We start from the raw sequence: 72,089 nt of genomic DNA, 5'->3' as shown, positions 1-72,089 counted from the left end.
TATCACACTGTCTCTGATGGAGTTTGCAAAGAACATTACCACTGACAAAACAGATGAAAAGAGCCCTTTGGTGAAACAGTGTTTGAAGCAGAGTGAATGTTGGCAGATGTGATAGAACGAGAAGATGCCAGGTTATGGAAAGTGCTGACTGCCAAGGGAAGTAGATTCAGTAGGCATCACTAAACAGGGGAGGGTAGTAACCTCCTAAGAAAGCAGCCTTTAAGAGAAAGAGGACTGCTGGGTGTGAACAGCAATTTACCAGTTTGTAACTAAAGGAACTTAACAAATTGTCCTATGCCTCAGAATCTTCACTCATAAAACAGAGATAATTTAAAAATACAAAAAAAAAAATGGAGATAAGACTCTACGTTCTATCAGATCATAATGGACTGAAATTAGAAATCAACAATAAATTTTTAAAAAGAAGCTAATCTAACACATAAAGACTAAATAATACACTATTGAATGACAGATGGACAGTAGAAGAAATCAAGGATGAAATGAAAAAATACTTAGAGGTAAATGAGAATACTGAGAAAATATACCAAAATCTCTGGGACACTACAAAGGCAGTACTAAGAGGAAAGTTAATTGCATTGAGCTCATTAACTAAAAGAATAAAAAGTCAACAAATAAATGACCTAATGTTACATCTCAAAGCCCTAGAAAAAGAAGAACAAATCAGCATCCAAAACAGTAGAAGACAGGAAATAATTAAAATCAGAGATGAAATCAATGAAATTGAAAAAATTGACAAAACAAAAAGTTGGTTCATGGAAAAAAATCAACAAAACTGAAAACCCCTAGCCACAATAATGAAGGGAAAAAGAGAGAAAACCCATATTATTAAAATACATAATGAAAAAGGAAATATCACAACAGACACAATTGAAATACAAAAGATAATTAGAAACAATTATGAAAACTTATACTCCAATAAAATAAAAAATATTGAAGACATCGACAAATTTCTATAGACATATGGCCTACCTAAACTGAATCAGGGGGTCATGCATGATTTAAACAGAACAATTTCAAGTAATGAAATAGAAAACACCATTAAAAGCCTACCAATTAAGAAAAGCCCAGGACTAGATGGATTCGTAGCTGAGTTCTACAAGATTTTCAAAAAAGATTTAACACCAATACTCCTCGAATTATTCCATAAAATAGAAAAAGAGGGAATCCTTCCAAACTCATTCTGTGAGGCTAATATCACCCTAATACCAAAACCAGACAAAGAGTCATCAAGGAAAGAAAACTTCAGACCAATATCCCTGATGAACATAGATACAAACATTTTCAATAAAATTCTGGGAACTCACATACAAAAACATATTTAAAAGATAGTGCACTATGATCAAGTGGGGTTCATTCCAGGAATGCAAGGTTGATTCCACATATGGAAATCAATAAACAATTCATCATATCAATAGACAAAAACAAGAAAATCAATAAACAGAATTCATATCAATAGACTTAAAAAGAATCATATGATCATCTCAATAGATGAAGAAAAACCATTTGACAAAATACAGCACCCCTTCATGTTCAAGAAAAACTAGGGATAGTAGGAACATACCTCAACATCATAAAAGCCATATATACTAAACCCGAGGCCAACGTAATTCTAAATGGAGAAAAATTGAAAGCATTCCCTTAAAAAACTGGAACAAGACAAAGATGCCCTCTTTCACCACTACTTTTATTTAACTTTGTCCTTAAAATTCTAGCCATGGCAATTAGAAGAAAGGAATTAAAGGTATACGAATAGGTAAAGAAGAACTCAAACTATCACTACTTGCCAATGATATGATTCTATATTTGGAAGATCCAAAAAATTCCACCAAAAAACTTCTAGAACTAATAAGTGAATTCAGCAAAGTAGCAGGATATAAAACCAATACCCATAAATCAAATGTATTCCTATACATCAGCAATGAATCCACTCAAAGAGAAATAAAGAACACTACCCTGGGTTGGGGTTGTGGCTCAGTAGTAGAACACGTGCCTAGCATGTGTGGGGCACTGGGTTCAATTCTCAGCACCACATATAAATAATTAAATAAAGGTCCATCAACAACTAAAAATATTTATATAAATAAAAATTAAGAAAAAAAAACACTCCCCCATGCACAATTGCCTCAAAAAAAAAAAAAAACAAACTTGGGAAACAATCTAACAAAAGAGTTGAAAGACCTCTACAATAAAAACTACAGAATGCTAAAAGAAGAAATTGAAGAATACCTTAAGAAGATGGAAAGACCTCCCATGCTCCTGGATAGGCTGAATTAATATTGTCAAAATGGTCATACTACCAAAAGTGTTATACAAATTTAATGCAATTCCTATTAAAAATCCCAATGATTTTCTTTATAGAACTAGAAAAAGCAATCATGAAATTCATTTGGAAAAATAAGGGACCCAGAATAGTCAAAGCAATCCTTAGCAAGAAAAGTAAAGCAGGAGGCATCATAATACCAGACCTCAAACTATACTACAGAGCTATATATATAAAAAAGCATGGTATTGGCACCAAAACAGACATGTAGACCAATGTTACAGAATAGAAGATACAGAGACAAACCCACATAAATACAGATATCTCGTAGTAGACAAAGGTGCAATAACAGTCACTGGAGAAAAAATAGCTTATTCAACAAATGGAGCTGGGAAAAATAGAAAACCACATGTAATGAAATGAAATTAAACCCTTATCTCTCACCCTACATGAAACTCAACTAACTGTGGATCAAAGACTTAGGCAGTAGAACAGAGACCCTGAAACCACTGGAAGAAAAAGTAGGCCCAAATCTTCACCTAGGACCTGACATCCTTAACAAGACTCCTAAAGCACAAGAATTTAAATAAAGAATAAATAAATGTGATGGAATCAAACTAAAAAGCTCCTTTTCAGCAAAAGAAACAATAATGTGAAGAGAGAGCCTATAGATTGGGAGAAAATCTTTACCACATGCACCTCAGATAAAGCATTAATCTCTGGGATATATAAAGGACTCAAAAAACTTAACACCAAAGAAATGAATAACCCAATCAATAAATGGGCTAAGGAACTGAACAGACACTTCACAGAAGAAGAAATACAATCGATCAACAACTACATGAAAAAATGTTTAACATCTCTAGCAATTAGAGAAATGCAAATAAAAACTACTCTAAAATTTCATCTCACTCCAATCAGAATGGCAATTATCAAGAATACAAGCAACAATAAATGTTGGTGAGGATGTGGGGAAAAAGGTACACTCATACATTGCTGAGAGGAATTCAAATCGGTGCAACCATTATGAAAAGCAGTATGAAGATTCCTCAGAAAACTTGGAATGGAACCACCATTTGACTCAGTTATTCCACTCCTTAATTCATAACCAAAGGACTTAAAATCAGCATACTACAGTGACACAGCCATATCAATGTTTATAGCAGCTCAACTCACAATAGCTAAACTATGGAACCACCTAGATACCCTTCAATGGATGAATAGATAAATAAAATGCACATATATACATACCATGGGATGTTACTCATTTAAAAAAGAATGAAATTCTGATATTTAATGATAAATGGATGAAGTTAGAGAATACCATGCTAAGTGAAATAAACCAAACCCAAAAAATCAAAGGCCTAATGTTTTCTCTGATATGTGGATGCTAATTCACAATAAGGGTGGAGGAATAGGGAAGAATAGAGTTACTTTATATTATGTAGAGGGGAGTGAAGGGAGAAAAAGGGGCATGGGGAAGGAATTAGAGTAGAGTGAAACAGACATTATTACCTCATGTGCATTTATGACTGCATGACTGATGTGATCCTGCAATATGTATAATCAGAAAAATGAGAGATTACACTCCATTTATGTATGATCTATCAAAATGTATACAATGCATTCTACTGTCATGTACAACTAATTAGAACAAATAATTTTTTTTAAAAAAACAGGCATAACTAAAATATCTAATTTATATTTTGGGGACTTTTTAATTATAAAAAATCATTTAATTATAAGAAAAAGTTCTTATAATAGCATCTGGTACTAATTAAATGGTTAATAAATATTAGCCACTAATATGAAGAGATAAAAATATGCGCCTGTAATCCAGCAGCTCAGGAGGCTGAGGCAGGAGGATCTTGAGTTTAAAGCCAGCCTCAGCAAAAGTGAGGCACTAAGCAACTCTGTGAGACCCTGTCTCTAAATAAAATACAAAATAGGGCTGGGGATGTGGCTCAGTGGTTAAGTGTCCCTGAGTTCAATCCTTGGTACCCCACCTCACCCCTAAAAAACAGTATAATTTAGAGTGTGGACACAAAAATGTAAGATAAGAGCTCATATTTTGAGCTGCAATCAGTTCAAAATTCAGGACCCTGGAATGATGATTAACCCAGGAGTTAATTAACATGCACTGGGTACATCTCCTTGCCATCTAGGCAGTAATAATGGCTACTTATTGGGCCCTCTCCCATTTTCCCTCCAACATGCTTTACTGTATGTGGAATTTACATTTGCAGGATTGAATTCACCCCTGTGGTAGCAAAGCTATAATCACCAAAATGGAGCCTTTATTATTTAGCTATAATGCTGGTCCTTTCAGAACTGATTGTGTGGTCTAGCAAATTCTGGAGTGAACTTTATGCAGAGGTGGAATTAGCATATTCAAAGCCTTTACCACTAGAGGCATAACTAAGATGAAATATCTCAGGAAAACTAAATGCCTAAAGGCATGGTAATATACAAAATTCTAGTCTGCAAATAAACTCCATTTTATCTGTTGTACAGAAAAAGTCATGACAGCCAAATATTGCTTTATGACTAGAAAGAATAGTATCCAATATGCATCATTGTAGAAAAATGTTCCACATTTTTATGACTAAAAGAATGGCTTTAGTCAGAAACTTCAAACTTAAGGCCAAATTAACACCTTAGTTAGGAATTGAAGAGAGTTATCTTTTTTTCCCCACTAAACTCCAAAATGTTTTTATTTGTTTGAAACACCGCAACATTTGGTTCACATGCATCATTTTTAGTCAGTCAAAGAATGTTTATTGCGCCTTTATAACATCCTGGCATTATTTGTAAAGATATACCATTAAAAAAAAGAATTCACATTATCTGAGTATTATCTGAGATAATCTCTTGTTTGGAATTTAGAGGGTACAGAATTAGAAAAATCGGAATAAAACATAGGATCATGGAAGAACTCCAAGCATAAGGCTTTGAATTTGCTAGTTTTAAAGTGACGTCTAGAGCTAAAGGGTTACTGTTAAATGTATTATATGGCAAACTCACCATCAATTTTATTTTAAATGACATTCATTATAAATGTTTGTCAGTGATTATAATTTTGATGTCTTAGATGAAAAATATCCCCAAAAGTCGTGGCTAAATAAGATGGATTACTATTTACCTATTGCATTATAGTCCAGCTGATCTAGGATGCGATATGCCTGTGACTTGCCTGTGCTCTAGTTCACAGGGGTCTAGGAGAAAATCACTAGTCCTTAAGTGGATACAAACTGTAAGTTGAATACATGACTTCCCCTCATATCTCCACTGATGCATTGTTAGTTACATGTCCACATCTAGCAACAAGAAAGAGCAGGAAATGTACTCTCTATATGTATGGCCATATGTCTGTGAATAAAGAGATAATTAGCAGTCTGCTATCATCCACCCCTCTGACCATCAAAATATCCCCACACACATTATTCTCCCCACACATACAACTCAGCATGTCCTCTCCTAGGAAAAACGTTCAAGGTCCCATCAAGTTACTGCAGTCAGCTCAAAATTCAGGACCCTAGAGTGATGATCAGCTTCTCTGTCTGGTTCAGAGTGGCTCCTCATGATTAAGAAATATACAAATTTGAAGACAAGTAAGACATGTCATCTTCATCCCTCCCATATACACACAATCCAAAAGCAAACAAGAAAGGGATGAATCAAATTAAAATTTTTATTTTGGAAAAAGGAATGGGAAGAAATTGCAGAGGCACTAGAAGATGAGAGCCTTGCTTAGTCTCTGGTTCCTCTGTCTATGCTCTCCTTTGTCCATTGCCCCTTTGGCCACTGGCTTTCCTCCACAGGAAGTTCTGCCCTGTCCATCATCCTCCATGACCACCAGTGAAGTTTATGCCTGTTCTTGTGGTCACACATCTTTGAAAACTACCTCCTTCTGAGACAGGTTTAGAAAACCATGGTTATCAGTCTGAATTTCCCTAGATGAACTGAATTGATAGAACAAGATTTAATATAAGAAATTGGCTTATGCTATTATAAAGTCTGAGAAATGAAGATTCGCAACTGACAAGATGGAAAGCTGATATTATAGATTCAATATAAGTCCAAAGACCAGAGAACCAGGATAGTTAATAATAAATGTTCCGTATTGAATCTGAGTCCAAACACACACACAAAAATACTTATGTCCCATCCTGAAGAAAGTCAGGCAGAGACAGCAAATTCTCCTCTACTTCTTTATTTGTGCCTTCAGCTGTTTGGACGACCTCCCATTTTGGCAAGGGCAATATGCTTTATTTGGTCTACAGATTCAAATACCAATGATATCCAGATACACCCTCACAAACACATATAGAACTTTGACATCCCAAACTTGGTCCAGTCAAATTGACATGTAAAAACGACCAACACGCTATGGGTTGCTTTGAACAATCACAGATCAAATTTGTGGCTTCTATATCTTTAGAGTTCCCTCAAAAACTTGATGGCGTATGGTTTAATTTGCTTCCAGCCAGGTGCAGGTAAGAGTAGACCACACTCGGGTTCTTTGGATGTGGATCTAAGTGTGCTTTCTGTATTGCTACACTGCTGGGTGCAGAGCTTCTCCCTCTATTGATGGCAATCACCAGGAGTTGTCTGAAACGTTGAACTTGCATTGGAGGAGAATGCTCTTATTCTGTTCTTTGCCACAGGGCTGTCTCCCTTTGGTTGAGAAACAGACAATGGGAGGTTTTAGGGGAACATTTCCTGTGAAGTCCTATGCCTGCTATTTGGGGTACAAAAGATGTCAGATTTTCTAGTTCTATAAAGTCCCCAATTTTTGGATTCTAAATCTTTCCCTTTATATGAAAGCAAGTAATTCTAGAGTGATCTTTCTTTTTTTTTTTTAATTTAATTTTATTTTATTTTGGGTACCAGGGATTGAACTCAGGGGCACTCAACCACTGAGCCACATTCTTATCCCCATTTTGTATTTTATTTAGAGACAGTCTCTCACTGAGTTGTTTAGCACCTTGCCGTTACTGAGGCTTTGAACTGGTGATCCTCCTGCCTCAGCCTCCCAAGCCACTGGGATTACAGGCAAGAGCCACCAGGCCGGCTTTTTTTTTTTCTCTTTTTAAGTGCTGGGAATCAAATGCAGGACCTTGCGCATGCTAGGCAAGTGCTCTACCACCAAGCTACATCCCCAACCTTCATCCCTCTCTTACCACACCTAGTTAACAGCGTCAGGGAGACACCAGTGTTTGTGCTCTGGAAACCTACAGTCCCTGGTAATACCTTTCTGACCATCACTCTCTGAGGAAGCAAGTTAATAGAGTTGTCAGTGACTTCCTGGAGGCTCCTGAGATTTACAGACCCTCTCTGCCAAGCTCTCCAGCACTTCTGGGCCAGATCCTGTTCTTTCCTCCCATAGTCCTCACGGTGATCACGAGAGCTTCTCGAGTCATGTATGAAAATGAATTATTCTTGGCATACAAGTTGACTTTTATTTTCTTGATCAAATCCAAACTGTTACATCAAACTTAAGTTATTATCATACCTCAGACCTGCTAACACATTAGTCAAAACAAGAAAATAAAATCTGTTGTTAAGTAAACTGTGACCTGCCATGTACTTAAAATTTTTCCTTATTTCAGAGATGTTTGAGTGGTTAAGATGTGCAGCATATGAAGTAGAGTCAGGGTGTTTTTCTTCTTTTTCTCCCATCTTGGTGCCTAATTGTCTCGGTACTATTTATTAAAAATTGTGTCCCTTCTCCACTGACCTATAGTCTTCAAATATCAAGTATCCATGTATGTGCAGATATGATTCTGAGCTCTTTAGTCCATTCCACTGGTCTGTCTATCCCCACACTGACCCCATGCTCCTTTAGTTACTATATCCACAAAATTCTGACAAATTTTAGTATCAGCTTCCCATTCATAGTAAAGCATTGTGGGAACTTTGATTCAGATAACACTATCTAAATGGAACTGGTGAGACCTAGTGAGCACTGTGTTTAGCTTTCCATTCGTGCATGTAGTATATGTTTCTCCATTTTAATATAATTCACAGAATTATGTTTTCCACATCTTATTGGATATATTACAAAGTACTTCATATTTTTGATGTTTTCATGAATAATATCTTCATATTATAGTTATTTTGGATACTAAGGAAACCATCTTCTATTTCTAGCTGGCTAAGAGATTGACCGTGTCAGGACACAGTTTTACCAAATGTTTTAATGCTAAATGGACAACACATTGCAGATTGAGATGTTTTTCTCCTCGCCGCTCACTTGAACACTAATTTGCAATACACCATAAATATTTGATGGCAGCGCACCATCCCCAGGTACCTATTTCTGAATAAAAACTAAACTGTTCTAAGAGAGAAATCCCCACACAGTATTTCAAATGAAATGGTTGCTTCTCGTTTGCCAGTTGACTCTGAGCAGAGTTCTGTTCTGTGCTGTCACCCAACTGGAGGTTCTTTTGATACACAAAAGGTGTTACTACATTAACCAAAAACATGGGGACTGGGTTTGTGGCTCAGTGGTAGAGCGCTCACCTCACATGTATGAGGCTCTGGGTTCAATCCTCAGCTCCACATAAAAATAAATAAATAAAGGTATTGTGTTCACCTACAACTAAAAATATATATTTTTTAATGTGTACTGTTTTGAGGGATTTTGATACAAAACTCATTGATGCTGCTTTAAATGGCATACCAAATGTGAAAGACAATTGACTGAATCCAAAAAACCTGTTTTCCCTCTTCCTGCGCACATGGCTATCCAGCTGGAGACTCTGTCTCCAGGTTTTTTACAGCCAGCGCGACCACATGACTCAGTATGAGCAAATGGTATGTGAAAGAAAGGGCCAGATCGTCTCCTTTTTATAGACAGGGGTCCTTCCCAGAACTTCCATCCTTTCCCTTTCCTTTCAACAGAAAAGGAGATGAGGCAACAAATCAATTTTGAACTTGTGGATGGAACCCCAGACAATGTACTTATTCTTAATTTGCCTCCTCCAATTCATTAGCATAGAACATTTTTAAAGGATATAAATCAATTCTTGTATTATCTCACACATGAGCTTTTGGGGGATACATCAATATCTAAACCATAATAAGCTCTAACATATAAATTGGGCAGAGACACAATTCAGTCCATAGAAATGTGTACGCTGCTTCTCCTAGGAATCACTGCCTTACAAATCGAGTGATTTATAAGTTATAACATCTTCTTGGTCTTAATATCAGTGCCATACGTGATTCACAGTAGCAAAATCATGAAATCAGCCTAGATATCCCATCAGCAGATAATGGATAAAGAAAGTGTGGCCTATGTACACAATGGAGTTCTACTCAGCCATAAAGAATGAAATGGACAGCACCTTCCTCTTCATCATGCTCTGTTCTGCCTCAGTTACATCACTAGCTTAACTTCTCATTGAATGATGCAAATCCCAAGGAACTTGGCACACGTGCAAGAGAGCAACATTTTACAGGTAGCACTGACTTCCTCTATTTCCCAACATCCAGGAGAAAAAGCCAGTGTCCTCTGAAGTAATATATATCTGGATATTCTGACCCAGACTCATTCTCATTCCCCCCTTCATCTGGTTAGGCTATTTGTAATGAAGAGGGGCACTTTCAGAACATGGTGTTTTACTGTCCTCCTTGACTTTAAGGATGACACAAGAATCCAGTCCTGTTCGTCTCCTGATTCCTGCCGGTATGTGCTATGTCTCACAGCACCTTTGGGACACATTTGCTTTCTTTCCACATCAGGCCCAGCACTTACTGCCCAGCTGGGTTATGCTGAGCCTTAATCCTGGATCTAGGCCTTCAGGCTAGGAGGGGAAGGGGGAAAGTACATGACGAGAAAGGGGAGGTCATGTTGTCTTTCAGAAGAGGTGCCTCTCCTTTGTCTTCAGCCATCGGAGGGTGCTAGCTAGAAAACGGGAGAGTAGGGCTAGTTCAGGGGGATCAGGTAACTCCAGATTTGGAGATGGAGAGAATCCACTCGGATGTCACCAGTCTATGTGTCAGGGTCCCATTCTTTCTCCACTCTGGCTCTAACTTTTGTGCAGTCACCCACCTTGGAGGGGAGTTTTTTTTATTTTGTGGCACTCAGGGGCTCATACAGTTTAAGCTGGTGATGCTGTGCTGAGCTGACCCTTTGCTCTTGGACTCAGTACTTTCTGCAACTGAGCTACTCTGCCAATTAAGTACCAGAAAGACCCACAGCTTTCTCTGATCTCCCTCTTCAGTGGATGAAAGCTTCTTTTTGAGATCCTTGGGCCCTACAGTTTTCACTCTTGGTTTTCAATGCCTATTAAATGCATGCAACCTTTAATCATCATTTTTTAGAGAATTCATCAAACTTATCTGTAGCCATCAAACATTTTTCTTAATGTTGCTATTCACCCAGCCCCTTTTACTTTTCTTTTCTCTCTTCTTTTCCCCCCCACTTTGGTCCTGGGGATTGAACCCAGGGCTTCACACCTCCCTACTTTTCAAACACATGATACAATTGCTCCAGCTAGGGCACTGCTTTCCACTGACATACCATCTTGGTTCAACGTTAGTGCAAGTTTTAGTAAATGCAGATCTCACAGGTTATCAGCAGCTATCTGCACTCTGCCTACCGAAGATGGGATCTTGGTTGTGAGCTCAGACATGAGTGATCTAGCTCCAAAGCCCCACCTTATCACTTGCTTTCTCTGTAGACTCTCTGCACCAACAGTCACGCGTAGCAGACTCCAAGGTTGAGTTCAGTGTTCAGAATATTTATTAAGGAGCACCCTTGGAATCTAAACCTATGGAAGGGTTGGAAAGGAATGGAGGGAGAGGTTAATCTATGCAGGTCTGCCCTCCATAGTCAGCTCCACAGGAATATCTGGCACCAATGGCCCCTGGTATTGTCCTTCTTTGGGTTGAAATGGATGTGCCTGCAGCTTCTGCCTTGATCAGTCTCTGGACCTCAGTTCTCACTCAATCATCTTCTCCAGTGCCATGGTCCTCCTGCAGGGAATAGCCCTTCACTCACCTTCCTTTGTCCTTTTCTTCATACCACTTACCAGACAGTGTATTTTTATGGCTGTTAATTATATCTCTTAATCCATATTCTAGGGTGTGTTGGCAGCAGATGAACAGAATGGGAAAAAAGTAAAGAAACATCTGGCAGTAAAATAAGGGGCTTGGAGCTGACTTTGCATCTGTCAGAAGTAAGAGGATCAGTATTTTGAACTGCAATGGCCTGAAGAATGAAAGCTATGTTAACAGCGAAGGCTGGGAAAATGATTGACTTAGCTGGGTTATAGACGTTCAATTTTTGATACTCAAGGGACATTGAGAGCGTTCTGAAAAATGTCCAAATAACACAAACAATAACAAAACCTTTGGTGATATATTTAGGTGTGGGGAGAAAAAAGGGACCTTTATCAATTGACATGGTTTAACTGAAGTGCTAACATTAGAGTGAATGAAGGAGGATTAAAGAAAATAGTACATGTGAAATTACCCTGCGGGTCAAACACATAGAAAGCCTTCCAGGAATTAAATAATTCAGGAAAGTTAAAGGAAGTGAAGATCTGGGTGTGACCATTAGGCAATGGAGAACAAAGCGAAATGTCATAAAGACAGTAAAAGTGAACTCTCTAGTCTCAAAAGTAAAATCAGAAGACAGAGCATCCCATTTATCTCTCTGAGACATGTTTTAAAAATCAGAATGAAGCTGGACCTGGGTGTACATCTGTAATGCCAGCGACTTCAGAGGCTACAGCGGAGTGTCACAAGTTCAAGGCCGACCTTGGCAACTTAGGGAGAGCCTGTCCCAAAATAAAAAATAAAAAGTGTTGGGGATGTAGCTCAGCAGTAGGGCACCCCTGGATTATATTCACAGCCTCGTACTAAAAAGCAAACAAATGAAAAACAAAACAAGATTAAAATGTTTAATATGCTTTATTGCCCAACCTTAATTATTTTCCACTTTGAATTCAAAGTCAAAAACACAAGAGTCTTCACTTGTCTAGCTGCACAGCAGGGTGGTCTAGCTCCCACGTGGACGGAATTCTTGAAGGAATGGAATATTCCTATTCTACTCCTTTCTTAATTGCTCACTTATTTCTTCAGCCTTTTCCCCTTATCCTAGTATCTCTATCTCTGTAAACATACCAACAAATTACAATAGAGGCAGTTATATTCTTAGATGAAAACATCCATCTAAGAACTGAGTATGCAATAAATATTATGCAAAAGTCAATCAGGAGTTACTTGAGATGACACATATTCTTTTGAAGTCCTTTTTTTATTAAAATAAAATGAGGAGAAGATCTTCATCCAAGACAAACAGAATAGGAACCAAGAACATAGGTGTTGCAACATTTATTTTAAAAGAGCATGTTTCTTATTAAATCAAATTGCTGACATTGTGGGTCTTAATATCTTTTTCCTCTTAAACTGGGGGATGTTTTCCCCTGCAGAAATAGTTAGGTCATTTTTATAACAAACTGTTATAGAAAGATATGAAACATTCATTCTTTTTTCTGGGGGAAAAAATTATTCCCACCTCTGTCCAGGTAAGAATAAGCTGGAGAGAAGGCAACTTGGGGCAAGTGGTCACTGAGCTGCATTCCCTTTTATTTACTTTTTTGGAACTGGGGATTAAACACAGGGATACTCTACCAATGAACTACTTTCCCACCCCATTTTATTTTTTATTTTGAGACAGGATCTTTCTAAGTTGCCCAGGCTAACCTTGGATTTCTGATCCTTCTGCCTCGGCCTCCTGGATCACTGGGATTACAAGCGTGCACCACCAAACCTGGACTAGGGTGTGTTCTTTTGCATAAATTTTGACAAAACTAGATAAAGGGGACCTACTTATTATTTTCTCCTTCCCATGTACCTCAAGCAAAGGAAAGTTTAAAGCGTGACATTTTCTCCTTCTGGTCTTCTCTCAGAACAGCCATGGACTCACTGATTATGTACACTTAGAGTTTTGGGGTGGGACTATCCAAGGAGATGTTAGAGAAGGCAGGCTAGCACGTGAATGTTTTCAATAATGCTGGGCCAATTTGAGGCCCATTATACATCCAGGATTATTCTCCCAACCTGAAATGTACATATTCAATATTTAACATCTTATTTATCCATTCACCTAGGTTTTCGGTTTGACATAGCATAGAAGGTAAAAATCTAATGCTATTTGTTTTCTAAATTTTAAAGAATCTTTCCTGATACATTTGACATTTCACCCAGATGGACCTAAACATGTTTTAATCTTCCATCTTACTGATCCATGAGGATTAAAGTCTTTGATACTTTGAACATAACCATCAACTTAGTAGTGATGGCTGCCCCACACCCAAGAGAGTAAGGGATATACTTCCCAAACCTGTCAGTCAAGCTTCTGTGCAGGAAATAGAAACCATTCTAGACTTTTCCTGCAGAAGAGAACACAGGAAATTTGAGAAGTTAAAAACTTAAGTCAACATAAGTCAGGTGCCCACTGTTGGACAATTTAGGTTTCAGGGTCTCCTGCCCTCAGTGGTAACTCAGAGGTCAGATAGCTGTTCATGCTATTTTTACTACAGCTGTTGTCTGGAAAACTGCCTCACACCCACAAAGATGGTGATTAGCCACTAGAAATTGGTGTCTCACACTGAAAAAACTCACATACTCCCAACTTTTCTCACCAGAAAGCACTGTAGTGAGAAGATGGTCTCTATCTCAACTCCAAATTTCAAACTTCATGTGAGTGCATATTAGCAGAACCTAAACCAAATACATAATGATAGACACACAGGAATATGAAAAAGTAGTTTTCAATTTTTCAATACTTATGATTCTAGAGGAATTTAAGAAAACAGAAGAGAAATGAAGCTAATTGTCAATATGTCATACCTAGCAGACTAATCTTACAAGCAAGAAAGCTTGAACTTCCCTGTATTCTTCCCTCTTCCTCAATGTCATGGTTTAGATATGAGGTATCCCCCAAAAGCTCTTGTGTGAAGCGATGCAAGAATTTTCAGAGGGAAATTATTAGATTATGAGATGTATGACCTGATCAGTAGATTAATCCACTGATATGAATTAACTGGGCGGTAACTGTAGGCATGGAGGGTATAGCTGGAGGATCACTGCTGGGTGTCTTTGGGGTTTATATTTTGTTCCTGGTGAGCAGGGCTCTCTCTGCTTCCTGGCTGCCATGTTCTGAGCTTCTTTCCTCCACCATGCCCTTCCATGATGTTCTGCCTCATCTTGGGTCCAGAGCAATGGAGTTGACCATTCGTGGACTGAACCTCTGAAACCATGAGCCAAAACCAACTTTTCCTTCTCTAAATTGTCCTTGTCACATACTGGGTATTTTGGTCACAGCAATAAAAAAAATGCCTAAAACAGTGAACTTCTCTATCCACGCATATATCTTTTAAATTCATCCTTTTCCTTCTGGCTCAATTGCCATGTCAAAGCTCAGACTTGTCACCTGTTGTCTAGATTATTGGAACAACTTCCTAACTAGGCTTCTGTCCCTAAGGCCTCACTCAATTTGTCTTCTAAAAGTCTTGTTTTGGCAACTAAAGTGTTTCAGAAATTTGTAGATGATAATTTGCTTTCTCTATTTATGCTTCTAATCGGTTTTCCCATGAACTGTAGAGCAAAACACAAGCTCCCTAGTAGGACCTTCAAGACCTGATCTCTTCTTTCCTTTCCAAGGTCATGTCTGATTCTCTCTTCATTCTCACCCCTTGTCCAATTCTGCAACTTGTGCCCCATCTGAACTTCTAATTCTCTATGCCTATGATGCTGGCTCATAATTCCACCATTTACATACATTACTTTTCTAGCTGGAATACTATGGCCCCTTCCCTGCTTAGAGAACTATTTTTGCTAGTTCACACAACAGTATCCAGAATTAAATACTGACATCCAAAATAATTAACTTCATTCATGTATTGAAGAATTCAAAAGGCCAGACATCTGGTACTCAAGTAAAATGGAGATAAGATAGACTACACTCCCCGTCAAGGGTCAAGTATCCTTCAGTGGATGGCAGTTTGGTTTGCATACTTCACTCCAATGTTCTCTGAATATTGCCTTCTAAGCCTTATCTATTGTTGAGAAACATTCTAAAGAGCTTTTTGTAATGTGTATTTAAATAAAGGAAGCTGTGGTAGTTTACCTTAACACCTTTGCTATATAGGATTTACGCAACCCTGTTTATTTTTTAATTGATGTCTGAACAATGTTATAGTTATTAGTAATATATTTGTTAATAAGAAATAGACACTTTGACCTGGAGGGGACTTTTATATATTGATCAGTAGTTCTACCTATGAAAAGAAGGACAATGTACACTCATTATATACACACCACTAATTATATACGCATAACAATAAACAAATTGAATTATCTGTTGAATGAATGAATATAAGGAGCCTACAGACTGAACACATGAGCTCACCAAAGATAAAATCTCTCAAATCAGGGGTGAGAAGTGACTTGTAGCCCACTGCTTCCATATTTCCTGCAAATTGATCCTATTGGTTATTTTGGAATTGTATTATGTAATGAAAGAACAACATGATGAATGTTCAAATGTGGAGAGGGTTAGCTTATGTAAACATGCCTTAAATTTTTATGTTGGTCTAAAATATCACTTGTATGTATGACATACTGGCAACAGAAAAAAAAAAAAAAATAGTTTTCTGAGATACTAGCCAGAACTACTCTGTTGCCAAAATCTGTCTTTAGAGTTTGCTGATGCTTTCTTCTGGCTGTATGAGTTTACTCTATTGAACTTTTCAATTCAGTTACTGTACTTTTCATTTCCAAAATTCCTATTTGGCTCTTCTTCATAGTCTCTCTTTGTTAATATTTCCATTCTGTTCATGTAGTTTTCCTGATTTTATGTTAGGGTCTATCTGTGCTCACTTTTAATTCATCAAGCATTCTTACACTGGTAATTTCTAATTCTTAAAAATTCATATATCTTTATTTCTTTGAGGGTTGGTTTCTGGAGATTTTATGTGTCCCTTTAAATATGTCATGTTTCTCTGTTTCTTTGTATTTGCTGGTATGGGGAACCAAGTTTTGCTACATGAGCCATCAGCCACCACTCCGACTTTGTGATCTAGTTTCAGAGAGGACTTTATCCACTCATCTCACCTAGATATTACAAAGACCTCCCAAGCCTTTTCTGATGATATGTCCTTTCCTATGTGTGCAGTCTCCAAATTGAAGAGGTTTACCAGTTTCTACTCAGGGTCTGTAAGGGATGCTACAGCCTCTTTGGGGCTGTAGTAGGCCACAGTACAGGAGCTCCCTCTGGTGTTTATATGTATTATTGCAGGCTAATGTACTTTGTTCTCAGATCTGCAAACTGGAGCCTGTCAGTGATAGAATTCAAACGAGATAGAAACTGGTTCCTCTGGTAAACTTCCTAAAAGTAAGAATGTTGTTCTGATATCTTATTCTTTCTCTCTAGAGAAAAGACAGGAGATGGGGAATTCTCTCAATCCAACCAAATCATGCCAAAGATAGGGGCTTTGGTGATGATGCCACCAATTTTCCTACTGGGCTTCAATTTGTTCATGTATTTTTTAAACCTATGTCCCCCTGGGATTTAGATCTAGAAAATTCTGTTCCACCATCTTGCTGATGTCACTCCATCTTGTCTTTTTTGGTTCTTATTTTCCTCACAGGACTGTGAATTTCTTTTTTTCTTTTCTTTTTTTTTTTTTTTTTTCATCCCTTCACCACTCACTTCCAAAATGTGTAACCCAGTTCTTTATGATTTTTTTCCCCAACAGAGATATTATTCCATGACTGTCCTCTCACATAATTTTAAGTCCTTTTCCTTTAGTCAATTCTTGTATATACCAGGATTATTTTACAGTTTTTTCACATTAGGAGTATTCTGTTAGCTTACCTTAGCCTTTCTCCTCTCCCGTTTTCTAGTTTTCCAGACTCATGAGCCCTTCTTCTCCACAGTCTTATGCAAAAAACTCAGAAAAAATAATTCTGCTAGAACTTGATCTCTGTATATTTACTTACAAGTAATTTTAAAAGTATAGTCTTGTTATGCTGAAGGTGTGGATGTACGGTTTGTCTTCTGGTTTTGCTTTGTATAGTTTTTAAGTGTAAAAAGATTTTTGGTTTGGGCAACTCTCATTTTTATTTTTCACTTACATTTTAGTTATATATGACAGTAGAACCCATTTTGACATAATTATAAAAGCATGAAAATGGTCAGGCAAGGTGGTTCGAAAGGTTGAGGCAGAAGGATCATAAATTCAAAGCCATCCACAGCAACTTAGTAAGGCCCTAAGTAACATAGAAAGACCCTGTCTCTAACATATTTAAAAGGGTTGTGGATGTGGTGGATGTGGTTCAGTGGTTATCCCTGATACAAAAAAAAAAAAATATATATATATATATATATATATATATATGGAATAAATCTTGTGCTAATTCAGGCCCCTGTACCTCTCCTTCCCTTCCCCAGCCACCTGCTCCCTTCTCTCTACTGATCTTTCTGCCATTTACCCATAATTCTTTTTCTAATTTCTTGTGGATGAACATTATGACAATTTCCATTACTATCTTTATGATAATAGACTCTGACTTATTCCTAAGATCAGCTGCTGATCTTAGAACTGTCCATGATATAAGTCATGGCACTATGGCAGAAAGAAGCCTCTACTTTGTCACCACATATCCTTTCCACTAACAGCTGTGTTAGACATGCTCAGTCTTATGAATCTGGTGACCAAGTAACATTCGATTCATGATGGACAACTCACCGTATTTGGTATTCCATAGTCAGTTCCTATTAAAGCCTAATCATTATGTAAGGACTACTTCTCAAAAGGAAACTAAGAGACCGTGTCTTTGCTCCAAATCCTAGACTTTCAATGCGATTTTTCCCATCAGAGGTTGAAAATGCTTCATGCTCACGCACATTATCATTAGTGACATCCATTTCAAGTCCACTGGACCCAATGAGTCAAAAGCAGTTAAGTGTACAGTGCTTGCAGTATTGTTAACTTCCTGGAGAGCTTTATTTTACCCTGGGTTTCTACTTAAAATTTCTGGTTATTCAGTAAACAGATCAGTGCAGCTTTTCCTAATGCGTTTCTATTTGGATTAATGCTCACACAAAGATCTTCCATTTTGTTTCTAAGAACAATTGTGTATTTCTGGTTGAAATTATTTATCACTGCACTGTGTACAGATGAAAGGAACATCTGCAGGGTGATATTATCTACTCCTGTCAAGACTACGCTTTCTGTGTATCCTTCCAGGGTTTTATGTGCACTATAGGCATATACAAGTGTTCTTTCCCTCTTTTTTTACCCCCAAAATAGCATACTGAATTATTACACAAACATTTCTGAACCTCTTTTCAACACTGTCTTTTGCTTAGCATTAGCTCTATCAGCAATAGTATCTTTTATACAACTACTCTTAGTCTGCACTGATGTGCTCCTTAAGCAGTTCCCCAATGATGAATAGCCTGCCATATATCATTCCACACAAGTGTATCTCAAAAAATATGGCTGCCAGATCAAAAGACATATTTGTAATCTTAATAGCTGCCAAGTTGTTCTCTATATGAAATAAGTAATTTATAATTCCATTGACAATGCATGAGAATACATTCCACTTGCTAGTTGTTTTAACTTTATAAGGAATGTATCACAATTTTACAAAGGTGAAAAGGTATGAAGTGGATTAAGAACCACACAAGGCAGGAGTTGGGGGTATGGCTCAGTGGTACAGCAATTTGCCCAGATTGCACAAGGCCAGGGTTCCATCCGCAGCACTGAAAAACACAACAAAAACTATCCAAGTTCGAAGAGCGGTTCGGTTACTTAGTAGAAGTGGTAATTCAATCTGTTAACAAAGCTTATACATTTCCCACTGTGTTAACATAGACTCACAAATACTTGGTGTGATTGGTAAGCTCTCCCAATTGTTTGAAATTTCTTTTTTCCTAAGTGAAAAAAGCCATGTGGAAACTTATATTATGATTTGGGTCATTCTAAATGTTTCTATAAAAAACTAAATGTGTCTGATTTTCTTCCATCTTAGAGTCTGAGTCACCTGTGTATGGCAGGGATATCACCAGAAGAGCCAATAAAGTAAACACTCATTGTAAGTTTGCTGAATGAGTGATATGTGAGCTATATACACATGGCAATTAAACTGCAAAAATCTATGCAATGTGCACAGACTTGTGTAGGGAAAAACTAATGCTGATTTAGTGCCCAAGCTCATTTAAATTATAAAATCTGAGACAGTAAATTAAAAAGGTAAAGTATGACGTACGTGTAATGAACCTTCTTTAGAGGATTAAAATATGAATTTACTATTGACATAACTTCTATTACAAACTAAAGTTGATAGAAAAATTATTTGCAACCATTTCAAATTCTACACGTTAGGTCTGCACAGGTGGAGTGAGTTGCTCAACAAAGGTCATATTTGATATCTGTAAGACTTTCATCACTGACATCAATTATGAAAATGTCATTTATATATCATTATCAGTGTATATTACTAAACCAATAAATAGTCAAAATGACCTGAATTCACTAAATTATTTGTAAGTAAAAGGTGGAAACTTCAGTGGGTCTATCAACAATATTTCTGAAAATACTGCCCCTGAAAATGTTTTTTGTTACTGTGTTTCAAAGCTAACAATTTTCTTGCTATAATATCCTCTGATTCTGTTTCATGAAGACACTGAACCAATGCTCCTATGACTATTCGTGAAGTAAGGAAAACTGTTCTCCAGCTCATAATGATTGTGAGACTTAATTTTTGTGTGTGTACATTCTAATTAAAATAAAACACATGTATGAGAAGCATCACATATTTAATGTCAAAGTTTGAATTCAAGTACAAAAATTAAACAACACATGATTTCAACATTAAAAAACCATAACACTTCTTATTCAAACAATACAGTGAATATCAAAAACACAAATGAAGCATAACTATAAAAACCTTAAATATATTAACAGCAAAATTGTAATTTATAACAAATAATTATTAACTAAAATATTTAGTTATTTCAAGGACCACAATGTTAAGATTGCTTTTGCTTTAGTACTGCATAAAATTTGCATATTAATCTTTTTGCCTCATCATTTCTTTCTACATAATAGCTAGATGCTTCTGGTTATATAAGTGTTCCAATTTCCAATACAGATAGCGATCCTTGGTCATCAATCTAGTATAACCATTGTCTTCAAATGGTTAATATTTGTGAAATGCTATACTGCAAAGTTATACAAAAAAATAACAAATTACTGGGATCTATTGCCAGGAATTATAAGAAAATCTCAAAAGTTTAAAAAGAATAGTAGCTTGCTAAGCTACTGAATAACTTTTTAAACTTTCCATTTTTATAAATTTTGCAACTCAAATGTTATTCTCTGAATTATAGCAGATGTTTATTATGTTGGCATAAATATATCATTTTTGAAGCCAAATGTGCAAACCCGATTCTAAAATAAAACAATATTTTAATTTGCATGCTTTTCACAAAGAAATTTTCATACTAATGTTTACAGATTTTCTTCAGAAGAATGAGGCCTGATTGGAGATATATAGTCGTTGTCCAACATGGCTGCCATTAGCAAGAGATATTGTTGGTGACAAGGGATAACTTGGATAAGAATAAGGCCTTGAAGTATAAGGAAGCACGCTGGGAGTCCCAGAAGAGAGGGTAGCACTAACAGGGGAAAGACTATTTATTGAGCTGCGACGGAAATTGTAGTCTGTAAATAAATACATGAACAATTATGCTGCACATCTTTATGGACACAAATTTAATTCAAAGAGATAAAGCATTAAAATTATAATCACATTTTAACATAATGTTCTAACATTTCAAACTCCTGATGACACTGTACTGGTGGTAAAAATTATTTCCATATTCACTGCAAGTCCTTAGTTTCATCAAGTCAGTATTAATGTTGCCTTCACTGACAGTGCATCAGAGATCTTACTAGAATGTACTCCTGGTCTTTATTTATATAATTTTTTAACATAGGAAAAGAGAATCTCTGATTTCTCTTCTCCAGTTCTGACACTAAGGGGCAGTTCATGAAGAAAAGATAAAAAATAGCAAATTCATAGTTGCTTTTTTTGAAAGTGTATTAGGCATCAAACCAGTAGAAACATTTACCTCTAGATTTCAGAAATATTTGGTAGAAACTAACTGTCCAATATTTCATTATTTAAATGCTAATATAAACAATTTATAAACTCAACATACCAAGTTAACATTAGGGTCCTACTGTTACCACAAAACAGTAAAATGAATCATGTTGATAAAATAAACTTCAAGAAACCATTATCAACTTATAGTATAGAAAAATATCCAAAAATTAACCCAAATTATTAAAAAACAATATTTGAAATATTATTGTTCCACAATAAATATCCATCTTATGTACCAATAATTTCCTGCTTCATTAATTGTAATAATTATATGTGTGTATATTAAAGACCAAATTTTCAAATCCTGTAGTTTCCAAAAACTCAACTATGTTCTTTACTGTAGATAAGCCAAAGTGTGACAATGACTATAAAAGCTATCATGTTTCTAGAAATAGAAGAAAAGGAATTAAGTCATCTAAAATGTAAAGTTTTTCTGTTCTATTATACTATCGTGTTACTATAAATGAGGCCTATAACACAAGAGCATTAACTTAATGTTGTCATGGGACTTAATGTTTAGCCAACAGGAATGAGATCAACTGCAGAATAAGCTCAAGCAACATCAGAAAGGACCTAGTTAAGAAAAAAATGGAAAAAATAAAAATCAGTTAAATATAGGTTTAACTTCTAGTATTGTCAAACTCAAAATAATTCCATAATCTTTTAAATTTTTATGAATGATACCATAAAATCAATACAGCAGCAGTTTAAGAAAAACATGAATACATATAACATATGCAGTTCAAAATATTTTCAATATTTTGAAACTGGATAAGGAATTACTTTGTTTTATTACCCTCTGAAGTAGGATGACTCCAGATATCAAAGAATGTTTTCTTCTTTATTTTAAAGAATTCACTATGCAGGAGTGTTAAAAGTATTGAGTAGAAACTGAAACAATGTTCCTAAAAGTGCATTTTTTAAAAGTTCTAAATCAGTCAATTCCTTACTAGCCACATACTCTGATGCACCTAGCTGTTAAATTTTACCAATGAGGTCATCTACAACATGATTTAAAAGAGAAAACTTCTGGACTTCTGCAGATAGGAAATGTAATTTTCAAAGAGAAATCACTTTTGAGTTTACATCCATTCAAGAGGTAGATATTACATCCTATTAATGAAATATGGATACAGAAGATGTTTTCAGGAGAAGACTTCAAAAAGAAGCTAAACAGTTGGCTACTAGCATATTGCTTAGCATATCTGCATTTGACAATCAGTCTGCTACTGTGAACCTTTAAACCTCCAACTTGAACACTAATCAACTGATGTACTCCCATATTTTTAGGGAAACTAAATTAAATATGAAATTATATGTTGAGTCTCATGTATAAATTCATATAGGATAAATCAAGGAAAAAAAAATTTTCCCCCAAATACTATAAAAATTAAGAAACAAAAAGTTGCATATGTTCATAAGATTTTATAAGCACATTAAAAATAAATTTTATTCCTAAAACACTAGGAATCTACATATACTCAGAAAAACATCTGGGTGATTGGAAAATAAAATATATACCAAATAAAATAATGAATGAAATATAAACTGAAAATATTTAACTAGTGGACTAAACCTAGAAGTAGAATCATGTTTTATTGAGATCTAACATTTAATTTTATATTACAGAAAACAGAAAGCAGAAATTCTCATTAATGCTTATGGAAAAATCAAAGTGAGTTAAAATTCCTAGCATATACTTACTTGCCTACCCCTGATTTTTCTTCCCAATTAACATCCTTAGCTCTTCAATCCCACTGTTTCTGCCTCAGACTGGGATCTGTATTCCCTTTTCCCCTTCTTAAGGAATGACACAGAGCCAACTTCAGAATTTAAGCTCACACTTCACATTATTCAACTGTCTTAATGCTTCAAACTGAGGTACAATTGGTACACAGTAAGATGCACACACCCTATTTGCTCATTTCAACGAGTTTTGATCATTGTATAAATCATGTAATCCAGATACAAAACAAGTTATAAAACATAATAAGTTTCCTGTGCCCCTTTTCAGTCATTAGCCCTTCTGTTCAAAATAACCACTTTCTGATATCTATCATGGTAGATTAGCTTTACTGGTTTGGGACTTGATAAATTTTTTATTCTAGCTTCCTTCAATATACTTTTCAACTTTCATTCATGTCACATATTTCAGTAGTTTGCTTCCTTTTGTTGTTATTCCACTGTATGAATATATAATTTATTCACCTGTGACAGAATACTTGAGTTGCTTTTAAGTTTTGATTATTATGAAGAAAGATGCTATGAACCTTCTTATACAAATCTCTTGTAGATATATGTTTTGGGTAAATAACTGGGAATGGGTCATCTGGGTCACATAAGAGTTCTCCACTATGACCATTTTATATATACGCTAGCAAAATGTAAGACCTCTAGTTAATTACTCCACATCCTAACATTTGGCATTGCCAGCATTTTTAATCATAATCATTCTAGTGCATGTGAAATTGTATCTCATTATAGTTCTAATTTGATTTCCCTTATGACTAATAATGTGGCTATTGAGCATTTGGACATCTTTGGTAAAGTATCTGCTCAAGCATTTTGTTCAATTTTATTGGCATTGTCTTTATTGATGATACTAATCGAATTCTTTGATTCTAAATCACAGACCAGAAATAGGTTGAGATAGGTTGAGTCTCTAATTCAAATGACCTCTTCCATATGAATGACAAGAGACAAAAGATGGGTCAATTAAGTGATTGATTTATATTCCTACAGCTGAATGGAGAAAGAATAAGATTAAGATCAGGCCTCCCGATTCCTAGGAAAGTATTATTTCCATTTGATCAAGCTTTTACACTTGGGCAATATTCTTAAACAGGGTTTCCAAAAGAAAATATTTCAGTTATTATAGGCAGGAGGACAGAAGTAAAGCAGCTAGTGCTACTCTAATTGGATTTTACTTGTATCTGCCTACCTATTCCTACACCTCCATTTCAATCCATGAAGCACTCTGCATTTCCTTCACTGTTGTAATATTTCATTTAAAGAAAAGATGTGAGAGCAACTGCTCTAACATAATTACTAGAGGTGACATTTTTATCAAATTTTCAATAATTTCATATTTATATTCTGAATGAATACAAATACTTTCAAAGAACAATTCTGATCTATATAAAGACTAAACAAGCCAAACTCAAAAAGTCAAATGTCATGTTTTTTTTTTTACCAAATGTGGAAGCTTAGAGAGAAGTACATTAAAGAAAGATGTGGGGCGGGGGGTAGATCTCATGATAATCTAGGGCAGATCAGTAGAGAAGAAAAAAGGGAACGAAGGGGGAAGAGGGAAAGGGGAAGTACAGAACAATGATACTGACCAAATTATTGTTATAGCCTATCCCAAATATGTAATAATGAATCCCACCTTTATATAAAATTATACTGCACCAATAAAAATATGTGGGAAAATAACATCAACATATAGGCTTAACCTTAAGATCCAATTCAAATCCAGCAGTAATGGCTCATAAGAACCCTGGATTCAGAGCTTCAGTTGATGTATCTGGAATAAACAGGAAAGCAGCCACATCTGACCAGGAGCAAGTGTAGAGACTGGCAATACATATAACACGTAACTGTTTATGTGGTTACTATAATTTGGTCCACTATATTTCTCTGTCCAGCATGAAGCCCATCTGGTAGCAAGTATCACCAATATGTTTCTAAGTGAAAATATAAGCAACAGACATACTGATTTATTCCATGTTTCTCATTTTATATGCAATTCTACCCTGCACATTTGAACCAGACCACTATTTCTGGAGCTGCCTTTCCGTATTAAAAATGGGGGGAACCCTTAATAAAAACTTTTTAACATGAATTCAAAGTATCCATTCATATTAATGTTGGGTACCTTTGTCTTTTATTTATGATTACACTTCAGACTAATTTTCTATTAGAAAGTATATTTCTCATAATTGGTTTCTTTCTTCTCGTTTAGCTACCTGAGTACTACCACCACATCCACCCTCTTTTGGATGCACTATCAGTATACAATTCAGTGTCTATTAGTATATTCACTAAGTTGTACTAACACCATTTTAATTCCAGAACATTTTCATCATTCTAAACAGAAACTCAGAACCCATTCCCTCTTTCCCCTGTCCAAGCAAGCCCTAATTTGTTAATATAAAGTTGCCTACTCTGGACTTTTCATATAAATTTATGTGGAATCATACAATTGTCATAGTCTTTGGAACTGGCTTCTTAGCATAATGTTTTCAAGGTTCATCCATATTGTAGGATGTTATCAGTATTCCATTCCCTTTTATTGCCGAATAACATTCCATTGTATGGATAAACCACATTTTATTTATCCTTTCATTGTTTGGTAGATTATTTAGGTTGTTTCTACCTCTGACCTATTATAAATAATGCTGTTAACGAGTAGTATATATAAATTTCCCTGTGGACATATGTTTTCAATTCTCTTGAGTAAATACATAGGCATAGAACTACTGAGTTGCATTGGTAAATATGTCTCAACATTTTTTAAGAACTACCAAATTTTTCCAACATGGCTATAACATTTGCACTGTTACCAGTATGTATGATGACTGTAATAATTATGTGTGTATATTAAAGACCAAATTTTTAAATCCTGTAGTTTCCAAAAACTCAACTATGTACTTTTGCTCTATGAAATACATTTCTCAGGCCTTTAATACATATTTTAAGCATTTCTTTTAGATTTCTGTGACTCTGTATTGAAATGTTTTTAATTTCCTCATTTCGCCATTTTATAATTTCAATTTCTAACACTCAATAATCATAACTGAATAACTTTCTTTTAGTTAAATACTAAATTCTATCTGTTAAAAAAATATTTTTTACTATGCTGTTCTTTCACAGAGCATAAAATATGTATGGGTTTAAATACAGAAGTAAAAAACCTCCTATATTGGAATATAAATAATATGTATTTTTATATTTTTTACTTTCCATTCTGGTATAGATACCCAAGAGCTAACTGCAAAGCACAGAAAAAAGATTCTCAAAACTGTTGGGTTTTAAGCATCTTATGACTTGTGAAATTTTGGAAATCATTAATTAGAAAATTTTAAGTAAAGTATACTTTTGGCTGGGAAATATATACCAAAATGGCATTTTTTAAATCTCATTTTCTCTAGTACAATCAACTTTTTTTTACTCTCTACTTAGTGGTTCCCTTTCAGGTTACTAAAAGCAAAAGGCAAGTAGTAGACTTGAAGGGACCAATGTATTTTTCTAAGACTAGACTCACAGAGTAGTTTATGAATTTCTGTTTAAGATGATTTAGAGGTGACTGAATATTTTAATCTTAGTAATAAAAGGCTTAATAAGAAATAAAGCTAACTGTACACATAACTGCTTCCTTATAAAGATCTCCTTAGTTCTCTATTACTTTTCAGATTGTTCTAGGGGAAAAAAACATTGGCTTTTGTTTGTAAACCAAAATGTTTTTTCAATTTAAAATACATTTTCCTTTATAATTCAAAAGTAATTATTATAGCTTTAAAATTTTCCTGTGAAAATTTTGCCAGTGTGTAACAATTAGCATAAACACATATATTTTTCAGATATTATACCTTTATATTGAAGAAATTAGTTATTTCATTCTAAATTATCTAAGGATTAAAATTTAAATATTCAAAAGCAAGGGTGTGAAATTCTAGAAAAGGCAAACTAAGTGGTTGCCAAGGAAAGAAGGTAGAAGGAAGAATAGAATACAAAGGGGCATGTGGTATCTTTTAAGGAAGATGGAAATGTTTATTTTATTGATTAGAGTATTGTTTCACAGATATATACATAAATCAAAATGAACCAAAGTGTATACTTTAGATACATTTTATTGTACTTTAATTAAACCTTAATAAAGTTAGAAACATACAAAGAAACAAAACCCAAAGTGTTTTGGGTTAGTTTCGCTATTTCCAAATTACATCCCATACAATTCACGAACAAGCATCCCTAGAAAAATCCCTCAGCAAAATAATCTTGGGAAAAGTCTAAGAGAAAAGAAGATTGAAAAAAGAAAAGGTTTCTACCTTAATTATTTAATATGCTAATACACACAATAATTTCCCAAGGGGAGTATATAGTACAGCTTTTTTTCTTAGAGACAGTTATTTCACTAAACAACTTAGAAAATCAGTTTGGGAAGAACTCTAATGGGGGTTAATGTATAATGAGAAAACATTAAAAACAAAACTGAAAAATTCTTCAAATATGGTAAAACAGCAATTACAAACTCAAATGACTCTAGAGGCCAAGACTTAACACCTAAACAACAACAAAAATCAGAAAACCAAATATCAATTAATGACTATTTCTATTGAAATTGTTTTCCTTTCAAAGAACTAAAAACACTAAACAAACTATGTCTAGAGTTTAAAGTGTGCTACCTTTGTACTAAGAGGTAATTAAGTTAAACTCTTTTTAATGGTAGTCACTAAACCTATGAAAAGGTAGAGTAGCTTAGGAGAGGAAATATTACGACTTGAGCTATAGCAATCTAGGTTTTAAAACTCAGAACAAATTGTGGCTCACTAAATAAACTATTTGGGCACAAGTGAAGAGAAGATAAAAAGCCTTAGAAAATACAACTCTTTTCAAGTTTCAGTTCTGTCAGCAAAATCAGTCCTCATCAATAAAAATTTAAACTAAAAAAAAAGTTGCAAAGAAAGTAGTTTGAGACCAGCATTACATAAATTTTGGGCTAAAATGTAAGATTAATAAAAATAAAGTTACAAGTCTCAAATAAAATGATATATTTCTCTTTGTAATATATTTCTCTAAATTAATTATAATAACTATTATATATAATAGTCATTGAGCACTTGTAAGTGCCAAAATAACCATATAAGATCAGTGTAACTGAATCCTTATATAGATTTATAAATACTCTTCTCATCCCCTTTGATAATGAGGAAATTGAAGTACAAAAGGGAGAATTAACTTACTCAAGCACACAGAACCAGCACATGCACTGCTTACCAGGATAACACTTTCCTTGCCTCTACATATATAAAGAAGTCTCAATAGTAATAATCTTCACTCAAATCATAAACTACTTTTAACTTCCTACTGCAGTTTATCTTTCCCAGTAGCTTGGTGAATTCTAATACTGATTTTATTATAAATTGTTCCAATAAGATTTTGGTTTGAGAAGTAAGATTGAAAAAAATTAGACTCCCATTTTCTGATAATTTTGAGAAATACTAGATAATCTAAACATAACAGGTTCACTCCAACTATTTCTAATTTATAATAATGTTTATACAATCTCAGTGGTTCAGTATACACAAGCATGTTCGAAGTTTTGAAAAGGCATATAATATGGAAATAAGTTTAACTTCTTTAAAACTCTGCTTAATGAACCTGAAAGTAACACAGCTAGTAAAAACAGAACAGCTCATAAGCTTTTATTAGACAACTCTGAATATTTCTTCTTATAGCCAAAAGAATGATAACTTAAAACTGGTTTTCTGAAAACTAGATATATCATAATACTCCTAAGAGACTTTCTCTTACCTGTTTATTTTCTCCAAATTCTTCTACACAGGTCCAGGCTGAAGAGATTGTGTTCCCTGTCTGTAAGCAGTGGAGACAGAAAAGAATTGTCTTTAGAGTGATGTTATCCCTATCTTAGAAGTGCATGGAATCCTTGATAGCTTTAGTTAAAAACTTTTGATCATTAAATAAGAAAATAAATTTAGAGAAAAAGAAACAAGTGGCAAATAGTTACACTTCTGAAGCTTGTAAAGATGAACAGAGAACACTATTTCGATATCTATATGAAAATTATAGCTAATACATCAAAATAATTATCTTTCTAAACCAATTAAGTCCTTATTAGTTGGGCTTTCCAAGAACTACTACTCTAGTCAGGTAAAGAAAAGATTTTTTAAATAAATGAGATTACCTAATTTATGAGAGTCAAAGAATCTAAGCAAATTTTACTTTAACCATATATAGTACACTGTGGGCATCCATCTATTTTAGTGGTTATTTCTTTTTATATTCCTTAAAGCTTTTTGTCAAGGATGTATATCCAATTCTATGCTAAAAAATACTGTGCATAAACATATAAACAAGAGAAAAATGTTTGGTGTTCTATAAAAACCTCTGTAGATTTTAAATGACTATTTAAAGATTATAACTCAGCACACAAAAAAAATCTTGTTTTCCTATGATGAACTAGATAACATTAATCAACTTTGTTTTTAAGCATTAAAAACAGCATCTGTCCAAAAGCAGGCCTGTGACAATTTATAGGGTCATGACTTAGACAAGAAAGGTGCAGCACGTTTTCCCTTTAAGGGTTGGCCAAGTTCCAAGAGGGAGATCAAAAGCAAGAAAAGGTGACAAAAGACAAATTTCTAAAGCTAGGATGACAAAAAGAGTTGAGGAGCTAAGATGAGGCATGACTAAAACCCAGAGTAAAACTAAATCAGAAATCATCCCACTTTAACATATTATATTCAACTTTGTATCTTCTTAGTTCCTGCCTAGAATATAGGATTGCCAGTCTGGTGCCAAAATACATATTCTCTAGAAAAAAGTAGTATCATGTTGATCTTCAAATCATCTTTGTACTCTTTCACATGCAGTATGTGGGCATTCAATAAAAGAATGATCAAGCACATGAGGAAATAAAACAACCTGCAGCAAAAAGAGCACTCATCAGCAACAGACCCCCTGGGTATATAGATAACAAAGTTTTAAAACTAATTATTAAAATAACTGTGCCAAATATACTCGGGGAAATAAAAGACTAAAAATTTTGGAAGACAATGGAAATCATAAAGAGTCAAATGAAATCAGAGAACTGAGAAATGCATCCAAATAAATGTTTTTATCAGCATGTTAGACACAGATGAAAAAAAGAATTCGAGAGCCAAATTATAGGTAAGAGGACACTCAGACTAAATATACAAAAGAACAAAAAATATAGAATGAATACAATCCATTATGTGAGACAAAGTAAGAAAGTCTAACATATGCATAGCTGGAATACCATAAAGAATGGAAAAAGAAAATGGGACAAAAGCAATATTTGAAAACAGAGTAAACAAATTAAGAACAAAAAAAGATTGCTAACTTAGCAAAAATATCCTTTCAATCAAAAATATAATCAGACAACCAAAAACTAAGATAATTTATCATCAGCATGTCCATATAAAAGGAAATATAAGGAAGTGTTCTTTAGGCAAGGGAAATAAACAATTCAGGTAAAAGCTTGGAGACAAAGAGGAAACGAAGGGCAAAGGAAATAGTAAATGTGCAAATAAATATAAACGTATGTTAAGTCTAAAAACCATTATAAATTAGTTATTGCGGTTTTAAAATATTTAAGGCGTAAGTATGTAGAAATACCAATTACAGTATTTAAATTGGAAGAAGAAATGAAAGGAGCTAAAATTCCTCGTATGTATTGTCCAGATTATGAGAAAAGGACTAACACTAAAACTTCTTCTATAAGTTAAGAATGCACGTTGAGGGGTTGGAGTTGTGGCTGGGCGGTAGAGCGATTGCCTAGCCCATGTAAGGCACTGAGTTCAATCCTCAGCACCACATAAAAATAAATAAATAAAACAAAGGTATTGTATCCATCTACAAAAGAAATTTTAAAAAAGAATGTATGTTGTAGTTTATAAGGTAACAGTATGGGAAGAATTAGTAACACTAAAGAAGAGAAGGCAAAGAGATAATCTGAAAAAATACAAACAAATGGCAAGATAAGAGACTTAATTCTAAGCCTACTGATAAATACATTAAATGCAAGTTGACCAAACACTGCAAGGATAGACTCTGAACAAACAATAACAAAAAATTCTAATCATACGGTCTCATCTTAAGGCTAAGAAACAGGAACACCAAAAAGATGGACAATATATAGTATACAAACTTTCACAAATAGAATTAGTTATTATAATATCAGAGAAAGTAGCCTTTAAGGAAGAAATGCATTACAGAGATAGAATGACACAAAATAATGATAAAGGGTTCACTTTATCAAAAAGAAAATAAAATTCTAAATTTCCATGTATGTAATGCATAACCTCAAAATAAAGCAAAAACTGACAGAACTAAAGGAGAAAAATAAGTCTATATTTATAATGGATGATTTTTATAATCCTCTCTAAGTAAAGAATAAGATAAAGATTTTTTTTTTATAAAACCATGAAAAAGAAATTTGGACTAACTAACTGGACCCAAACAATATAAGTAGAGATTATGGCTAAATTGTGTTCCCAAAAAGTTATGTTGAAATTTGAACCTGAACCTCAGAATGTAACCCTTCTCTTTGGAAATAAGTGCACTATAGATGTAATTAATTTAGATGAAGTCACACTGAAGTAGGGTAGACCCTTAATCTAATGTGAATATCCTTATAAAAGTAAAGAAGAGACTACCATGTGCAGATCCAAAGACACAGAAGGGAAAGAGCTGTGTTAGGACAGAGACTGAGACTGGAATGACTCATCTATAAACAAAGGGAACTCAAGGATTGATGGCAAATACTACAAGCTGCAAAGGGCAAGGAAGGATTGTTTCCTGTAGGTTTCAGAAGAAACATGATCACACCAACACCTTATCATTTCCAGCTTCCAGAATGTGGGAAAATAAATTTCTGTTGTTTATAAATGATCCAGTTTGCGATAACATTGCCCCAGCAGTCATTAGGAAATTGATACACTGCAATTATCAACTGCAAACACATTTTTTAAAGTAGGCAAGAAATATCTTGTCACTAAAAAAGAAATAAAATAATACAGAATATATTTCTAATTATAGCAAAATGAGTAACAAATTTTGACTACATTTTTCACACATAGAAATTAATACCAATGAGTCAAGAAAAAAATCAAAACAAAATATTTTGAAATGCTGAAAAAATAAAACACATAAAACAAGTATAGAAATAGCTTTAACCATACTTAATGGAGATACAATTTTTTTAAAGGCTAAAAATGTTAAACTTAGATGGCTTCTTAAACAACATACATATAAAGTCAAAGGAGCTACAACACCAGACTTACATAAACTCTTCCAGAGAACAAGATAAAAAATTTATGAACTGCTTTTATGAGGAAACTATGGGCCAATCTCTCTTATGAACACAAATAATAAAAATTCTAAAGACAATACCAAAAAATAAAATATAAAACAGATAATGCACTATGACCAAAACTGGTTTATTCCTAAGTACAAAGTACGAAGTTGAACATTCAGGCTTCAATGCAATTTGCTACTTAGAAGCATAACACAAGAATGTTATAATAATCTAAATAGATATAGAAAAGTATTTGATAAAATTCTTCATCCATTCATGATAAAAAACAAAACCTGGGAACAGAAGGGAATATCTTTAAGTGATAAAAGGCTTTTATAAATAAAAGCTATAGCAAACATCCTACACCTTAAGGGAGAAATACTGAAAAGGATTATAAGGATGCCTTTATCATCATTTGTATTAAATGCTGGATAGCAGTTCTAGCCAGGGCAAAGAGTATAAGAACAGAAAATAAGGAAAAACTCAACATGTGCAGTTAATGTGATTGTATATGTAGAAAAATTAAAGTATTACAGAGTCAAACCATTAGAATCAAACAAATAGTTTTATTCAATGTTAAAAAATAAATCAGGGCTGGGGAGACAGCTCAGTTGGTAGAGTGCTCGCCTTGCAAGCACAAGACCCTGGGGGTTCAATCCCTAGCACCACAAAAATAAATAAATAAATCATATTTACACAAAGTAGGAACAATCAAATCAAAAGTAAAAGAAGGCATCTTTTAAAATTGCACTGAAAAACACTAAAAATGTAGGAATAAAGCTCATGAAAGATGCAGTTAAGATATTTATACAATAATCTACTGAATGAGAGAAATTTAAGAAAGTCTAAACAAATGGATCATGAATAATGTTCATAAATCACAATGACTAATGCTATACAAATATTATTAGTTCCCAACCAATTGACAGATTTCAACTGCATTCAAAATTCCAGGATTATTTTTATATAAAAATGATTCTAGAATTCCTATCAAAATAGAAGAACTAAGAAGACCTAAAATAAATGTGAAGAAAATTAAAGCAGGAAGACATTCTCTACCAAATATCAAAACTGTTCATAAAATTATGCAATTAAGATAAGGGAGTATTGATGCAAGGACTAATATTGCAATACAATACAATAAAAATTTATAAGATATGTATGTATATGTATGTAGGGTTATGTGTGTTCATAAAAATATACTTGGTTTATGTTAAAATGGAACTGCAGACCATGGGAAAATGGAAGTCTTCAATAAATGATGCTAAGTAAATGAATATACATATGAGTGGGAGGAAGAGTTTTGACATTCACTTTACTTAAACCCTCACTATTAGAAGATTTTTTAAAGTTTCTAAGAGGTAATACAGGAGAGTACTTCAAGAACTTGAAGTAAATAAAGATTTCTTACACAGGACATAAATGGCACTAACTTTAAAATATTGACAAATTAAATTATATTAAAATTAAAAATTTGTTTTGACAAGATATACCACAAAGACAGTAAAAAAAAGTCACACGATAAAAAAAGTATTTGCAAAATATAATTACACAAAGAACTTGTATATAAACTAAGAAAGGAAAAAACCCAGACAAACCATTAGAATAAAGGGACTAGAGACTTAAGATAGCACACTTCTTCAAAAGTATAGTCTAATATACTATAATTCTATTAAAAGATGGTCAGTAAACAGTGATATAAAATTATAATCCAAGTGAGATAGCAATATGTACTAGCCAGAATATCCAAATTTTAAAATATTGATACCTATGTATCAGCAAGAATAAAAAACAACTAGAACTCCCATATTGCTACTGAAGCACAAATTAGAATAATCATGTTGGGAAACTGGTACTATATACTTTAATTTTAAAAACATGACCCCACCAACTGTACTGAAAATGCAACAAAATGCAGGCAAATGATCACCAAAAAACCACAAAACTATGTAAAAGAATCTGCACAGCATCATTATTAAAATAGGCCAAAACTGAAAGCACTTTATATTTCCAACAACAGAAGCAGCAAATAAATTATCATTTGAATGGAATAACTTGCATCAATGAGTGAATGAATAGAACTGCTAAAAGAAACAAAATGGATCATCTTTACAATGTTGAAAGAAGCCAAAGAGTATATTAAAAATAATGTAAGTTTCAAAAACACATAGAATTAATACGTGAAAATTTAAAATGGCTTCATTTAGGAAGGAGGTGGGCTAATGTCTAGATGGACATACAAGAAAGCCTTCTGGAGTGTTGACATTTTGTCTTCATCTGGGACTACTAGATATAGTCCTTTGTGGTAATTCACTGGCTGACAGTTGTGATTTGTGCACTCTCTGTTTGCACATAATGTTATAACCTAAGTAAAAATGAGAAAAAAATGAGAACTAAAACACCTGCCAGTGATATACATGATGGAGAAGAAGATAAAATATAGTACAATAAAATATAAAATCACTGATTTTTACTGTTACTATCAAAACAAAAACAAAATAAAAATGATTTAAACTAATTTTATAACTATAATGTGATTTTTCAGTGCAGATGCTAAATGGAAATACTATTAAATATAGAACAAGTCTTTTCTTCACAATGCCTTCACTACCTACCAATTAGTTTTCCCATTAATTTTTAATCTGAATGGTACCAAGTTTAACAGGAAACGTTAGAATTTAAAAGATCGATTTATGATAACTAAACTTCATTAAATGTTAAGAGTGTAAGCATTTCTGTTGAAATCAACTGGAGTCATATTTTAAAACTTTAGTAGATAGCAACAATTTTTCAAAAATGATTATATCAATTTACACTTTGCTAGCAGTACATGGATAGTTCCAATTGTTCTATATTCTTGCCAATACATAGGTATCAATATTTTAAATTTTGGACATTCTAGATAGCATATATAACTATCTCATTAAGATTATAATTTTGTATCACTGTTTAGTAATATTGAGCACATAAGAAATAGTAAAAATTCTCAGAGCACAAGCAAGACTACAAGCAGATTCTCACTTTAGTGTCAAACACAAGGTTAGTACCCAGTATATTGGTACAATTTAATTGGCCATTTTACTAACATCACTTTTTTAAAAAATATCAATGGTTAAATATATTGTAAGAAATATTTCAAAAGGGATTATTCAGATAATAAGGGATTAATCAAGATAATAAAAAGGACTAGGGAAAAGGCTTGTCAAAAAGTCAAGAGGAAGAATAGTATAAATTATACTTCAAAGATCAGAAGCAGGATCTCCACCTGCTTTCTGTAAAATGGGAATCACTATGTATTATTTTTAGTTTTCCATTATGTAGGCGTAAGAGCAAAAAAGAAAGAGGAACTAGGTAAAAATTCCACTAATTAGGACCTTAATTTTCATTAATTTCCATGAGACACAATAATAATGCAGATGCAGATATTACTGTTTTACAAGCATAATGAGAAATTTTAATTCATTTAAAAATAACTGTACAAACATATTCTATATATTTGAAGAGTTTACTGGTCTTTGATGAGAGGAAAAATTCCATAATTTTAAAGTAGTTTGTATGAAAGATGAAAAATTGTTTTATAGACTCTCAGTTATGTTACACATCGATTTATTCTCTTGAAGCCAAAAAATAATCAAATACATAGGATTCCAGTGTATCCCAAATAAACCTGCCAGACTGGCACACTAAACTAAAAGGAGCAATACTATCCTCTCAGTCCTGTTCCTGTGTAGAACAACACTGACTAAATGCCCTTAAAATTAGAAATAACATATAGTAAGCTATTGCCAAATAATTCCTATTTGAGAAGTTTTAGCAAAAATGTTAATGATGTTAGTATTCCAACTAGATAAAACTGTGGATATGTAATGAATCTAAGAAGAAATTATACAATCATATGTAACATGATCCATTGTATCTTTCACTATATTTTATGACATAGACAAAAACAAAGGCTTCCTCAAATAATTTAAAAACAACTACTACAGGCTGAGGATTTAGTTCAATGGTGGAGCACTTGCCTAACGTGTGAGGACCTGTGTTCAATCCCCAGTAGCTCAAAAACAAAACATACAAACAAAAATAAAAACAACTACTACAATCAAAATCTCCTATTCTATTTTATAAGTATGTATACACATGCACACACGACATCAACCTATCCAACATCAATTCCTCAGTATGCCTCAGTCTGTGCTTCCAGGGTTTCTACCATTTTGAAACTCACATTTCATTAGCATTTTGAAAATTACATATTAGTAATTTCTACTTCCTTGAAATAGATGTACATCACATACCATTAACCACCATGTATAATTTAATTGTTCCTGTACCTGCCAACTCCATAACTTAAGATATTTCTTTCCCAGCCCTTTCTTCTTTCTGCTCAAAGCACAGTCAAAATTTATCTTTCCTTGACTTTTATCTTTTAACTTTATAGCAAGCAGATCAATGTATCTGAAAATTACTACTAAAGGAATTCTAAAGGACATGGTACTCACCTATATAATGGAGGGCATAGCAACAACAAATTACATATGTACAAAGTTCCTTGGTTTTACAAATTCTGACAGATTAAAAATTATGCTAATAAAGAGCAACATAAAAATTACTAAACTGTTGAGTAATATTATAAACGACAACTCATTTGGGATTACTGTGTTTTCCCAAGAAACACTTAACAGAAGAGATAAGCAGATGAGAGTACGAAATAAATATTCTAAGCAGAATGAAGACCATTAAGCGAAGTCTGTAACTACCCAATGAGTATGATATGTACAGATGATCAAAGCAGGAGGTACACACCTATGGTTAGGTAAGATGGGAACAAACACTACAGCATTCAGAATATGGAGTTCAGAGTATCTGATTATACCACAACAGCAAGCTATTGTAGGTCCCTGAGCAAGAAAAACAATGAAAAAACATAGTTAAACATATCTGGACCGATATACGATCATATACAACTAATTAAAACAAAATTAAAAACACTTTTAAAAAACATGGTTGAACTGTGTATGGAAATATTTTGAACATAATCAAAGAGTAAACAGAGTACCAAGCAACAGAGGACCAGGAAATAAATATAAACAAATTTTGCCTGTTTGAAATTCTACAAGCCCATACACCAGATCGCTTCCCTGTAGTATGGACCTGGGACATCTGGCTAAATTCTAAGGGAATCATTTTAAGATGGAAAGATCTTGTGAACATACCTTATTACAAGATACCTTTGGGATTTTAAACTTTGTTATAGAATAAACATTGCCAATCAATGTCCTATGTGTCAAGCTGGCAGATAAGGACAGTTAATCAACAGAAATTGAGAACATAATACCTAAAGGAATGATATGAAAAACTGATTTGAACTGCTAAAGCCAAAATTGTCTCTGTAGAGCATATATAGCATAGACAAAAAGCCCATCTCATAATATTTTAATTTTTAGAAGAATAACTTTCAATAATATTCTGTAAGTTCACAGTCTCTCATCAAATGTTTAACATTAGACAAATGTTACAACTAAAACTGAAACTAAAATTGTGTGGTGAAGTTACAAAGAATAACAGTTAAAAGCACAGCTGCTTAGCTAACTGGAATCTTGAGCAAGTTAACCTGCCAATGTTTGCTGTTAAAAAAAAAAAAAAAAAAAAAAGGTGTCAATACTAAAATAATATCTACCTCAATAAATCGTGAGAAAAATGTACTTTGTAAAGGCATTTAGCAGAACGCCTAATATAAGGTGAGTGCTCCAAGAATCCTAACTATTATCACTAATATTTATTGTTATATGTAATGGGAAATGGATGTGCTTTCTGAATAATTATGAACATAAATATACATTTAAAATTATAAATATAAATTATAAATAACTTTAACAACTTTAACTCATTTAATACTTGTAATTATCCTCTGAAATAAAATGTTCTCATTCCCATTTTACAGATAAGAAAGCTTAAAGTTCAGAGAAGAAATTTTTCCAAGTAACAAAAGCTGGAATATGAACCCAGAACATCCAGCTTCAAATGCTATGTTCTTCTATTCTCTCGTCTATATGCTACACTAAATTTTAAGTACTGAATTTCCTTTTGTTGAAATTCTTTCTAAATGCAATGTATCATGCCCTGACCTACCATTCCAGATTAGGTTGGGTGACCCAATCATATTCTTTCATAACACCCTGTACTTCTTCAGAGCATTTATCAGAACTGTAACTGAATAGCAGCCTCCCTCAACAAAAGGAAAGCTTTAGAAAAGCAGCAACTGTATCTGATTCACTACAGTAATCTTTATACAAAGTACAGTATTGAGTATTTACTAAGTAAATCCATTTTAACAAGAATTAACCAGTTAGTTGCCAGTTAATAAGCAGAAAATGAAAATAGAATGCCTAAAAGAATGAATAATAATCAACAAAGTAGTATTCATACAATAATAACAAGAATGCCCAAATCAAACTTTCTTAGATCACATTTTGCAAAAGTTAAATTTTTCAGTAGGCTTCCAAATGGAAATGGAAGTAGTTTTAAATTGAAATAGTGTTAGGGAAAATGATTCTGACTTGCAACAGTCTCCCTCTCTATACATTTATACTTTGCAAATACAGATTTAAAATAAATGTTAAAAAATTAAAGATTTTTTGTTTGGTTTTCACTGAAGGATCCGGAGTTTGTAGCTGAAAGGCATACATAGTCCTGGTTTGTTGTCATAATGTACCTCCGTAAAACTTTCCTGTTAGACATACTTCTATTTCCTGGAGCTTCCTAGTCTTTGTTCCATGTGCCCGCTCTTCAGACATCTAAAAATAGTAATCATGATCCCTCTGTATGCCTATCAGTATTTACAGGTTAAGCAGCCCCAAATATCTCAGTTGTTCACTGCCCTGATTCATATTGCAGAGTTTCCTAGTTGTCAAGGCTTAATTAAACTGTGGTACCCAAGAGCAAACATTCAGAGACTGAGCAGAACAGAATTATTTGTTCTGAACACTACCTAACTTTCCTATTTGCCTTGAATTATAGTATTACTCTTGTTCTGGTTTTGATGAAATAATGTAAGTTCTTACTCTTGGTTTGCTGGCTTTCTTTCTATGCCATCTTATTTCTATAATAACAAAAATATACAAACTGAGAAATGTACACAGCACAGATGTACGGCTTACATAATTAAAAAAAATAAACACATGCATTCACCACTCATGTGTTAAAATAGAAAACTGCCTTAGAAGTTCGTTTTGCATTCTTCCCAAATTCTTCCTCTAACCCTTAAAAGTAATCACAATTCTAATTTTTCAAGTGTTAATCATTCCCTTGATTTTTAAATGGTTTTATCATATATGTATATATCCCCAATCTATTGTTTAGTTTTGCTTGGCTTTATTTTCTTATCATAATTTCTCCATGGCTGAATTCCTTCCATTTAAAAACTTCATTCTTTTGTATTTTGTATTTTTATAAAAGACACCGCAAACATTTTGTGGAATAAGGCAGAGATGAAAGTGAATTCATTGCCAGTAAAGAAGATAGAGAAAAGATAAGAGAGCAGATTAATATTCTACTTAGGTCACACTGCAGTGCATCAATATGAGAGACTGTCATCTCTTCCCAGTAAGAAAATGGACTGAGGGAAAATTGAACATCTTCCCAACCTCTCTTAAAAGTTGTGTTTTACAACAGGGCTTTTAGAATTATGTGAATTCCTGAATTGCGATATCATATAATTAAAGAACATCCCAGGATACATGAAAAAATATAATTAAATAAATAAGACAATTATATTTGGATTATTTAGTTTCAATGTATTCATGCTTCAGATCTAAGTGTATATCCTTGGGAGTTGGACTATAGAAGTGTTTCTTGTCATAGAAAATTCCAATCATAGAATTTCAAATTGAACTGAGAATAAAAATTATTATATAAAAATTCAAATGAAATCTTAAGGCAATGAAATAATTGATTCAAATGAAAGCATACTTGACACTGTTAAGCTACTTTCTGAGAACTCAAAAGAATGATGAAGCCAGGCTCAGTGGCGCACACCTGTAATCCAGTGGTTCAGGAGGCTAAGGCAGGAGGATCTCAAGTTCAAAGTCAGCCTCAGCAACAGCAAAAGCAAGGCACTAAGCAACTCAATGAGATCTTGTCACTAAATAAAATACAAAATGGGGCTGGGAATGTGGCTCAGTGATTGAGTGCCCCTGAGTTCAATCCCTGGTACCCACACCCTACCCTCCCAAAAAAAAAGACTGATGAAAAGTCCAGCAATCTCTCTTTCCAAGTCATGTTATTTAATGTAGTAGCTCCCTACTTGTAACATACACCATAAGAATAAATAAACAAAACTATAAAAACTTAAAAATCAAGAGAAGTGAGCATTTTTTAATGCTGGTACATATATAAGAGTTACAGAAACTACCTATATTTTAATACAAGAACTTAAAAATCTTAAGTATACTACATAAGAAAATATTAAGATATAAAGTGGGACAATGTTGTCCTATTTGTAAATTCTCCTCATAAGCCCAAGGAGTACTTTACATAGAGTAAGTCATTGTATTTTCACTTAGAATCGCCTCTTTCTGATTCTTAAGAGAAAAAAATAATATTCCAATACTCTGATATCATCACTTACTTCCATACTTGGTATACCAAAATTTCGTATCAAGGAATCCTTCAAAGGATTCTTAATTTCTCAATGAAACATGTGTAGGCCCATCATATATATATGCAAAGATGAGAGTCCTTCAAGTTAATGAACATTTCTCTGCTTGAATTATTTGTTTTTACTTCTAGTAAAAGTTATAGCCTCACAGTATAGAGTACAATTTTAAATTTATTGTTTAAAGATTCACTATGACTCACAATGAAACTTATAAGTTCTATGCCCCAAATAATCCAATATTTTTTAAATCCATTATTACAACTTTGATCACTCCAGAACCAAAAATTAAAAGTCATCCACATACAGCATACATGTTGCAAATTTATGAACATCTGTTTATTCCATAGTCTGGTTAGTAAATATGCAGATTGGAACATGTATTGCTGAAACAAAGTTAACAGAAAAAATTAAGTTAACAGGATTAACTTAATCCTATTAACAGGATTACAAAAAAGTTTAAAGAAGAAAAGCAGTAATAACATCTTTAGGAAACATAAAAGGACAAATCAAAATGTGCAAAAGAAAAAGTGAGGGTTAACATAGATCTTTACAAAAGAAGCTGGAGTTTTCTATCTTGGGTTACATTTTTTATTATTTGATTTATTAACGTGTCAATCCCTTGACTTAATTAATATACAAGGATAAAATTTTACTGTTTAAAAGCACAACCAAGAGTGGTTTCCAAGTATACTCACAAAATTATCAGCAATATAATTACAACAGACTGATGTTTTCTAATGATTTCAAGCCTACAAACTGTGTGTATGTATTGCTGGGGACTGAGCCCAGAGCCTTGCACATTATCAGGCACGTGCTCTAACACTGATACACAATCCCAGCCGTCCCTGTCCTATGCACTTTAAAACTAAACTTAGACAGAATTGCAATAGAAATTATTATACTACAAGTGTGGTATAAAGATTACATTTACTGAACCAAAGTAATGCAGAAATAAACAATGAAATTTAGTTACCCAAACATTATTTTCTTACTTTTAAAATATGTATATAAAAATCCATATACAGGTCATTTGTGTAGCTCAAATATCACTTGGATAAAAATAATGGCCCACATATAATTAGTGATCTCTACCTAAAAACTATTACTTTAAGGAGCAAGAGAATTCAAGTAGTTTCTAATATGCTGGTAGCTTAAAACTTCTAATTAGTTGGGGAGACCAAGGTTCCTGTTTTTTTGTTTTGAAAATCCACAGAGAAGTGTTCCTTTCTTGGAGGTAACGTACCATGAGGTCCTGGATAGAGGATGTGATGCTCTAGGACAGAGAATGAATTACCCTAGGATTGTTGATATATCAGATATTAACTGCTAAGAGTACATCTGATTTTAAACAAAATGTCTGGAAACAACTGACATGGAATAATTTTAAAGTAATTAAAAGCACAAGTAACTTCATCATCGTAGTAAAGCCATCAATGTAGAATCTCTCGCAATTCACTAACTTACATTGCTGCAGCATAAACTATTAATATCTATACTAAATACATATTAGAAGCAGAAATGAAGACATGACAGGTTGAAGACTTAGTTCAGCTTCTCACACAGATTTTCCTGATTCAAAAACAAAAAAAAAGAAGGTAAGCAACAAAGGAGCTAAAAATCAATATAACATTAAAATTCCCTTTTAAAGCCACATTTAAAAAATATATTTAGGCGACACCATGTGGCAAAATTATGAACTGCTGCTGATATCTCAGAATGGAACTTAATAGGCATTTGATAGGAGGGAAAAATTTTAAAACCATTTTTTAAAAACATAAATGAGTGAATGAAACATTAAATTTATTAATAGAGCAATAGCTACTAGAAGTATTTAGGAATGCATTAACCAAAGATAATAATTATAGAGTAAAGGATTAAGTATGATTAAATAAATTTATAAAGTAAATAAAATCAGAACTATCACTTTAGCTAATAAATATAACTATGGAATAAATACTGGTCATAAATATTTTAATACCATCATTGTTTTCCTTGATCCTCTGTTAAAAAAAAAAGTTTAAAAACTTTGAATAAGCTTGTTTCATAAGAATCTTAAAATCTTGGTTTTTGTCAAATTCAGAGAAGAAAATAACCAAAAAGCAAGTACATGTCATTACACAAACAAAACAGTTGGCTCACAGAATTTTTAATATTTTATCCAGTTGTTCTGCTGTGGAAAATGCAAAAATAAGCTTTGAATTTTATAATACAAGGGATGATAAAATGATGAAAGATTAATTATTAGAAAATAAGTTCTTGATTTTAAGTTACTTGAATTCAAATATACTTTGGAAAACAGAAAATATATTAAAATATTATTTTTGGTACAACACAAGATTTTTGAACATGTACTTTAAACAAAATCATTAAGTTTTGAGACAAAAAGAGTCCTTAAAGCTCACCAAATAAAACCATTATATTTCAGAGGTAAAAGCACTTGAAGTCCACCAAAGACTGATTCATTTGCCAACTTAGGTCACACCTTTTTGTGGTGGCTAAAACTACAGGATTCTTATACTTTTATTTTAGTAACTCATTACTCTATTAAGCTGCTTCTCTATAGCACTAATTCTATATTATTTATGGTCCATTAAATATGTGTTAATGAGAATAATGAATAATACTAGATGATTATTCAAAGGGTCTTAGAAGAAAAAAATACCAAAAGGAATACATATACATTTTCATGAGGAATGTCCCCTCTTGGAGGGTCAAAGACACATAGTTGAGTTAATGGAATTTTGGTCTCACCATTTGATCATATAAAAACAAATGTGTAAAATGATGATTCTGAAACCTAGCACTTAACTAGGTGATTTTTAAATCAAATTATTTTTATTTTGTTAAGTATCAGTTTGAGATACCATCATCAGAGGTACAATTAAAACTGAAAAAGAATACCTTTCTGAAAGTTTCTATTTATAATTAAAAATAACCATCATTTCATATTTAACTCAAATGTCTACTAAAATTATTAATTAAATTTTAAAACTCTGGGAAAAGTTTCTCTTTACTTCAAAGCAATTTATTGCCAAAAATTTTAAATCTAATTTTTTTTATTTTTGCACTTCTGCCCATCAATCTGGAAATAATAATAGTTCATAAGAAAAAAGCACCAATTATTTTTAAGACGAAAACTTCTCAAAGTTTCACCTTGCTATTTCATAACTTTTGAAAATTACAAGTAATAACAGAAATAAAGCCTAATTAATGATATTGATAGCAAATAATATAAATACACACACTAAATATTTTAACCATTAAATGACTAGAAAAAATAAGAGTATGCTGATGCTGTTTCAAATAAAAATGAAAAGCAACATACAAGTCAGTCAAAAACTGAATATTGAAAAAAAGAAAAATATAGAAGATATTAAAGACAACATTCATATATAAAATGGTTCACACAAATCAGGATAGATTAATCTAGAAAAACTAGTCACATAGAGGAAACCCCAACTACAGCCAACACAGTAGTACTAAAAACAATACAATACTTGGAAAGTTTTAAACAGAACTAGTATAAGTCCGACTAACTAATGTCCACATCTTTTCATTTTTTTTAAATTCTTAAAATCTAACTAAAATTTCCAAAGCCAACACTATATACAACGGCTAGTCACTAACCCCACCACATGATATTTTTCTTGAAGTTTGCTAGTGTTGTGCCTCTCTTTACTCACACTCTCTTCTCAAGACTTACAGCTTGAATCAGGTAGAAGTCGTACCCCTTTTTCCTACTGCCAAAATAACCTATGCATACAATTTGTGGATTGGCCACCTTCATTAGACCATGAGTCCTTAAGAGAAAAAACAATGTTTTATTTATCTTTAGCTCTGAAGTGCTTAGGAAAGCACATTTATCCCATAAGAAAAATTCAAAAAAAGATGTCGTTAATTAAACTTCATTAGTCACAGCCAGAACAACAGTACACAAATTAGGTATAATTAAATCAATGGCACAAGCTAGTCAGTGATATAGAAGTTCTCATTCCCGTTTTTAAAAACTAAAGTTTCATGTGATCATACAAGAAAAACAACCTTTAACATCAGGGAGCATTACACACAGAAATAAGGAGAAATGCCTTGCCTACACTTATTAATAAATTATTTAATAAGGAAAATTCACATCAACACAAAGAAGACTACAACTCCCCTTCCACCAAGTAATCTCCAAGACCTTTTCAATTTAGAACTCCTCAGAACTTTATTTCCTTGATTTTACTTATTGCACTCCTACAACAATCCTCCAGAGAAAAGCAGTGACAATATGAAAAGATGCAGATCTAAAACAGAGTCAAACTTTTAAGAAAAGCAGGATTATTATTCACATTGATAGTTCTGACCCATTACTAAACAGATGCAAAATTACAAAACAGAAAGCTTATTTAAAAAGAAGTGATACTGAATGACCCAAGATGTCTCTATAAATTATGTTTAGTATAGAACCTCTCCATCCAAACCCCCCAAATCCGTACCCGTTAGACTCACTGAGGTACAGGTTCCTAAAATTAATCAGGTGAATACATAATTTCTTAGCCCACTGGATGGGCAATCATCTCCAAATGACATGAGGAAGGTTATTTGACATTATGAAAACGGATATAGTCTCTTAATTTTGAAGCAAAAAAAAAAAATATGCTTTCAGCTTTTCTTCTATTTAAGGGTGTTTGGTTTAAAACAGAACCCACTTTGGAAGGAACATGTGTGACAGAGGAGAGAGAGAAAGGCGGAGGAGGGAGATTCTAAAAGTTTATGTGCTTTAAAACAACTTTTGGGATTCTGGTAAGAGCATTAAATGGTCACCAGAATTAAACTCCCAGATTTCTAATATGTTTAGGTGTCTGTTAATTCTAAAAAGGTGTATCTGTTCTTCATAACACTAATGATGGTCATTTAAGTACATAACGTCTAATTTCTTTTCCTCTTTTAGTTTTCAAACTCAAAATATGGGAATGGTAATTTCAAAATTATATGAGTAACAGAAATACATTTAAAGTGATCTGAAATAAAAAGGTAAATGATTACCTGTATCACATATAACACTCAAAACTAATCAAAGATTTAGATAGTAATACCTGAAAAAAGAATGAAACTGGGATTCACAGAAAAACCACAGAAAAATTTTAAAAATTATTACATCCAAAGAAAATATCTTAAAATAGTACTTAAATAAACTAAGTAGAAAATTAATTTTTATTTTTTAAATTGAGCCAAAATGATTTAATACAAAGGAATTCTATTTGAGAGAATACAAGAGCCAATAACAACCTTTTAAGACTTCAGAAAAACTCAATCCTTGAAACACTAGCAAGATATAAATAATATACATGTCATAATATACTTCTAAAAACATATGACTACCACTGATTTATTTCAACTCTGAACTACCCAATGAAACTCTACATTTACCTAAAAGAAGGTACATCTAAAACAGGATCAACACTTTAAACATCGCAATTAAAGGCTCCAACATTTTTTGAAAGAAAAAAAGTGAGTTAGAACACTGCTAAAACAATATTCAATCCATTCCTAATCCACTATGTGGTAACCCTGGCTGTCCATAGCTCCAGATCCTGCTTCCATGACCTCTGAAGGCCTGACATTTGTTTCCTGATTGAAGTTTCTTAGATCCCTGATCTCTAAGGAAATTTAGAGATTAAGCTTTTCTGCTTCCCTGAATTTTCTTTCTCTCCTACTCTTCAGTTGCCTGAATGTAATATTTCCCACCTGTACCTGAGCAAACTTCACTTATACTTCTTGGTCAAGTATAATATGGATTCTGTCTCTAGTCAAGGTCTAGGTCTTGTGTACTGTGCTCAAATATAAGGATATAATCTATTTTTTTATATTTTTATATTTGGATCTTGCTTATACTTATTAGTGTTTCTTCCTGATAATGAATGAAAACATAAAATTGTTCAACTTTTTATTAAAAGCAGCTTTGATACAAGGTTAATAAAATCTGAAACAGATGACTAAAGCAAACTGCATGCACCCTCTAAGTATTTAATTTCTTAACACTAAATTTTATCACTAAGTAGCCAAAATCAAATTAGCAATACATATCTACAAAAGTTGTCTTAGGGGATTCCAGGTTCATAATAGTTAACTAAGGCCCTAGGACTCAAGTTAAAAGTATCCTAATAAGAAAGTTAAGTTGATTAAAAACCTCTGAATCTAATATTCTTTATGGGATAACCAGATGGGCAAACCATGTCTATGTAAAAATCTGCCGTGTCCTAAGAATCTCAGACATTTAAGTAAATGTTTAAGGGAATGAATAAGCACAGAAATTTTAAAATGTGTCAGCATTACCATGGCAGATCAGATATAAGGATCCTGGGGAAACCATGCTTAGCAGCTAATTACCTACACCCCACTCAAAAAGAATATTTTGACCCATTTTTGTTTAAAGAACTTGAATTTGAATGATTTGCTATTCACCTACTTTTAATCTTTAATTTAGATCATCTTTGTTTAAAGAAAAAGAAAGGTTTCTGTTTTGTACAGAGTAATATCTAAGAATTTATCTTATGTGACTATTAAATTCCTAATATTTCCAAATTGTTAATGAAGGACGCTACTGAAGTTTCTTTGAAGGAGGTTCTATCTTCAGTACTACAGTTTTGATGAGATATCCAAGTCAAAATATTCAGAATACATTGTAAGTTTTACAATGTATAAAAATTACTCTTCATATCATACTGTTTTTCCTTGATTACTTCTCTTGAACAAATTTGAGAATATTAATATTAAGTAGATAAAAGCTTCATTAAGTATGGTTCTGAAACGATACAAATAAGCTGTAAGTTTGACAATTATAATCAAGAAAGGACTGTAATCCTCAGTAGGAGATCTTTCTCTCTTGTTGACCAAGAAACCACTACTCCTCTAGAAAATATTGTTCTGGACACAGAAGAATCGCCAACTGAAATCCACAGAAGCATCAAAAAATTAGATAAAGGAAGGAAGGAAGTAGGACATCACCAGAGTGACTGTCTCTTTCTTTACAATGTCAAATATTTAGTTAGAATATCTTATACATTCACCAAAGCCTTTCTTAATTTTCCCTCAAACACTGTAAACTTACTTTTTATAAGTATAAAATTTTAAGAGAGACTGGTAATAAACACCTCTTAATGATGCTTTTTGTCTTTCGTGAGCAATGGTGACAAATTTCCAGATTGGTGAGCATAAGGCTGTGTCTACACACAACCCATATCAAATGCATCTCATTTTATGAACCCCCTACTCCTACTGCAAAAAGAGCATTGTGTAGACTTCACCAAAGATGTAGGGGCAGAATTATGAATTGGTTTACATAATAAATTCTGTACCTTATAAATTTTCAACAAATGAGAATTTGTCATTACAAAAACAAAGCAATGAAAGAGGATCTAAATCAAAACCAAATTTTCTTCTAGGCAAATAATGTTTAAAAATATAGATGTAGAAACAATATACAGGAGACAAGTTTCAACAAAGTATCATAAATTCATAAAACTGAGATAAACTTCATGTTAAATGCTGTGCACGAATGTTAAGAATTCAAAATAAACACATTTATTCTATCATTATATTACCTAACTTCACATTCCACATTAAATATTTTTAAACTTACCCAAATGAAGTAATGTAAACTGGGCTGCCAGTTCCTTCGCATCTTCTAACGTAGTACAGAGTTTGTCTGGCATGAAGTAACTCTGGGATCCATTTGCAATAGCAGGAATAACTATTTTATATACCAAGAGTACTTTCCCATCCTGACTGGTTGTTGAATATAAATAATATTCTGGTGGTGCCCAATTATTCTTGTTGCAGTAATAATCCAAATGCATTACTGCAGAATTAAAATGATTGGATTTTAAAGAATACATACTAATTGGAGTAAGCTTTGTTCCAGGAAAAAAAGGGTAGGTGCATCTCTCAATTTCAGGGGGGCTTGGACTATGCTGACCATTAAGACGAGCAGGAAGAGTTGGTGGCTTGCCTAGAGTTTTTGGGTGGCTCTCTTCTTTGTTAGCATACACAATCAGATTTTCGGAGTTGGGACTAATCTGACCATTAAGATGCTGTCGCCAAGTGTTTTCTTTATTTACTGGTTTTGCCAGGGTTACCTCAATACTTGCTCCATCAATGCATTTTCCATTCATAACAGACATAGCAGCCACTGCATCTTCCCGATTAAAAAAGTGAACAAAAGCATAGTCTCTAAGTTTCTTTACTCGTTCAACTGCACCAGGCTTGAATTTATTGAATTCTGCTTTAATTGTTTCCTCTGTAGTTGAGATCATCAAATTTCTTACATAGAGAACTTTAACTCTCTGCATGGTTTCCTCATCAACTTCTTTCTCTGGATCAGCCCAATCTACCTGTATGGTATGGCCCCATAGTTGGAATGTTCCTGTATAAAAGAATTATATTAATTTAATGACAATTAGAACAAAGAATAAAAGTTTAAAATATTAAGTAAAACGATTTCTTCAAAGAAGCAGAAACTCAAGCACATGTGTATTTGGTTAAGCCTTCATTTCCTACTCACATAAAAGCTTTTTACTAAAGCAAAACTAATCAGAATTTAGTGGCATCCCCCCTATACCTGAACTGGGAATTTAATAGAGGGATTGCTTTAGCATTCAGCTCGATCCCCAGACCTTTCTTTATTTTAAGACAGGGTCTTGCCATGTTACCCAAGAGGCCTCAAACTTGGGATCCTACTGCTTCAGCCTCCCAAGCAGCCCGGATTACAGATAAGCACCTGGCAATGGAATTTATTTTAAGTAAATATGACAAATATTCTTTAAAGCTAGGTCTTTATTAAAAGAATTAATTCCCTTTGGATTTTTATTAATAATGCCTCAAAGTGAATAATTCAGTAATTGATATACTATCATAAACATGACTGATTTTTATAGGAATATTTTCTTGTCTTTTACAATCATTTATTTTACTTCCTTTACTCAAACAATTCTTTAATACTGTTTAAGTGGCATTACATGTTTTGTTAATAATGATCTGTAATGCACTGTTATTTTTCCATATTTATAAAAAAGTTAATCAATTTACCTGGAATTAGTTTTCTCCTAGCCATAGCAGCAGCTCTGTGAGATTCATATTCAACAAATGCAAAACCACGATTTTTGGTCTTATCAGTTGCACTTGGATAAACAATGACATCTACAACTCCTTCTGTAACTTTCTTCATTTCATCTAAAATTTCTTCTTTCTTCTTTTCCTTGGGAATAGCTCCAATAAATAATCTGCAATTATCCAAGCTTACACACACACCAATAAACTTCCCTGGTCGAATCTCATAATTATTAAGAATTCTGATGGCTAACTGGGCTTCTTCTTTTGTAGTGTACATCACAAAAGCATAACCTCGATTTTCGCCACTAAATTCCATCATAAGTCGAAACTCATATATCTTTCCAGCTCTTTCAAATACAGGAACTAACTCATCTTCATACATATCACGAGGTATTTTTCCTACAAAAACTTCACAGCCTCTAGGTGGAGGTGGACCTTCCCAACCTGAAAGAAAAAAAAAAATTTTCTAAAAAGATTTATTCGTTGTGGAATCATGTATTCATTCAACAAACTTGCTGTGAGCCTCTTTTGTGCCAAGCACTATTCTAGCTGTTGGAGATACAATGGCTGATATTAAACAGAGAAGGAAAACAATAAGTGAACAGTAAGTGCTATGAAGGAAAAATCAAGCCATAAAAGGGAAGATGCATTCCATGAAGTGGCAAGGTAAAGCTCTGAGCTTAAGTTCTGAGCAAGTGAGGTTTAAGCAGAAATAAGAAAATTAGCCATGAGGAGTAACTCGGAGCAGGGCATACAGAAGAAAAAAAATAAATAAATAAACCAGGAGTTTTAGATGTTAGCGCAAAATAGAGTACAAAGGTCTGTAAGACTACAGCATGCTTGATGCTCAAGCAAAGTATTAAGTGATACTGCCACAGAGGTAACTGGAAGCCAGAACTTTACATACAATAAAGCTAACTGGAGGGCTCTGAACAAAGAAGTTGCACTGGCTATTGGAAGAAAGGTAAAATACCATTATCTGTTTGAATCGGGTTTTCCCATACAAATACCAATTCTCTACTCATTACTCTCTAATTCTCCCCCAAACAACTTCTCCTTTAATACCAAAAGTACACTTTTTCACATTGTCCTAATCCTGACTTCTTTCTCAACTGCTTCTTAAACCAAGAGCAGGATTTGTGGGGCGGGGGGGGGGGGGGGGGGGGGGGGGGGGGGGGGGGGCGGGGAATAAGGGTAAGACAAGCATAGCATCTACCTCTTCCCCTCGAAATGGAGGGTCTTAAAGCAGTTACAAGGAGAGATACTTGCAGAAATATACACTTCATCTAAATGACTAAAGATCTAAATAAAAGAATATAAACAAATCCCCACCTGGAGGAGGACCACCAAATTTCCTTTGCCCATTTTCTTGAACCATATTGTAACCTGTCTTTTCCATCAAAGCAAGTAACGCTGCTTCATTCTGAGTGCCAGTTCGAACTTTACCACATCCATTTGTTCCATCTATATTTTCTTCATTCATGGTTGTAATACCTAAAATAAAGTTAAATTACAATGCTTAAATTTATGTCATAGAACCTAGACTCTATGAAGCATTTTTTTGAATTACAAAAAAACAGTTGTGGCTGCCATGTTGGGTGATTACTCTTTGCTGTTCCCTTAAGTTCTACATCAAAATTCTTCCCTACAATAGAAACTGGAAACTGCTTTTCAAGTTACAGATTAATTAACCAGTATCTTTAGAAGGCCAGAGGCTTCTAAAGGGAAAGAAAAAGTGAAAAAGAGAAAGGAATAAAAACAAGAATGAAAAAACAGAGAGAGAGAAAAGAAAAATAAAGCAAAAAGAGCAAGAAAACATTACTACCATCAAAGAATATGTAATCACTGCCAATATTCATAGCCCAAGGTTTACAATCACTTTATTATATAAGCCAACTCAATCTTTCTGTGACTTTCTTGTGTCAGATACAAGTGTTATAAGTAGCGTAGAGCCAATATTGGTCATTTTGTCAGCAATCACAAAGAGCCTCACCAGAACCCAAGCCCGATGACTGGAATAAGAACTTCAAGTCAGCCCCTGAACCCATCTACTAGAAGCTGTTAGAGAGACAAGGGAATACAACCAGTGGTTATCTGAGCAGAAACAAGAGCTACTATGATTTCCTACTAGCTGCAGCTTAAGAAACAAACCAGGTGGGCAGAAGCTAAGGCAAAATAGCTGAGAATGTGCTTGATCATTAAAAAGGTATTTTAATTAAAATATTCTTAAATATTCAAATTTCCTAAATATCGATTGCTGTGGTTTATTCTAATTAATTTTATATTTCTCATTTAATGTTATTATGAATGAATACAAAAATTAAAATTCATTATGGAGAAAGAATACACTGAAAGTTATTACAGTTTCCAACAGAACTTTCCTAATTATAAATGGAAACCAAGTCATTGTGGCACAGTATTTTAAAATATGAAATGCTGAGCCACAGCACCTCAATTTCAGGCTAATTGTGCAATCTTAATTTATTCAATTTCTTTATACTTCAGTCTCTTCACTTAAAAATGGGAATACCAATAAGTTTATCACATGGCTGCTTTTAAGACAAATAAAACAAGGTACATAAAAAGCTTGCTAAAATTCCAGAATATCAAATAAAGGCTAGCTTTGATAAATGAGAGACCAGCAGTACATCTTCATCTTTTTTTATACTCACTAATTGACACAGACATGCTTTTTTCATTTTCTTGAAAGTAGGAAGTGAGTATGATACAACAGATACATACCTAGGGAAGAGCATCCACACCTCTACAAGTGGGTTCTGCAGTGTTGAAGGGAGTGGAGAGGATATCACCAAAGGATCTGCTCTAGAGCAAGGGAACTGTCCCTGCAGCTATCCTCCCTATTATGTAATATATCATCACAGCTCTGGAGCCAAAGTGCCTGGATTCATAACCTTTATTTTTACTTACTAACAATAAAATTTTAGGTAAGTTATTTATTAGCTCCAATGTACCTCAATTTCTTCATCTGTCACATGAAGAAATAACACTCTCCAGTCTCTCAAATTTTTATGAAGAATAAATCCATAAATCAATGTTAAAAAAAATCTTTAGGATTCATTTTTTGGCTTTAAACAATTTTAAAAAACTACTCAGAAACACAAACTTTTATGCACATATTGAAACCTTTCAAACCACCAGACATCTGCAAATAACTATAGCTTAAAATCCCATTATTCAATTTATCTATAGAATAACTGGTTTCAAAACAAAACTGTAATGCCAGACAGAAACAGAATAATGATCTGATAATAAAATCATAAGAGGTTTGGCTTAATTTACTAGGTGTACCATAAATGTCAGAATATTTCTACATGTTATTACTAATCACTTCAACTATTGGAGGCAAGTATCAATCTTGCTAAAAGAAAACTATCATTTCCATTTAACAGATTTAGAGAGAGAACTATAACACTGAAGATCATTAAGAGCCAGAAAGTGGCACAGACAGATTCATAACAGGTATGTTTGATCTCAAACACCATCCCTTCCTGCCAAGAAAATTATTCTGGTATACTTTCTGCCACAATTTTACCTGAAGTCCCCTGAAAAACAAGGAAGGCCCCTAAATTGATTTTCATGCAAATAAAATATTCAGAAATTATAAACTGGCACACCTAAATTTGGTAAACTTTAAGTACTTCCTACTTTTATAATATCTGAATTTTTCTTAGTGATGAATGATGGCATAGTACCTTTCTCTCTCTCTTTCTCTCTCTCTCACACACACACACACCCCCACACACATTCCTTTCAAAGTTGCTTCCAAGGAAAGCAGCTCAAGCACTCATATTTTCTACGTGGTATCTACCTTATTTCCTTAAAGTTACTCTCTTAGGACCAGTTTTCCTTCCTCAGCTAAGATTCATTTTCCAAAAATCCTAATGGACATGTGGTGAAAACTGGGTATTCATTAGGCATCTCAAAGTTAACCCATGAAAAACTGAATTCCATTCTATCCTCCAAACCTATTCCTTCCTGTTTTATCTTGACTCAATGAATATAGGGCACAAAAACAAACTCCTTCTTCAAATTGTCAAAGCAGAAGTCTAGGAGTTATCCCAGAGTCTTGTCTTTGATTCATGGCTAATAGGTCACAAAGAGCTGAAGAACTTACATAAATATTTCTTGAAATCGGTTCTCTTGTCCATCCTCCACAAGCTATTCTCAAGCAATTTTTTATGTGAATTAGTGCTAGGTTCCTAAATGCTATTCTAACTTTTGTCCCACTCAAAAAAATCCCCATAAATGCTCTCGAGGTGATAAAAATATATATCTGTATGATTATCTTAAATTCATATTTCCAAACAAAACTAAGAGTAAAACATGGGTAAACTTTTTAAAACTAAGAATCAGAAGGGCCCTCCTAAAATATAAATTAAAAAACCTCAAGGGACAATATTAATAGATCTTCTTTTACTAAATAAAAAATATTTTGGAAGGTTAAAAAAGACCAAAACACTTAAGTCCAAAAAATAAAACACAGGGAAAAATGATATTTAGCACACATGATAAAGTACTTATTTCTTTAAGATAAAGATTGCAGCATGGTATCATTGTTTAAAACAGACCTAGATAGCAGACTGCCTAAATCCTGATTCTTCTCTTACTAAGCTGTGACTTTGAGCAAGTTTTAACCTTTGTCTCCATCTATTGTGTATAAAATAAATAGACATTAATAGTTTCTATGTCACAGAGTAAAAGGATTCAGAATGAAGGACTTAAAATATTCATTTGCATATGAGCACTATCAGTGTATTTACTATTATTAATATGTAACAAAATGAAAAACACAAACTGAAGACCAAAGACGTCAAATTCAAATTCATTAATTTGTTCAATAAGTATTTACTGAGTACCAACTATGTCCCACACACTATTCCTTATTGCTGGAACCTATCAGTAAATAAAAGATCAAATTTCCTCCCTTGTGTAGTTTGGTGGGAAAAACAAAGCTATCTAATAAGTATACAATATAGTACATAAGAAGGTAAAACTAGGAACTGGAGGAAAAGAAAGAGCATGGGACAATTCAAGGTTGGCAGAAGACAGGGTAAAATTTCAAACAGGATAACCAGTGCAGGTCTCACTATGAACATAACCTTTGATGTAAAAATTAAAGAACCTACAGATCTGAGAACATTCCACACAAATAGAAACATCAAGACAAAAGTCTTAACATCAAAGTGTGCCTGGTATGTACAAGATTCAGCAAATGACTCAATAAAGCCAGGAGGAGAGAAGTAGGAGATGCAAAGGGAGGTAACAAGCTGCCACACTAGGTATATCTTGCAAGTCAGATAACTTAGGAACTTTAACTTTTATTCTGAGTTAAATGAGAAGTCACTGTAAATTCTGAGCATAGGAGTAATTTGATCTTTCATTTTAAGAGGATCATCTGGCTGTTGGATTGAGAAGTCAATACAACAAGGGAAAGGTAGAAATGACACCAACTAAAAGACTACTACAATGCAGGTGAGCATTGATGATAGCATGTACCAGAGAAGGTGAGGTGGAAGGAATAAGAAGCGGTCTGATTTGAGATTTATTTTGAAAGTATTTCCAATAGAATTTTCTGACATAAATGGATATGGATTGCAAGGTAATCTGAAGAGGAGGATGACACCAGTTTGAGCCCAAGCAACCAGAGAAAAGATGAGGAAGAATAAACAGAACAGATTTTTAGGGGTAAAATCAGAGTCTGATTTTAAACATGTTAAATTTTAGTATGTCCTGAACAATCAAACTAGGCAAGAAATATATTATGAGGCCAAGAACAAGATGATAGAAGTGGCATGCTCTGTACTTAAGTAGAAATTTCAAGTGCCATCTCAAAAGGGCAATGGCTATTCAACTGCAGCCCACTGTTACCAAGAGGAAATCCAGCTTTTCCAGAGTGACAAATTCACCAATTTTTTAAGGGAAGTCAGAGGCTACACATTTTTAAGTGAACTCTCAGTATTTAGAAATGAAAATTCAATTGTGAAAACATTAATTAAACTGTACAGACCAAAGAAAACACCTGCAGACTTCCTATTCAATTTCTGGACTGCGAGAGGGCAAAGACCATGTCTGCCTTGAACACTTTTCCTAGTACCCACCATAATACTTACCACACAGTAAATACTCAATAGTTGTTGGATAAAGTGTCCAACAGAAAATTCATAAAAATCTTAACTAGATATCATACGATGTATACAGGTATGCATTAAACTGGAATTATCTTTTTAGAGGGCTATTTGGCAATATTTATCAAAATCTAAAAGGCACATATAGTTTTACATATACATGAGATATAGTTGCCAACATATCCAAAGATAACGGCACAACCAAATTCAGTTAGACCTACATATAAAATCAACAATCTATAAAACAGTGGTCCATCAATATAGAACAATATATAATTCAAAAATAATGGTATAACTACATAATGGAATGTTGTGCAGCTGTCAAAGAATGTCAGATTTATATATGTTAATATTGAAAAATATTCAAGAAATATGTGACAAAACAGCAAGTTGGAGAACAAAATATTAGGATATCAACTGTGTGTATTTTTTAAAACATGCATATACACATTCGTAGACACTTGTACAGGCATATAAAATTTACAAGAAACTTTAAAAACAATCATCATTTATGAGAAGAAATGAGGAGTCTAAGCACCTTTACTTCTCATTTTTCTATGAATATCAAAAGCAAGTGCTACCTGTATTAAAACCTTTCAGGGTTTCCCACGGATCCTGAAAGATAAATATCCAAACTCTTCAGATACTCATAAGGGACTTCTTATAATCTGGCTCAGACTACCTCTCCAACTTCATTTCTTACAATGCCAACATTGTTGGTAGTAGTACCTTTTATGAATTCTCAAATATGCCACGTTCTCATATACCAGCCTTTACACAGATTTTTTACACACTCTCTCCCTACTTTCGTGGCCTTTTTCATTCCTAAAATTCTCCAGAAATCCTTCCCCACCCCCTCTCTCCCTCCTCTCAATTCTGAATTTTAGGTATTCCTCTGTACTACTACTATCACAGAACCTATCTCAGAATACTGTGAAGGTCAGTTCCCCTCTCCTTCACCTGTACCTCCACTTCCTTCCTTCCTCAAACCCACCAGACATCGAAGAAGGTCTAGTCTTTTATTTCCCTAGCACCATATAGACTCCTTGACCTATGATAAATGTTCAATGAATGATTCAGGACAGGAGGTACATCATTATTTAAAGGAAAACAGTGAACTTGTGTAAGAAAAAACCTGAATTTCAGTCACTAGTCAAAACACCTATCAAATCGCTTTAGAACTCTGACCTTTACTTTCCTAATTAGTGAAATTCCATTTTATGCTTACATCTGTAAATATTTAACATATTAAATGGCATGCAGAATGACAGGCACTGTATATAATATTTGCAATAATCCTGTGAGATTACTACTGTTCTTTTCCATTTGAAAAATAAAGTGAAACTGAAATAAAAATCATAGTATTGGAGAGGCAGATATTCAATTCAGAGATCTGTCTGCCCAAATGTAGGGCTCCTAACCCTTAATATAAAGATTAACTAATGTGATTTACCTGCGATCATATAACACAGTGATACCAATACCTGAATTCAGATTTTTCTCACTAGAGAAGTTTTTTTCCCAAAGATTAAAGCATCTAGTCAATTATTTCATTGACTTTGGAACCATACCATGATTAAAAAAACAAACTCAAAACTATATTAACTTAAGGGGAAAGTCTAGTGACAAAAACTTCTTGGAAAACCTCTAGTAAAATAATTTCAGAATTATTATAGATCTTAAATATCATCTAATTCACCCACATGAAATTTGCATCCTCTTTTGTGACACTCATGCAAAGCAGATGTCCATCTTATTCATGATTCTTACAATGAACTAGTATCTAGAGTGCTACATCTTTGGATAATTCTTTAAGTTCTTTCAATGAATCATAATCTCTTTCTCTTTAAATTTCAATATTGATCCTGATTTTATCCTCCAATCCTCTTTCATACAGTTGTATCTAAAATGATTCTCCTCTTCTTCAGGCTACATATTATCAGTTTCTTTAATTTGACATTTCCTAAACTGGTTTCCTAAAGTATGGTAAACATGGTAAAACAGCTTTTATTTACTTATTTTGGGGGAGAATGATGTTCTGTTCCTCAGAACACTGTTCCAGGGGTTAAGCATTCCACATCTAATTATAGGTCTAAAAGAATCACTATACTTCCTCCTCAACCTGTAATAATGAACATCAGCATATTTAATGCCATGAAAAGTTTCAGTTAAACTTTTCAGCCTCATTTAACTCCAGTGCTTACCAAATTTATTTCGGCATGATATCCTAATTTTCCTTGACATACTGTTAACTTTCTATCATACCACTTGGAAAATGCTATTTTAACTGTTTCTTACATAATGTACCTTCATGTTCTCTCACTATCCTATTTCCTTTAAACGTGTGGTACCCAAAACTAAAAGTTTACTAGTACAGAGAAAAGTCACGTAAGTGTCCAACAGAGTGCATGAAATTGTTGGTTCAAATTAGGCATATCTATCAACAAAAAAGTCAAATCTGTTCTACCTAAACTGAGTAACCAGATTTTACAATCAGCTGAATTTTATCTTAATAGATTCAATGTGCCAGTTCTTCCTACCTCCACTCTGATCTTCACTCACTCCTTTTACTAGAGAATAACAAGAAATACATGCAAGACTTTGTACAGTTCAGGAAATTTCAATCAAAATATTACAAAAACTTGAAATGACAGAAACATAAGACACAGGAAAGTCACAAATCCCATCCTCTCTTAAAAAAGGTATCTGTCCTTAAAAATCTCCAAAACATATATATATAACATACATATATCTACATAAGATATATATATATATAAAATATATATATATCTGTATAATGCACAATTAAGCAAGTTTAAAAGTTCCTAAATTCAACACTCTATTAACTAAACAAATTATATTTCTAAAAGAACCAAAATTCAAGATTCAGAGCCAGAGGATTATAATCAAATCTAAAATAAGCATACAATTTTTATATTCATTCTAAAATATTCCAGGATCAATCTGAGAGTTACCTAAATGTCTAAAGAAGTATGGCAGCCCCATTCATTAAGACAAAGCTGACATACCAACTGAGGGTTCCAGAAGCGATCTCTCCTCTGCCACTTTCAGTTGTGGATTCACACTCCAAAGTATCTACCAATTTTTTTCCTTATTCTGCTGACCCAAGGAATACAGTAGAAAAAGGAGGGGTCCTGGGCAAGAGAATGACACATATGGTTTATCAAAAAGAGAGAAAAAAAGGAAAAAAGTGGAAATAGATTAAAAGTTGTTTTCCTAATGCACCAATGAAAAATATGAAAAACCACCTAATAAGTACTCCCTTAAAAAAAATGAATGTTGCTTTGTCATATTTACCATACTTTAACTTTCCGAGATAAATCTCTTTTCCTCTACTTCAATTTTAAAAGAAAGAAAAAACTCAGTAAGTTATGAAAAGGTCAGGACAACATAGATATACAACACAGCAAATAAAGAACAGATATCCAGCAATTCCACCACCTTTAGCTTTGTTAACTACATCTTAATTTCAAGTATCTTCAGTTAACAAAACTATAATTTTTCAGATTTCCACTGCCTTGAAAATATACTAATATATTAATGAAAAACTGACACACATAATTTTAGTAAAACAAAAATGAATGTCATCATTTATCTAAAGAAATTTGTTTCAATCTGAATTGAAACTTCATCTTCCAAATTACTACAAAAACTTATGAAAGTTCACATATCTTTTACTATGAGTTTTAAAAATAAAATGTAATAACGAAAACATTTTAAGATATCAAAAAACTTTTATAGAAAACACATTATATCTCCGTGGAATTCCTTAAACTAGATATTAAATTCTATGATATGTAAGTTCAGTTATAGAGTATAATATTGTGAGACCATGGCTGCCAATTCAGTGGAGATTTTCAACAGCAATTCATTTTAGTAACAGAACGCACTACAGCAACTTGTTTAGAAAATAAGGATTAAGATGTGTTTAGATATGTGCATCTAAAATTATTTCAAAATAAAAGTGCACAGATGGATCAGTTAAATTCCATTTAAAATTATTTCTATTAAGAATCTGCACATTTTATTACAAAAAGTAAAATAAATGAAATGTATTAAAAGTTTTACTACTACGTGTCTCATGCACCAAGAATTACTGCAGAGGGCAGGTTCGAATTTTGCATGAAATAAAAATTGAACTACTTAAAATAATTTGCAACTTTTCATAAGCTTTTAAAATATTTCTTTGAACAAAAAACTATATATGCTCTTTGAATGTAGGACAAATATATCCACATATTCTTGTCCAAATTAAGTACACCTCTATTTCTTACCTAGTCTTCTATAATCTGTTATTTAAAATGCTGTCACTTCTAACAGAGATCTTATTTTCTTCCCACATTTCTTTACCTAACCATCACGTAATTAAAATAAAATGAGAAACAACTGCCTGCGTTAAATTGTAAATTTTTTACACCAATTATCCGATTGCTATTCACAACCCTTTCTTAAGCATCTTTGTTGTTAACACCACACAACAAAATGACAACGTTAAACATGAGGCTTAAATTTCAATTCATAAATTGGGTATAATATTACTACTAATTCTTAACAATATATTCCACGCAAACTGCACGTTTGCGTTTTAAGAATTGAACTATACTGTCTTTAGTAATATTCAAGTTCAATACTTCACCCTTTTATGTGGAAATCGGCATCTAAAGCAGTGCATTAAGCATAAGACATTGTTAAAATGCAGTCATCTTTATGTCTATAACGACACACAGTTGCAAACAACTATTAAAATGGAGCGGTTCAAATAAGTCTACCAACACAGTTCCTAAGAAAATTGAATTCTAAAAAGCTCCAAATATTAGTCTAACACCTCAACTTTGTGTTGATTCTCGAAAACATCTGCCGATTATTTCAATAAGCAAATTTCTGCCCACACGTGAATAATGGTATTCGTCTACTTGCAGGGTTATCCTGCTTCCTGCTTACGACGCTATTCCTAAACAATGTGGAGCGGATTTTCTTTTTAAGAAGATACGATTTAAATAGCTCCCTCCTTAAGACTGAGTTATATTAGGATTACCGTATAACATAAAGAGTAGACTATTTACCACGAATGTAAAGAGAGGCAAAGCTTAAAGGAACCTCAACGTGAGCCAAATTAAATCTACAAGGAGGAAGACGATGCCTGAACAAACCAAAAGTTTGCATGAGGATCTCAGCATTCATATCACCGCCAAGACTAAACCCTCCAGTTTCCTGACTCTAGGAACTCTCCAGTACTACCCCCAAGAAACATTTTTAAATTGTCCATTAAAGCCATCCAATGATAGGAAACCACGGTGGTACTGGGGCTGTACCACCTGTCCAGCTGTCCAGGGCGTGCGCGGATGAGTGGGGTCAGTTAGCTCTGCTGTACACCCGCAGCCTTCTACTCAACACGCACGAGAGGACTTGGGGAAGAAACAGGAAGGAGTCAAAGGCGGAGGAAAGTTCGAGGCTCATTCTCAGTACTCAGCAGGGAGGCACCCACGTGTTTGCTAAATCTCACCCAGCTGTCTGGACGGCCCTGGGCGTCGTCCCAAAGGCTCTGGAAGGGACGCGCGGGCGCGACAACGGCCGGACGGGAAGGTGGGCCGCCTGGACCTGCGGCAGGAAGAGTGTCAGGGAGAGAACATGGAAGGCAGCAGACGGGAAGCGGCCGGAAGGCGGCAGGGAAGAGCGGAAATAAGGCGGAGAGAGGGCAGGGCGCTGCGGGGCGGAAGGAGCAGCAGAGGCCCGACGGCCGGACACGCGGCGCGTGGGCGGGCGCCAGGCACTGCCTGGCCACAATCTGACCCCGGGAGGGACGTCTCCGACAGCTGCCCCGCGCTGCTGGATGGCGCTGGGGAGAGCGGGATGAGCCCGCGGCGACCGCCTCCGGCCGGGCAAGATCCCCGCTGCCTGTTCAGCGTGACAGTGAGTGGGACCGGACTTTTTGCGGCCAGGGGGCAGGGTCTCCAGTCGTTAGTTGTGTAAGTTAGTTGGCAGTAAGCCCACTGCCCCCATCCCCTCCTCACCCCTTTGGATCTTCAGAGGTTGGTCCTAAATCCCTGGGACCAACGACCACAAACCGCCGCCGCCACCACCGTTTCGGGGACCAGTCGGGCGGAGGGGCGGGGGTCACCGCAAGGGGGAGGGGTCCACCAGGAGGAGCTCGCGCTGGTCCTCGCGCCTTTGCTAGGCTCCCAGCGGGCGCCGCGCGCCGCGGCCTAGACGGCCCCACGCGGCCGGGTGCTTTGACCAATCAGCAGCTGCTCAGGGGGGAGCAAGGAGGAGTGGGCAGGACCAAGGCTTCAATCAGTGGGAGACTCTTGAGAGAGGTGTAAAAGTGCTTGGAGTGACAGGCACTGCCGCCAGTTGGGACTAGGAGAGCAATTTTTAGGGTGTGGGTGGGCCTGGGGTGGTGACAAAGGAAGGTCTTGCATACCTAAAGGCATAAAAGAACATGCCGTAATTTGAACTTTATATACCTTGTTTACTTGGTGAAATACAGATGCATCATGAAGGTTCTTTTTCTTGTTTGAAGGAATTTTTTTTAAAGTCTTAAACTGCCAGCTTCCCAGAAAAGTCATGTATTTTAACTGTGGACCTTTTTAAATAAGGACTGGAATGGGTGGCTTATAAAACTACTTACTTGAGCCCCTGTTCAAAATAGAGATTGTGAGGATCAGATGATAAGTAATATTAACAAATATTGAATATTTATGTGCCGAAAGCAATTCCAAGGGATTGTCATATGTTAGTTTATTTAATTTTCATAGTACTTTGGTAAAAATACTAGCCCCACAGATTGGAAAACTGCAATGTAGAAAGCTTAACCCATTAAGTCTCAAGCTTTCAATTCTGTGAATATTTCAACAAAATTGACACAGCTGCCCTAAAATAGGTTGAAAATCATAATCTAGAGCTTATATAGCCTTTATATATGCTTTCATATATATATGAAATATTTTAAAAGCTCTAGTCATTCACCTATTTTTTTCAAAAGACTAGAACTCTTACAAAGATTATTTTGAAAGTTACTCTAAGTGACATATGTGTTGCTCAATTTAAGTTTTTGTAGATATCCTGTGTCTGAGACAATGGGACTTAACGGGTTAAGCAGTTTGCATAAGGTTTTACAGCAAGTAAGTGAACCCAGTTTGGCTCTAAAACTTGCAGGCATAACCACTATATAATATACTCTCTCAAAGTATTTCCAGAAACAAGTAGAACATTTGGCAAAATACTGGGTGCACATTGGAAGCTCAACAGATTTTTTTTCTTGAACTCTCTTGCCCTTTGGTCAATGAATACCCATCTCATTTTATGAAGGCCATGTGCATAAAAATTAAAGCCACTACAAAACCTACAGTGGTAGACCAACTTGGCTTTCTTTTTTTTTTTTTTAGTTGTAGATGGACATAATACCTTGATTTAACTTGTTTATTTTTATGTGGTGCTGAGGATCAAACCCAGTGCCTCACACATGGTAGGCAAGTGCTCTACCACTGAGCTGCAACCCCAGCCCTCTTCTTTTTTATTTTTTTTTAACATATCATCCTCTACTTCAAGAACTTACAGGGTTAATAACAATTATATTGATTAACATTTGTTATTTTTTCTTTATTTCTCCAGAAAAGGATTCACCAAATTCTTCATTTTCTTGATGCCTTCTCAATTCCTAGTAGTTAATTCTAAATACAAGTGTGTTTAAGGTTAAACTAACTGAAATGATGTTAAAACAAATAACAATTTCAAAGAGTTGATGTAGGATCCTTAGCTGTTGGGTGAAGATAGCTTTTGAGGTGTGAAAGTTCTTAAGAGCAGCCTGAGGAGTTGGTATTTAACATTTCCAGTTTTTTAATTTTTCCCTCTGCTTAACCAGTTCCCCCAAGTGTAAGAAAAACCAAATAAACAAGGGTTTATTAATAAGCATTAGAGTCAGGCCATAGAACCTTTCTTTAGATGAGACAGTGTTATTTAAATACTCTTCCCATACTTAAATTCTGTGTCCTTTAGGTCAGATTCTTTTTGAGGTTTTTATTATTCAAAGTTTTTTATGGGTATATTTTTCAAATTGTATAAAAATTATATTTTCCACTTGAAAAAACAAAGGACTACTCTTTTATTTCTCAAGGCTCCTAAAAAGAAGAAATCTAAAAGTGTTTTGCCAACTAGCATCCTTCTTCAGGAATAGACACTAAATTAGGATTTGTTACAGGTTTATAGAAAAAGGTAATCCAAATGAATAAGATTGAAGATAAGTGATGTATAACTATTTTTAAGTAAAGACACTAAGAATTGGAGACTTTTGTTGGTGAGGGAGAACACAGAAGGGGAGCTCTATGAATACCAGAAAGGAAAATAATACTGCCTCTAAGACATGGGAAGAAAGAATTAGTAATAAATTAATGGACATGCTATGCAAAATACAGTTGGTTAAAACAGTATTTTTCCCTATATGAAACACAAACTTTTGGGATTATGTAGAAGTTAGTTTCATATTCCTACTGTAAAATACAAAACCCCAAAAGGGAAGAAAAGCAATGGGAAGTCCTTATGAATGTTGAAAATCCAGCTTAATCTTGATGAAAGAAATGAAACATGAAATGTCCCACGTAAAAGAGCAGGTCTAGTTTATTTCCCTCATGTTGTAGCTGCTTCTGTTCATAATCTGGCAGTGACCACACAGATCCACCAAAAACATGGCAGCTACTTGTGTGCCTGTGAAATTATTGATCTGCATTACAAAGCTCAAGATATGGTACGTAGCTCTTGGACATGGAGACTCCAGTTGAGTTGACATCTCATATCCTTCCAAAGTGAGGGATCTTGGTTTTGTGTTTTTATGCTGATAGTAAATATGTGTTTTTCCTATCCACTGATCCTTTCTTCTTACTGTGATTTGACTTGCAACAGAGTCTTCGGAACTTCTTATTGCTCTGGATAATGAGCATCAGCACCAGGATGACTATAAGATAGGTCAGGCACGTTAGCTTTACTTTCTTGGTCATAGTGCTGAACCATCTTTACATCTTTGATTAACAGCCTCGCTTTCCAGGACAAGAAAATAAAAAATCTTTGTAGCTTGAAGTTCTAGATAGGAATCAAACCCATGACCCAGGCCTTAACATAAGTACAAACTATAGGAATTATGGATTAAGCCAGGCCTTTTCTTGTGTGTATTAGTATTTAACATCAGAGTTCAGTTATCCAGTTATTTAAACTAATAAGCTACAATATTAGAACTAGCATTAGGTGGTATAGGAAATAAGGGGTTTTTTTTCCCCCTCCTCTGAGACATATAGGGTTTACTTAAAACATGGGAAACTGACATATGTTGTAAAAAATATCTTTATGATGATGAAGACTGATTAAAAATTTAAATATTTTGTTTTTATTCAATCTTTTCTGTCTTTTCCCACTGGAGAACTTACTAGTGTTCTTCCCTAGGTAACAAGTTACAATGAAACTAGAGCTGAAACACACCTTAGCAGTCAGTTGGCTTGGAAAGCTGAAATAACTTGCCCCAAATCACAGAGCCAGTTAGCAGTTAGTCTGAATTTCCAACTCCTTTTTTTTTCTAATCTGATGCACTGGATTTTTCATAAGCTTTTACATTATATTTCAAGTTGGATTGTTTGGTTTTGGTTTTTTGGTGGGTTTTTTTGTTTGTTTGTTTTTGTTTTTTGGTTTGGTTTGGTTTGGTTTGGTTTGGTACTGAGGATTAAACTCAGGGGCACTTAACCACTGAACCATGTACCCAACCCTTTTTATCTTTTGAGACAGGATCTTGCTAAATTGCTTAGAGCCTCACTAAGTTGCTGAGACTGGCTTTGAACTTATAATCCTCCTGCCTCAGCTTCCCAAGTTACTAGGATTATAGTCATGCACTACTGCACCTGGAAAATTGTTGTTGTTTTTTAAGCCATCATAAATATATCTGATGAGGAAAATTATTTTGGCTGAGGCCCACAGTCAGCTTTAGTTTATCGATGTTAGTGCACTTGACCTTGAAGAATGTTTGAAGTAAGGCAGTTTCTTGGTAATGACATTTCTTTCTTTGTACTCCATGGATGGAGTCCTTGGTGATTCCAGCTTTGACTGACTGATTCTGTCATTTGTCACTGTGCTTGCATTTTCTCAATTTAGGACACAAAGAGAGTTCATGGAACTCTGAAATGGGAAAAATGGGAAAAAGAATGTCATTATATACTCCACCATACAGTTTGTGTCTTAAATTAAAACAGCAGATCTTTATATACTTTAAATATAACCCCCAAAATGGAAGAAAAGCAATGGGAAGTCCATATAAATATTTAAAATCCAACTCAATTTGCATCAGTCACCTTGTATAACAGGTCTCTAGGGCATCTCCAAAATCACTGTCTTGTTTTGCCAGCTTTTACATATTCCATTTTAATTCTCATTCTACAGTTGTCATTGTCTTAATTACAGTTGTCATTGTAGACAAGATACATTTCTGGTTGTCTTGCATCTTAATACTACTGAATCACTAAGCCCAGTGCCTTACCTCCAGTGCCTAGCATAATGCTCCAATAATTATTTTTCAAATGAATGAATAAATAAAAGATCAAAAATTAGAAAATATATTTTGCTCTTAAATTTTAATACCTAAAATGACCTAATAAATGTGATAGTATATGATCTCCCAAACTGAAAACAATATAGATTTTATCTCTATCTCCCTTCTACAAAAAAATTAGAATACTTATTTTAAAACTGTGAGTGGAAAAAAAAAAAAACTGTAAGTGGGATGAGTCTCATAATAACCAGGATTTAGAGAAGCTGTGACTGAAGTAATTTGGAAATGTTGTCTGTATGACTTTAAAACTAGGTCTTGGACAATTTATGTTGCATTTGTTCATTTACCTCTTGATTGATATTATGGTGAAGCTTAAATTCCTGCAGATTCCAAAGCCAGCCTTCTCTTTAGTTTCTGTAAGTGTTCTTAGCTGGTACTGTACAGAACTATTTTTTCACTAACCTCAAGCATCACTGGAAGAGTGATCCAAGGGCATGTGCAACATTATTCAACACATTTTTCTAGCATCTACTTATTTCTGAGCATGCTAGTGAGTCTAATAAATTTTACTTCAAAACTTCCTTCAAGTCAGAGAGACAGGGTGGAAATACAAGGGAATTTAGCATGAGGTCATCCAAATGCCAGCAGTGTAACTTTGGAAATAAATTAGCCTCCCTAAGTCTTTATTTACACATTAATTAAACTTATAGAAATATTACCTACCTTGTATGTTTGTTGTCTGGAAAAATAAGATACTCTATCTGTCAGTGTATTCTGGGTTATGCTGCAATAACAATTCCACAAAATCTCAGCTTAAAACAATAAAAGCTTATTTCTTGATCTATAGTAACTGTGGCTCTGTTATCATGCAATCTTCCTTTAGCTCTTTAATTGGGAACCCAGACTAATGGAGCACTACTATTTTTATATTGTACATTACTGTGGTAAACAAAAAGGAGACTCTAGAAGATCCCACATGCAATTACATGCTGGATTCTAAACTGAAACATGTTTTCCAGGTAGATGCTATGATATACGTGGTGATCAGCCTTAAATTTGCAATATTTTTTTTAAGAAGCCAGAATAGAGTCCTTATCCTCTTCTTGCATGTTACCTTCTCAGACATTTTAGCATCTGAAGGATCTTTATGCTCACTTACACCCATGTGCCTGCCCCTTTTCCTAGGGATGGACAATCAGGTTGGCAAATGATCCACTCTTCTTTGATCTGCTTCCAGATCTGCTGACTGGAGCTGGCATTGGTCCCGTTTGGATCCTACTAAGCAGAGGATGCTGGAAGCCAGCCTATTCAGAAGCCTGAAGCAGTACATGTGGCTGGGGCTGAAGTGCCCAAAGAAAAGCAACTTAACTGATTTTTATCTTACATTATCTTTCAAGAAGATGAATATCAAGCAAAGTCGCCTGAAACATAGCCACAAACTGAAAGCAGAGAAGGCCCCCAAGAAGTTCCTGACTGACCCATAGCCTGTGGGACTAAGAGCAAGGAAGCCCAGAACATCCTAAAGAGCCACCCCAGGCTGAGGAAGAGATAATCAAGACTGTCCAAGGAGGAAAAGACCATGAAATAAACATTGTCCTCTCTTATTTGTATCTAGTGGTTTAGGCATTTATATAGATCAATCACTCAATAAAACAAGCCTTTATCTTCCTTAAAGCTAAGAAAAAATAATTTTGTAATTATCCAAAGAAAATATGTGTTGTGTTTAATTTTAAGGATTGTGTGATAAATAAGTTATACACTATTTATCTTGTCTCTACACATCCTGGTAGTATATGTATGCACAAGGTTTAAAAACAATTCTTAGAACTGTTTAGACCAAGAGTTAGAATCACCATGTGTAGGTCAGCGTCTCCCTATGGGTTGAGCACTGTCAGGTAAGGTTAACAAGAGGTCAACCTGGGTATTGTGTTGTACTAAATAAAAATTTTTTACTAGATTCCCTTTTGTAAGAGGAACTTTCCTTGCTAATTCCAATCAAGAAGATAAAGGAAGATTTTTATCTTAAGCATTTATTTTTAAAAAAAATTTTGTAGTTATAAATGGACAACATGCCTTTATTTTATTTGTTTTTTCTTATATGGTGCTAGGGATTGAACCCAGTACCTCGTATGTGCTAGGCAAGCACTCTGACACTGAGCTGCAGCCCAGGCCCTTAGGTGTTTAAACAATAACTTGAGCAATAAAACTAGCCAAAAGTATTTTTTGAAAACAACTGAATGAATGCAAGAAGGTGATTGATACCTACTTGCAAATTTTCAAATAAATGGATGTAAGTAAATGGCTACTTTAAAAAGTATCTGAGATCCTTCCTGGCATGGATCCCAGTGGCTCAGAAGGCTGAGGTGGAAGGCTGAGGCTGGAGGATGGCAAGTTTGAAGCCAGCCTCAGCGACTGATGTGACTCCATGGTTAAGCACCCTTGGGTTCAATCCCTGGTAGGAAAAAAAAAAAAAAATATTAGGGATCCTTGAAATGATGTCTAAAGAAGTAATTTATTTTCTCTCTTGTAGTCTTGGGATTGATGCTAATTTTCTTAAATTCTTGTAAAACTAAGCTTTGACCAACCCCATCAGCAATGTCATAGGATATAAATTGTTGATGTCTGAATAAATGATTTTCTGGTTATGTAAGTATATAATTTAAAGCCACTATATTGTCTAATACTAACGCATTAAGAGGTTGCAAATTTAAGCATAATGAAATTTAGAATACAAGAAGTAGGGATTTAATGCAATGGAAAAAGCCAAAGCATGGGTTCTTTTTGTTTTTCCCTTTCTCACTTTTCATGAAAAGATGTATTTTTTCCTGATGATATGAAAAGTATATATTCTATATGTCTACTTTACTAAAACCTTCTAATCCTTTTGTGTTTTTTTCTGATTAAAACAAGAACTTCAGAACTTTCCATTCCTTCTTTCTTTCACCTGCTGCCCCCACCAAACTACACACAACTGCTTTGTGACTGAGACATGGTATTATCTCACAAGCACACATACACTTATTTCTAAATAAAATGTTTTAATCAGTCCCTAACTCTCTTTTATTTCCATGACTGTCTTGATTTTTCTCAGTTTTCTTCCTCTAATAGTCTTTTCTGAGTCTTCAATGTCTGACAGTATCCTTTTTGCTCCATCATACGCGGATGTAGGATTGCTGGCTATAAATCCTATTTTTTTTTTTTCAATTTTTACTTCACCTGAAATAGTGCTTAATTATCTTCTTGTGACCATTGTTATTGTGGAAGAATATGATGTGAACCACGTTCTTTCCAAGATTTTCTGTTCTCTTTATGCAGTTTTCTCTCTCATACACTCAGATTTCCAAAACTAACATTTAAATCACTAGATTTAGCAAGTGGGATTAGGTCTGCTGCATAGAAGAGAATAATTTAAAATAACCTGAACACTTAAACAAATAACACCTTATTTCTACCAGAGGCAAATAGCCCAACCCTGATATGTTGGTATCATGGGGTCCCAAGATTTTTTTCTTCCTTCTTCACCACCCAAGATGCCTGGCTCTACCTTTGATGTAGAGGGCTTCTGGTGTCTACTTCCAGCTCACAGCAAGAGACGTGGGAAAAAATGTGCACTCTTTCCCTTTCCAGGTGTCTTCCTGGAATTTTTATGTGACATTTCTGCTTCCATTTGATTTGTCAGAACTTTATCACATGGAAAAGAAGCCAGAAAATATAGTCCCAACTAAATCACGATCATGTCACTAAAAAGGAAGAAGACAATGATGTGGGGTAGCCGACTAGTCATCTCTGCTCCACCACATGTAGACTGTTGCACAGGATCCAGCAATGTTTAACAAGTGTTCTGCGTGATTCTGATGGAGGTGGCCCATGGGCTGCACGTTAAGAGTACTACAGGAAATCAGAATAAGGAGGAAATTACAATGAGCCAATGATTTTTTTAAAGTGATCCAATTGATGGAGACCACGAGGAAAATGTATGCCTTGAAAAATCGCCTATTTATAAAGAATGTTTAAAAATTGGGTAATAGTGTTAAATTTTTTAATTGGCATAGTATTACCACATTATTATATATAGATTATTATTTCTGAACATCTAAAATACACAATGGGTTCACACATGGGAACTTGTATATATGTATGCACACAATTGATTGCATTGAGTCTTCCTCAGGTGGACTCTTGAATGATAAAACCCAGAGTTATCAGTGTGATCGCTAATTTTAACTGAACAGTCATTTAATTTTCCTAGGTTCTGATTTTAGAACAAGAGGAGTTCATTTATAATACAAGCTTTGGGCTTAGGTTATATAGTTCAGTGTATACAAATAAATACAAACACACACTTTGATTCACATCCGTGCCTTCTGTGGCAAGGTTGCACTTCCTTTTCCTCCATCCTCCTTTTCCTGACTGCTTGAAACAAGATTTCCTGTTACCCAACTTACACACATAAAAACACTTCACTGCCAGTGGCCCTTTCTCTTCACGAAGTCATCGCTTTGAAACAACCATCACATTCTGTTGCCAGAAGCAGAGTCAGTCTGGCCATGCTGGGATTCTTTTTTTTTTTTTTTAAGTACGTTTAGTTATTTATTTGTAACCCATGTGCTACTGAGCAAAAGAATATAGAACAAGAAAAATTGGAAATGTACATGTTAGGTATATCTGTTCATCAGTTATTCATCAGAAGTGATAGCATGGTGTCCCCACAATTACAGTGTGAATGGATAGGACAGTAGGATTTAATTCACATAAAACATTTGTTCCTGAGCACCTGGGGAGGGTTTCTGCTTCCAGGGCCTTCTTCCTGTGGCTCTTATTGCTTTTGTCCTGTACCATCTTTTTTTTTTTTTTTATTGTAAACAAATGGAATACATTTTGATTCTCTGTACATAGAGAATACATAAAGGCATACCATTCGTGTAATCATAAATTTACACAGGGCAATGTTGTTTGATTCATTCTGCCATTTTTCCCCCTTCCCCCCCAAGGCACCCACCCCTCTTTTCCCTCTATACAGTCCTTCCTACCTCAATTCTTGCCCCCCTCCCTAACCCTAACCGTAAACCTAACCCTAACACTAACGCTAACCCCTCCCACCCCCC

At 34.2% G+C, this 72,089-nt stretch overlaps 1 protein-coding gene across 1 annotated transcript; it reads right to left on the bottom strand.

Moving 5' to 3' along the window:
- Positions 1-20,765: 20,765 nt before the first annotated feature.
- Positions 20,766-62,073, bottom strand: RBM46 (RNA binding motif protein 46). Its single transcript, XM_079152929.1, has 6 exons — positions 61,966-62,073; positions 59,471-59,596; positions 51,628-51,789; positions 50,272-50,739; positions 48,827-49,609; positions 20,766-21,039 (listed from the first exon to the last, which is right to left on the bottom strand). The coding sequence occupies exons 3-6, from the start codon at positions 51,776-51,778 to the stop codon at positions 20,840-20,842; spliced, it is 1,602 nt and encodes a 533-aa protein (XP_079009055.1). The 5' UTR covers positions 51,779-51,789; positions 59,471-59,596; positions 61,966-62,073; the 3' UTR covers positions 20,766-20,839.
- Between the last annotated feature and the right edge of the window lie 10,016 nt (positions 62,074-72,089).

The sequence above is a fragment of the Sciurus vulgaris genome (assembly GCF_902686455.1).
Source record: "Sciurus vulgaris genome assembly, chromosome: 9".
NCBI classification, from domain to species: Eukaryota; Metazoa; Chordata; class Mammalia; order Rodentia; family Sciuridae; genus Sciurus; species Sciurus vulgaris.
Note: the sequence above shows the minus strand (reverse complement) of the source record. Positions and strands in the feature narration are given on the sequence as shown.

Bases quoted from the DNA above. Each gene is read 5' to 3' on its own strand.
- RBM46 (XM_079152929.1), bottom strand. From the start codon at position 51,778: ATGAATGAAGAAAATATAGATGGAACAAATGGATGTGGTAAAGTTCGA. The intron at 49,610-50,271 runs GTAAATTGATTA...TCTTTTATACAG, and splicing joins TAGGAGAAAACTAATTCCAG to GAACATTCCAACTATGGGGC. The intron at 21,040-48,826 runs GTAAGTTTAAAA...ATTTATTTACAG, and splicing joins GTTTACATTACTTCATTTGG to ACTACAATTTCCGTCGCAGC.